Source organism: Arachis stenosperma, chromosome 3 (assembly GCF_014773155.1).
Source record: "Arachis stenosperma cultivar V10309 chromosome 3, arast.V10309.gnm1.PFL2, whole genome shotgun sequence".
NCBI classification, from domain to species: Eukaryota; Viridiplantae; Streptophyta; class Magnoliopsida; order Fabales; family Fabaceae; genus Arachis; species Arachis stenosperma.
Window position 1 is genome coordinate 31,900,529 of NC_080379.1, and position 72,089 is coordinate 31,972,617.

At 35.6% G+C, this 72,089-nt stretch overlaps 3 protein-coding genes across 4 annotated transcripts; 2 read left to right on the plus strand and 1 right to left on the minus strand.

Annotated features, from left to right (window-relative positions):
- Window positions 1–12,238: 12,238 nt before the first annotated feature.
- LOC130966430 (universal stress protein PHOS32-like) lies at window positions 12,239–15,179 on the minus strand. The gene is made up of 2 exons (XM_057891234.1): window positions 14,290–15,179; window positions 12,239–12,531 (listed from the first exon to the last, which is right to left on the minus strand). The coding sequence occupies exons 1-2, from the start codon at window positions 15,080–15,082 to the stop codon at window positions 12,524–12,526; spliced, it is 801 nt and encodes a 266-aa protein (XP_057747217.1). The 5' UTR covers window positions 15,083–15,179; the 3' UTR covers window positions 12,239–12,523.
- A 16,766-nt stretch (window positions 15,180–31,945) lies between these two features.
- On the plus strand, window positions 31,946–38,222 carry LOC130970866 (uncharacterized). 2 transcript variants are annotated; one of them, XM_057897070.1, is made up of 5 exons: window positions 31,946–32,155; window positions 32,861–34,190; window positions 34,872–35,141; window positions 36,138–36,293; window positions 37,884–38,222. In XM_057897070.1, the coding sequence occupies exons 1-5, from the start codon at window positions 32,148–32,150 to the stop codon at window positions 38,004–38,006; spliced, it is 1,887 nt and encodes a 628-aa protein (XP_057753053.1). In that variant the 5' UTR covers window positions 31,946–32,147; the 3' UTR covers window positions 38,007–38,222. The 2 variants fall into 2 exon arrangements, with proteins under 2 accessions (XP_057753053.1, XP_057753054.1); XM_057897071.1 differs by lacking the exons at window positions 36,138–36,293; window positions 37,884–38,222 and adding an exon at window positions 35,503–36,107.
- A 24,858-nt stretch (window positions 38,223–63,080) lies between these two features.
- LOC130967766 (uncharacterized) lies at window positions 63,081–64,586 on the plus strand. Its single transcript, XM_057892768.1, has 2 exons — window positions 63,081–63,408; window positions 64,142–64,586. Exons 1-2 carry the CDS (start codon window positions 63,232–63,234, stop codon window positions 64,316–64,318), a joined length of 354 nt encoding a protein of 117 aa, XP_057748751.1. The 5' UTR covers window positions 63,081–63,231; the 3' UTR covers window positions 64,319–64,586.
- The last annotated feature ends 7,503 nt before the right edge of the window (window positions 64,587–72,089 follow it).

Below are 72,089 nucleotides of genomic sequence, written 5' to 3' on the forward strand. Positions count from 1 at the left end.
AAATTACTAAACCTTAACAAGTTTACATAATTCAACCTATCCTATGGTCAACTAGCCTACATTTTCACGTTACATTATACATTATCTACGAGAAACTAAAATCATACCTTGAACGATTCCTCTCTAAGTTCAGAGCACCTTAAATATCCACAATTCACAAGCTCCAAGCCTCCACCAAATAGATTTTCAATGCCCAATACTCAATTGAAGCCTCTAACTCCATCAATTTAGTTTCAATTCACATAATTTAATCTAATTGCACACAACATCACCATAATTAACAATAGGGTTTGCTATTTCAATATTTTCACAAAGGTTAGAGGTTCATCACCTTACCAACAGACGTTTGGAACGAGACCCACCAAATTCTCAAAGCTAATTCACACCTAACATCACCAAAACACAAATTCTCAATACCAAAACCCCAAAATTTTCAAATTGGGGAGAAAAAAGGCTGGGTGAAAAATAGCAAAGTTCTCACCACTTTGTTTGGATAGATTTGTAGAGCTCGACACAGTGGTCGCAAACAGTGTGACGATTGGAGTTCCGAATTGAAAGTTAGAAGGATTTAAATTTTTGAGACAAGGGTTTGGGGTTCTTTGAGTTTTTCTCTTCTCTTCAGCGTGCATCCATGGAATGAAGAAGGAAAAGGGCTTGCTTTCGTGTCTTATATGTTGGGCCATGGGCCTGATTTGGACCTAGTCCAGCCAGTTCGGTCCGTTGGCCCATTTTTTAGCCAAAATCTTTAAAATTAGTGTCAAATTTTGTATTTTTAATATTTTTACCTCTCTAGATTAATAAAATTTAACTTTCTAATTTCTTTGAATAATAATTAATTTATTGGCTAATTTTTCATTAATTATGCGGGGGTTTACAAAAGCTCTGTTTTATTTTTATGAATTAGTAATGCAAGTGTTTTCTTTATTTTGATTAATACTTTCTACTTTTTCAAGATTGAGTTTCGTTCTTTATCTTTAATGGTTAGAAGTATTGAAAAATATTCTAATTATATTTTAGATTCTATTATTACTTTGAGAAATTTAATATTAAAATTAGCTCTGAACTCTTTCTCATTATTTTTAACTTGACTAGGAATAATATTTTGAAAATTGTGTGGCTTTAAATGGAAAATGTTCTTCACGTCTTCTCTTAATTAATTGATCAAGGAATTGACGATTAGTTAAGTTAAGAGAAATTAAATTGCCAAGGAATTGGAATTTGATTATAAATTATTTGCTATGAAAATATTTTTGCATGAGTCAAAGTAGGAAAACACTCATGGCTTTTTCTAAGAATTTATTATCACCGTAGCCTTTAACATTCCCTATTCTTGATTTCTTCATAATTCTTTAAGTCTTCTTTCGCCCAATAATCAAACCAAAATCAGTTCTCTCTTCACTGTTCTTTCTTCAATTTCACGATCCGAATTCTTCTTGTCAAGGTTTGATTGATCTAAATAGAAATTTAATTAGACATTACTTGCTTCAATCCGTTAATCCTCGTGAGAACGATATCTACTCAATGTGATATTACTTGATGTGATTTAATGCACTTGCCAATAATATGAGCATATAAATTTTGGCTCATGAGAATCTTCTCCAGCAAACTCACATAAAATGTTAATTCTCTCTAAGAAATTGCATTTGAAGGAAATGGAGCAAGAAATGATGGAGAGTATGAGAGGAGTGGTGATGCAACAATGGGAGGTCTTTTAATCTTTAAGGAGAATGAATGCTATGTACAGGGACCCCTTGGCACCTAGCTCATTGTGGAGTCCTCTGAGCATAGTTGATCCACCGCCGAGCAAAGTGGTAGCAGCATGGAAAGATGGGGTTCGCTAAAGAAACCACCAGAATTGGGAAGCCTCGCCAATAAGAACAACACCAGTGACTAGAATATGGAGAATGAGACGGCCCAGATACAACCGCCAGTGGAGGTAGGGGCAAATGCCTCGTGTCATTCTTAGTTTGATTTTGGTTCATGAAGACTCTATTGCTATTTTTATTATCAATGAATATTATTGCATGGAATTGTTGTGGTGCCGGGACAAAGGCTTTCTCTACTATCATTAGAGATTTGAAAAGAGAATATAATTCTCATTTTGTGATTCTTTTGTAAACCCACATAAGTGGGGATAAATGCAGTGCTATCAGAGATAGGATGGATTTTGATTGTGTTTTTGTTGAAAAAGCTAGAGGACAATCAGGGATATATCATGTCTTTGGAAAATAAATACTAGAAAGGTTAATGATGAGCCAAAATTGATACGCTCGGATGTTGGCAAGCATACCAAATCGCTCTAAGTAACACCACGATCATTGGATATCGTTCTCACGAGGATTAACGGATTGAATCAAGCAACGTTTAATTAAATCTTTAATTAGATCGATCAAACTTTGGCAAGAAAATTATGAATCTTAAAGTAGAAACAAAGAACAGTGAATAAGGTTGTTGATTGTGAATGAGAGATAGCTTATAAACTTTGGAGAAGTAATCAGGGAATGGGGTGTTAAAGGCTTCGGAGGTGTTTAACTCTTAGAAAAAAGCAATATTTGTGTTTTCTACTTGACTCATGTAAAATCTTTCCATGACATTATTTATAATCAAATTTTAATTTCTAGGCAATCTAATTCTTTTAATTTAATTAATTATCAATTCATTGGTCAACTAATTAAAAGAAGAGGTTAAGCACGGTTTCAATTTAAAGTCACACAACTATCAAAATACTATTCCTAGTCAAGTTAAAAATCATGAGAAAGAGTTTCAAGCTAATTCCGATATTAAATTTCTCAAAATAACAACAGAATCCAAGACAAAATTAGAATATTTCTTAATACTTCTAACCATTAAAGATGAAGAACGAGACTTAATCTTGAAAAAGTAAAAAATCATGAATCAAAATAAAGAAAACACTTGCATTACTAATCCATAAAATCAAATAGAGCTCATAACCTTTAGCAGACGAGGTTTAGTTACTCATGATAGAAAAAAATAACCTAAAACTAATGAGGTACTGGATGGATCTAGTTCAGTCTTGGGATTCGAAGATCCTTGATGATCTCTGTGAACCATGTGTTCACTTATTTATAATCTAATCTTATCTTGTGAAGGATAAGATAAATGCAAGCGACAATTCAAATATAATCTAAAACTAAATCCTAACAACCAAATCTCATCTTTTTAGAAGAAGTTAATGCTAACTAATCATTTAAATCTTGAATCTTTGGTTGAATTCAAAGCTCCCTGGGAGTGGACATTGGAATTAGCACTGGGCATGCACTTTTGGGCCACTCGAAGTGAAAATTCACTTGAAGCCAGGGTCCGGAACTTGCGTTGGGTGCCAGGTTCACTTTAGACTCCCTGGAGGTGCAAAAATGCATGGGCGTTGCGCTTGAATCTTCCAAGCTGGGCACCGCCCTTGAGATACCATCAAAGGTGCTGGGCTTGAAGTTTGGCAGTTGGGATTGAAGTTAGGATGCTAGTCTTGAAGTTTGGACGCTAGGAGTGAAGTTGGGTGCCCAGGAGTTGAATTTTAGGCGTTATGGCGCCCATTTTTCTAAGAGTTCAACTGAGAACTTTCTTGTTTGCTTCTCTTCTCTTGATTTCTTTAAATAATAATTATGAATACACAATAAAACAAATTCAACTATTTTATTAGCTATAAAAACTTCATCAAAAACATAAGAACTTTGATTTAAACCTAAGAAAACTACTAAAAAAGATATATAAAAACTGCTAAAAATGTCTAGGTATCACAACACCAAACTTAAAACTTTGTTTGTCCTCAAGCACAAAAAAGAGTAAACAGAGTTTATCTTAGTGAGAAGAATTGAAGAGTTCGTAAATTTAAGTCCAAATAAAAGTGAAAGTGGGGTTTATGACAATCTCCATAGCTACATGTGGGGTTATCTTATCTTGATGAATCTTGCATGCTCAAGGATTTAGAATATTCAAAACTCAATTCCAAATTATATTATGAGAATTCTTTTTAAATTGTATGACCTTAGAAGCAGTTACTTAACAATTTAATCAGTGAAAGATATTTGAAGTCTTTGACTCTACGTGTTTTATCTCAAGGAAGCTCTTAAAAGGTTTTTCATCGATAATCTCGAGCCAGTTGGCTCATGTTATCAGGTGATAAAGCGCCCTTTGAATTTAATCACCAAGCGTCTCCTTGACGCAATCAACACCACAAGCACATAACTAGAAAATATTTCTATTCATCCAAACATAGGTGCCGAGAGTCTCTATGGACTCTAAATGCTTTGTCTCAAGGAAACTTTTAATATAGATTTTCAATCGATAATCTCGAGATAGTTGACTCAAGTTAGCGGGTGATGAGGCACCCCTTAAATTTACTTACCTAAGACTCTCCTTGACACAAAACCACCACCGACACATAACTGAGTTCAAGTTATTGGTGCTCAGAGTCTTATCATTATTTATTTTTCGATCTCCCCTTTTTTTTCATGGTACCACTACTTCAAGGGCTGGACTTTGAATTCTCATAATATTTCTCTAGAATTTTATTTTGGAAATTCTATTTCTTCTTCTGCAAGATTCATTCAGATACCTTAAATCTATTAAATGTAACCACACTTCTAAGAACCACCACTTTTATTTTGATTTTTTTTATCAATTACTCTCATTCAAATATTCTCGTTTTACATAAGCAATTTACTGGAGAAACAAGCAGGTAGAATTTTAAATAACTAAGACTCACAAAAAAGAAAATAAAAAACACAAAGAAAATATGATGCAAAAGAAAAAGATAAGAGAGTAAGACACATGACTAACTACCAAAAAGAATAAGGTTACCATTTTCAATCTCCATCAATGTCCTCGGCTTTCTTCATATTGTATTCTTGTTGCGTTCTAAACCCTTATTTTTTCTTTAACACTATACCAAACTTAAGATTTGTCAAATTTCTAAGTTTAAATGTTTTAAGTGGTATAAGGAGGTATGTGTTTTATTGGAAAAGAAGGACGAAAAATAGTGAGAAGTGACAAACAAAATAGTGGTGGGCATGATCATATAAATAAAAATAAGCATGCATGTAATCTTAAACAAAAATTTTGAGACACTTGGAAGGAATAAATCATAAACTTTGACTCTTGGGTGCCACTAATACATGGGCACTAGGCACTGGGTGCCGACTTCCTTGCCTCCTCGAAGGTGCCAGACTTCAACTTTTGAAGTTAGTTGCCAGCTCTCTTTCTCTTTTTTTTTCAATTAATTAAAAGAAAAGACTTTTATAGAAAAGAGAAGAAAAAGATACTCACTGATTGGATTGTATTCCACAACTTTATTACCTCGTTATGAACAAATTTTTTATTGTTGGATTAAGTCTTTTTTGTACTTGAACCACAGGTTTAGAATCTTCCTCCAGTAAAATTTTGTGCATGCGCATCATGGGATTTATTCCCTTCAGATTACTGATTATTTATCCAATAGCAGTCTTACTTTCCTTCAATACTTGCAGCAATCCTTCTTTCTCCGTGGTGTTATCTGAAGGTATTTTCTCTATTAGCAACTCATCGTTCGACTCTTCTGTTTCTTTAAAAACTTGAGTGCTGTGAAGAATTCTTAAAGGCCATTTATCAAGAACTTCTTGGATCAATGAGTTAATTAAATTAACTCTCATACATCTTTCTGATTCACTAGGATATGTCACTATAAGAAAAACGTTGAGTACCGTTAGATTTACCGTCGAATTCTTCAAGTATATCCGATGGTAATCAATTTACCGTCGGATTTACCATAAAAAATAATTAGATGATATAAACCTCATTGTTAAATGCTTACCGTCAATTTTATTTCGTCCGTCGGTAATTATCGTTGGACTTTAGAACGGATTACCAGCTCAGGATTACTGTCAGATTTTTCTGACGGTAATGTTGGGGACAAAACATCTTTTGCAACCATGTTATCATCGGATTATTCCAACGGTAATTCTGATGGTAATGTCATTTTATTTCATTTTTTTTAATTTGAAATAAATGGTCAATTTTAATTTTAAATTTAAATTTTTTTCACACAATTAGTGATGAATTCATAAAGAATGAAGAATTTTTATTTAAAATAAATAAATAATACAATGTGCAAATTAAATAAAAGTCAAGTACTCCAAATAAATGTATGAAACAATAAAACTAAAACTTAATATCTACAGATTCAGATAGTCATCGTCGTCAGTCCCGTGGTCCTGAGTTGGAGGTTCAGGAGGAAGTGACGATGTCCGCGTGCCACCAGCGCGACCGCTGCCATCCACAGTGGTGTTGCCACCAGCAGGGTCGATGTCAGCGGCGCGTATCTGGGCCTGGTACACCTCCATCTGAGCCTCCATATGCTGCATCTGCTCTAGCAACTCTCTAAACTTCAGTCTGAGCTCATCTGTAGATGTCACGCAGGTGAGGATCTTTTGATACCTCTCCCGATAGTCGTTAAGCTCTTGAGCCTATTGGTGAAGAATGCATTGGAGCTCCTACACCTGGAGCCTCAAATAATCCACACATTCCTCGCACTGGACGGCTCAACTGGTGGTCGAGCCTGATGACGGCCTCAACGTCGAGGTGCGGAGGCTGTTGGCAAAAAAGACCCCAATGAGAAAACAGGCCCTTCTTTGACGACCTCTCTGATGCGCTGTTAGCTCGGTTGGTGTGATGGCAATGCATGAACCCCATATCGTTCTCCCAATGAGCAAACAATCCCTTATTTACCTCCGGTCGGAGCCAGCACGTCCGTTGGTCCCGGCCATGGCGTACATCGTCCAGCATCTACTAGAGCCACCGACCCATCCTATAGTCGAATATCATTTGGATGGACCAGGTCATGCTCAACATTCCAAATGAAGTACAGCTGCAACAATGAAGCTTTAAATTCATTTAGACAAGATAGAGGATATAAACTAGATAAAAAGAATTAAAACAGAAATAATAAAAGCAATTACCACCCATTTCTCAAACTAGCGTTGCTTGGTCTTAGCGGAAATCTTCGTGTAGCTAGGCCAATACTGGTCGTACATCAGCTTGATGACATTCATCATCTCCTGAATACACGCATTCATGTTTGACAAAAACCTAACAACAACCCACAAATAAGAATCAACCTAAATCCACTAAACAAGAATCAATTTTCAAGAAATCTCATCAACAATTGGAATCATAATCAATAAAATTAGAGGATAATAACCAAAAGCATTCCAAATCAACCTAAATCCACTAAACATGAATTAATTTTTAGGAAATCTCAGCAACAACGGGAATCATAATCAATAAAACTAGAAAAAATAAACAAAAAATACATGAGCATTGAACATGATACTTATCCCATGCCGTCATTAGGCCAAATGCGCAACTGTATGATGGTAGGTGGTGGAGCTCCATCAGTTGCTACCTCATTGTCGTGGCTGGACTCCGAGGCCACAGCATCCGTCGCTAAATTCAACGTCGTTGTGGATGTAGGCTGCTGAGCAGTAGGAGGCGTCGTCGTCGCCGTGGATGGCAGCATGTAGTTGGGGTTAGGGACCATGATGAATGGCTGGTCTGCCAAACCAACAACCTGTGGCGTGACCGGGGTGGTCGGAGTAGAGGGAGAGGATCCAGAAGTACCGGGGGTACCAAAAGAAACCCTCCCTCTACCCCATCCACAGCTGCGACCACGACTGGCGGCCTGATCCACAAAACCTCTTCTTGTCATCATGTCTACATCTATCAAAACCAGCAGTAACATAGTCAATGCACATCTTTCAGACAATGTCAAACAACTCCAGTAACAATATTCAGCAATTCAGTTCAATAATCAAAACACTTTTCAAGGTTGAATTTCAAAGTTCAAATTCAAAATCAAAATAAGAAAAACTAATTCAACAATCAACAAAATCTCAACATATTCATAAACTCAAATTCAGCCATCTTCAAACATGTATAAAAACGCAGTCTCCATACTCATCATATACATCACCTAACCAGGTTTTCATAGAAAAAAGGAAAAAAATTAAATAGAAAACAAAGATTTTTTCACTCTACTAACAAAATCTGCTAGGATAATGTTTCATTCAATATATAGTTTACATACATGTGGATATAATCTATTAAAAGAAAAATAGTTGGAAATAAACAACCAGACATAAACACCCATATCCACTTTCATCAAACAGAAGAAAAGGTTAAAGTTGTATTTTTTTTCAAATATGTATCCTTATTAAGCAACATATGCTTTAATATAACTTAATTTCTTAATCATTTTTGGATCTGATAAAAGGAATAGCATGACAATTTTTCAATTTACAAAAAAATATTTTAGCATAATATAGAGATTTCAATTAACAAAACAAAGTATAATCTAATTGAATTTCAACATGCATTAGCATTAAGCATACAAGCTTCTATTTTTAATATTCACAGTTGAATCTATTATCTATTGTTGCAAAGGCAAAACTGATTCAAAGAGGAGAAGCTGCGCGGTGGTGGTGGTGGTGGCAGTGACAAGCAGACACCAGAGAGGTGAAGCTGGGGAGCGGCGGTGGTGGCTTTGTGGTGCGGCCGGTGGTTCGGAGAATGGAGAAGATTAACGGTGAAGTGGCAAGGAGAGAAGAGGGAGAAGAAGAAGAACGAAGGGGTCTCGGGGGTGGGTGGGCTGGCAACGACGGAGAGGGGGCCGTGGTGGTGGCGGTGTCAGCAACAACAGATGGTTGTTTTGGGGAGAGGGAAGGGAGAGGAAAGGAGATAGTGGTTTTAGTAGTTTAGTGAGAGAGGGAGTGAATCTGAATGAGGGGGAAGAGGGTTTGTGTTTTGAATTTACGTCCTAGTTACCATCGGAAAAGTTCGACGGTAAAACTTTGTGGGGCACCAAAACGCATCGTTTCACTACTTGGCTTTATCGTCGGAAAAATCTGCCGATAAATACGATGGTAATGAACGCGCCATTTAATTTTTGTTTTCCTCCAAATATTACAGGTGGATTTACCGTTGGATCCTAAAATCTGCCAATAATTACTAAACCTTACGAATTTGACGACATTATTGCCGATAAATCCAAAAGAAATCTCACTGCTAACGTCCAACGCTAAATCTGACGATAAATCTGATGGTGCTTAATATTTTTCATGTAGTGTGTACCCCTTACATTAATTGCCTCGCATTTTTCCATAGGATTTGGCATTGTTTCACTCAGGAAGGAATTTGTTGGCTTCTCTACCAATTGCTTGGCAATCTGCTCCACTTGTACCTCTAAATTTTTGAAGGAGATTTCTTGATTTTTGAAGTTTGTTCTTGTCTCTTGCATGAAGTTTTGGATTTGTTGAACAAACTCAGCAGTTGATTGAGATAGTCTCTCCACAGCAAGTTCAAGAGTGGATTGAGATAGTTTTTCTATAACAAGCTCAAGGGGTGATGGTTCCTGAAGATTCTGGAATTGCATTGGATTTACTTGATATCGGTATGGAACGTTGAAGTATTCTTGTCCTTATTCTCCCAACTAAAATTAGGGTGATTCCTCCATTTAGGGAAATATGGATTATTTTCTAGACTTGAGAAACATCCCATGTAGTTTACTTACTCAGTGGTGGACTGGAATAACTCACATATTTCATTCTTATGTGCTCCTCCACATAAGTCAAACATAATAAGGTACATTTGTTCCACTTGTTTTGTGAGTGAGAAGATTTATTGAAACATGCGTCTATTGAATCCTAGGATTATATCCATGGTGTCCAACTCCATTATTCTCTTACATACACAAAAAAAAAAGAAAAAAATAAATGTACTGTGTGGAATAAAGAAGAAGAATAAAGAAGAAAAGAAAAATAAAAAAAGAGTAAAAAATAAAGGTTAAATTATTCTGCCGATTCCTATAGCTTTATCAAATTTTCAATTAAGTTCCTATACTTTTTTTTTCTTTTTAATTAGGTCCCTATACTATATTAAATTTTTTAATTAAGTCCTTATTAACAGTAAAAGTTAAAAAAACGTTTATGAAGTATAAATTTACTAATCTACCGTCACCTTTCTCTTCTTTCTTTCACCCTCACCTCCACCATCTTCTCATCCTCCTTTTTTGTCTCCACCCTCCCTCTACCAACAAGCTCCCTTCTTTCATGGCAGAAATTATGTCATACAACACAAATTCAAAACTAAAATTTTTGCCATAATTAATTTTTAGTATGATTAAAAATAAAATTTTTGTCATGACATAATCAAAACACATAATCAGAATTTATAATCAGAATTTTTTAACACAATTAATTTTGTTTAACATAATCATTGAGCAGAAGTAAAACTAATTCAAAAACAGAAGTAAAAGCAGAAGTATAATGAAGCAAAAATAAAATGAAGCTGAAGCAAAATGAAGCAAAAGTAGAATGAAGCAGAAGAAAAGGTAAAAGCAAAATGAAGCAGAACAGAGGTCAAATCTGAGACGGCAAACACCGACAACAAACAGGAAGAAAGCAGCTCGTTGATAACATCTTCCAACAACGATGGCAGCAGCCATATCGCCCTTCACCGCCTCGCTCTTCCTCAACCCCTTTCTGACTCCTCACAATGTGATATCTCTTTTGTGGTCTCTCTTTCGTATTGTCTTTCTTTCTCTTGAGGCATGAAGAGTGGTGGAAGAAGGATTCGACGATGCTCCTGTTAGATCAACGCAACAGATCTGGAAAGGTGGAGAAGCCGAATGTGACGGTGTCGGAGGCCGTCTCAAAGGTCGATGCAACAGATCTGGGAGCTTTTCTTCAGTGGAAACCCCAGCATAGTTCTGAGAGCTTTTCTTTCGTGAAAAACACATGGGTTTGGACCTTCTTTATCGTCAGCATCACCGCCACTCAGCCGCATCAACACCTATGAACTTTTCCAAAGCGATGAACTTCGTTCGAATGTTCTCTTTCGCCCGCAGTTTCTCCAACTCCTTCTTCCCTTCAATCCCTTGTGTTATGGTCATTGAATCGAGTTTGGGAGGTGGAAGGAGAGGTGGTCGGGGGTGGAATTGGAGAGGAAGGAGGGGTGCGGTAGAGGTGAGAGGAATGAAGGTGAGAGAGGGAGAGGCAGGAGCAAAGGAGGGAGACGAAAATGTGGAAGAAGAGTGAAGGGTTAATTTTGTCTTTCTCAAAATAAAAAGGGAGACACAATTTATGAATTTAGAAAAAATGGAGGGAATATTCAATTTATGAATGGAATATTCCGTTAAATCAAATGGTTTTGTTACGGTAGAGACCTAATTAAAAAAAATATATTGGTTCAAGGATCTAATTAAAAAGAAAAAAAGTATAAGAATCTAATTGAAAATTTGGTGAAACTATAAAGACCGGCAGAATAATTAAACCGAAAATAAAATAAAATAAAACAAAAATCTAATTTAGTAATTCAACCAGATGTATGTTGTCAATCTTAGTCAATGCAAAATTCAATGTTAGAGACGATTTGAACGCAAAATAACCTTAGAAACAATTTGATTTTCACCCAAGACCTGGAAAGACGAAAAAAATTCTTAATCCGTTACAATAAAAAAAGAAATAAAACATTTTCTATTTTATGAACGAAATATACTCTTAAAATAGGTTTTATTTTCATGTTATAGTCGAAATTCACATTTTTATATAACTATATATTAAATATTAAATTTTAGTACATTATCTATATCTATATTATGCACTAATTCCAACTTCCAAGTTACAACTACACTTTTGTGTTCCCATTCCCATACTAACAATATACAGTGACTTGCCAAGCTAACCCACCTCCAACGAAGAACAAGATGCTAAGGGTTATTACACTTAAATTGTTTGGGTATTTATTACAATTAAAATTTACTTAAACGAAACTTACCCCAACTTTTATCCTGTGACTAACTACATTCTATGTGATCAATAATAAGGGTTTCATAGTTCAACTAAGAGGCAGAAATCATCAAACCTCTACAGTAATCTGTAAATTATAAAGCGTTCATCATGATAGTATAAACTTCCACATATAGAATGCGAACAGTAAACCCAAAAAACCATTCAGTGAAACTTATGTATTTACATGAAAAGAGTATATACAACTTCGGAACAAAAAAGGTTTCGCTACCATATTAATCCATACAAAAACTAGCCATAATCATTTTCAATGTTCATAAGCAGGAAATGCACTAAGTACAACCTGACAGAAAGAGAAAGAGAGCACTCTATAACCATTACCACCAATCCCTTTCGGATCAAATACATTCTGCAATCCAATAAAAAATCCAAACCACAGGAGAAAAATCAAGACACATATATTAATGAAAGCATCTCATGACAAAGTTTAAAATTTTAAACAGAATCAAAAAATGTAACATCTGATATACTTATATACAAGCATTGTTGACCCCAATAAGAAGCATGGTACAAGGGGATACCATTTGACCACTGATATCAAGAAAATATATGTGCTTCTTTCTTTTTCTTTATAGTTGCAGATGATAGAGAGGGGGCGAAGGAACGCATAAGAGCACACTTGCAGTGAAAAGATTGAAGCAACGACTTGGCCAACAACTTGGCTTCAGCTAATGCTCTGCTCCAAATCAACCGACAATTAGAAGCTCAAATTTTAATTCCGCAACAAGAAAAAAATTAAGTAGAAAACCAAACATCAAGAATGCCAGCAAAATCAATATCAGCTTAAGATGTAACGCTCAGGTCTAAAACACAGTAACATGTGTAATGTATAAATCAGATTGATTAGCTCAGAGATTAAGAAAATAAAATCAGATTGATTAGCTCAGAGATTAAGAAAATAAAATCACATATCATCATTCAATAGAGCATTGCTGGAGGGGAAACAGATTTTGAAAAGGAAACTTCAATTAGCTCAATGTCATTCAAGGAATCAAACATTCAACGTAAGCAAGGTTGTTAATGTTTTCCTAGTGTCAGATGCTATCTAGTATACAATTTTCATCTATAATCTTAATATGCAAATTGGAAATTGCATATCCATAACAAAACCAACAGGAAAAACAATAAAACAACAGGATGAGTGAAACCTAAGAAGCCTGTCAACTTAATAGCTTATAATTTCATATCACTTTTAGTGTAGCATAATACAAAGAATGAATGCAAATGAAACCATGGAAGGCAAGGATATTCAAGGCTAGTCATAAGAGTTAAGCATGTCACGAACCTTAGGCAATACAATTGCCAGCATCTCAATTGTGAATGCCAGGATTTAATAGAAACCTGGCTTAACCAGTGGATGCATTTGCATATCACTCAAATGGCAAACCATATCCTAAGGTTTAGAAATGACATATTCATAAAGTGACTTATCATGGATTGGATGCAATTTCAAAATCCAATCCATCTCAGCATAAGATTAGGTTGCTTCTTGAAGTAATGTGAATGGTGACTTATCATTACTAATATGGATAAAAAACATGTAAACCTCAACTAATATCATTACTAACATGGATAAGAAAATGTAAACCTCAAGCAAAAATAAAAAAAAAATCTGCCATAAAGCATCCTACTATGGCCTATCTAAGTCAACCATATACCAAGTAACCAAGTTAACACGATAAAAACCAAAATCAGATGAAGCTATGCCTAAAGTGGCCCAATCAATACATTAGGGCGAAGCCCTTGTCAAGTTTTCATCATCTTTAAAAACAAAATTAGCGACACAGTGTTCAATGTTGGGATTTATCTCCACTGTCATTCAACGAAAATTCTACCACCTAATATATAATATCTTGCTATTCCCCAATCAGATAAGACATATCCCAAATTTGGTAAGGATCAAATAACACTAGCGTAGCTTCAAGTAAATGTTATAACATTTAATAACTTTTTTTTCAAGTAATTTTTTTAAAACTAACCACTGGATTAGAAGTTTATGTTTTGTATACATCATTCTAAAAAATTTTCTTGTCAATCCAAAATCGTTTGCTACACCTTTTATATACTTAAATATTGACGTAATATAATTATTCAAAATATACAAAAACAAGTTATTCAATTACATGGGTATTGATGTTCGATTTCAGTGAAATTTGGTATAAATGATCTTCACTATATGTTGTTACAATTTAATGGTTAGATTAATAAAATATATATCCTATAAAAGCTTTTGCTTAAATTGACACAATGTCATTTGATCCTAACATTTACATTTAGTTGCTTGTAGTGTCTCCCATATCCAGGTTTCTTAAACAACTACCCAAGTTTCTATTGACAATACATTTATCAACGCACAATCGATATATCAACTATCACATCAATTCCATTTCCATTTCCGTCACAAAAAGAAAAAATATATCTTCAAATCCCTAACCTTTTTTATGATCCTGCACCGCCGTCACAGGCTTGATCACAGCCTTGCCGTCGCCACCCTGCTTCGCCACCACGGCATCCCCAGCTCTAGCACCAGCCGCGAGGCCGCCGTCCTTATCTTCGGGATAGCGGACAACAACAACGGGGCAAATGCAGTGATGCACGCAATAGTCGCTAACGCTGCCAAGGCGCCCATCGCTGCCGCGACGCACGGCACCGAATCCGCGGCTTCCCATGATGACGGCACTGAGACCGAGGCGCTCGACCTCGAGGCAGAGGCGCTCCTTCATGTCATGGTCCTTCACGATGTGGATCTTGAAAGGGATTTGTGCCTCACGCAAAGGCTTAGCGAGATCGGCGGCCTTTGTCGCCGTGAATGCATCGAAATCGTCTTCGAGCTTGCGCTTGTTGTGGTCGCCACTGCCACCGCCAGAACTGTCGTTGATGGAAGCGGTGGTGGTAATGCCTTCGTCGTCTAAAGCTGGGTCAGTGTTGATGGCGAGGTCGATGGAGCCCCAGTCGGCACCAAACAGGACGTTAGTGGGGCTGACGTGGAGGAGGATAACGGCGTCGCCGGGACGGATATATTGCTGGACAGCCCAGCGGACGGCGTAGGCGCTCTCGTCCGAGAGGTCCACGGCTACGCCAATTTTGCGGCGTGCGCCGGCGGTTGGTGTTGGGGTTGCGGTGGATACGGCGGAGGGGTGGTGGCGGGGGGAGGTCGGATGGTGGATTTTAATTTGCGGCAATTGTGGGTCGGAATCCAGTGCCAATGGATTTTGCTGCTTCTGCATTTTTTCTTTTTCTGTTGTTTTGGTTCACAGAGAAACAGAGTAGAGTTTTCCAGAGAGGGAGTTTCTTTCCTTTTGCTTTGTGATTATTAAAAAATGAATGGAACTATGGAAGGCAGGAGGGATTTTTTTATAAATAAATAATTTAAATATTTTATTTACGAATATAAATAATTTATAGTAATATATAAAATAATTATTTATTCTAAATTATTTATCACTATATTTTAATGATTAAGATAAAAGATTTTATTTGGATTATCAAGATCTCAAACAGAAACGGACATATAAGAGACGAGTTTCTCCCCCAACTTTTTTTTTAAAAAAATTTAATATTAATAAATTATTAAGTATGATTTAATTTTTTTAAAAATTTATTTAGTCTAATATAAAAAGATTCAGTCCAAACAAATATTAATAATTTTTAATATTTAAAAAATAAATAACAATATTAAAAAAATTTGAAAAGAATATTATTACTATTATTTTTTAATTAAATAAAATTTTTTAAATTTCATAAAATGGATTTTTTCTTTTTGCGACTGTCCTTTTTTATTCATTTGGTATTAATTCTTTCTGTTTCAATTGCTACAACTAAGAGATCTTTTTCGCTATGAATATTGTGAGGAATAACTCAAAAATAAAATAAAAGATGAATTTTTTGCTAATTGTCTTTTAGTTATATTGAAAAGAAAATTGCTGAAAAATGTTACCTAGATTTTTTTTTATCAATAATAGGTTTACCATTGTAATTATTTTTTAGTGAGAGTACATAATTATTGATAAAAAAATAATCTAGGTAACAAAATTTGACACAAATTCTATTATCGATGAATTTTATGATACGAAGAATCGACCACTTCGTTAGTAAAATGTACGCACATATTTTTTGTACTTTAAAATATATTCTCTATCGATATATTTTTATAATATATCTTATATTATATAATTTTTTACTTAATTTTTTAATATTATATATGTTATTGACCGCCATGATAATATTTCTGAATCCGTATCTGATCTCAAATATATTTTTTTATAAAAAAATTTGTCCGCTAACAAATGTGATGAAATATTAGGGTGCAAAAATTCCTAACTTGACAATCTAATTCTTGAACCTATTTTTGGACAAAGCTCAAGTTGAAGCACTTCGGATCTTTGATTTAAGTGAAATAATGCGAACTAAACCCGCTACTGTGGCCTGGCTACTCGCCACTAGCGATTTTGGAATTTACTTTTTAGGATTTTCTGAACATTTTTATTTGTAATTTTGCATAAAATTAGTGTATATTTCTGTATTTTGTACGGAATAATACATAAAATTATATAAAAAATTCTATTAAAAAATTAAATAAAATATATGTAATAATTATTATTATAAATATTTTACAAAATTATAATTAAAGTCAAATTCTAAAAATTTTTAATATTAAAATATTAAAAATAATTAGTATTTGTCTTAATCAATTTGAATTTGTTGAATGATCATCTCACTTATCTGTTTAAATAACTATTAGGAGTTAGAATCTCGCCTTGTGTGTGTAGCAATCCATTAGCTAGCGGTAAATCCTTAATAAATAGAGTATCAATACGTGGTTAGACTTAACAGGAGCACCCGAATACGTAGCTACCCGACCCGTCCATACCTAGTTGGGGAGGGTAATAACTTGACCCGAGTTGGGGCTGATTTTGTTCAGAAAAAGGTATAGTCGGATTTAGGGTGTACCTGCCTTGGATATATACATATAAACACTTTTTCGGAATTAAGATTTGCCTCACATCACAGATTTAGTGATTCACAACTTCAGTCCATACTCTATAGCCATGCAAGAAAAACTCAGTCATCCTCGTCCAAAGTCTTCTTCTTCTCGGCTTCTTCACAAAAATCCTCATAGTTCCGTCATCGTCGTTGAGCCCATCGTCGTCTACCCCTTTCACAGCTCATGTTGCCATCACTGCTTATCCCGTTATCATCATTGTTGAGCCCGTCACCACCTTTCTCCTGTCGAGTCCTCTCTCTCTCTCTCTCTCTCTCTCTCTCTCTCTCTCTCTCTCTCTCTCTCTCTCTCTCTCTCTCTCTCTCTCTCTCTCTCTCTCTCTCTCTCTCTCTCTCTCTCTCTCTCTCTCTCTCATTGTGAGTATGTTAAGTTCTTCTCTTTTTCTTCCACAAACTCATCACTTAGTCGCCATCGCTATGAGTCTAGGCATTTTCCTTACAGTTTCATCTGAGTTTGTCACCAAATAAAATAGAATTTTTATTTAAGTTGGGCCAGTTGAAAATAGGCATGCATGAGATTATTTTTGCATGTAATTTCTGAATTTTCTCATCAAAATTAAATCTATGTGGTTGAGTATTTTAGTATGGCGATCATCGTGGTTTCGTTGCGACACTAACGTGATAAAAACTGCGGTAATTTCATACTTATATATGAGACAGACCATATTATTAAATTAATAAGGAAAATAACATTCAGATGTGCGCATAAAATTTATAAGATGTGATTATCTCAGGAAAATATATATGTATAGCCCAAATGGAAGATTCTTAGGAAATTATTTCTTAATATATTTATGAGCAATACATATATTAATTATAATTGCAAATTAAGTAATTTTACATTAAATGACTTATTTATTGTCATAAATATTGAATTAAATAAGTCATTATTACTTTTGATTTGAACAAATTAGATTAAAATCATAGATACTAATTTATTTGAGTTTTAGGGTTTAATAAGTGTCACACTCAAATATAAATAATAACTTCAGGATTTTGGTCTCCAACACATCAAACTCGCCTCCATAGCGTTTTTTTCACAGTAGAGTTGTGATTCAGCCCTATCAGGGATACAGAAGATTTTGGTTGACGAAGATCAAAGAACCACAAAAGCCAAGCTCTCTGATCTCATCAATCATGCTCTCAAATGTAGGGACGCTTCCGCGCTCTTAGTTATATCTCTTAATGATTTAACATGCATGATATTTAAGTTGAGAAATCCTAAAATTTTCAGATAAAATAGAATTTTTATTCAATCAAATGATGATAAATAAATTTATTGAATTAAATTATATTAGTGTGATTATTGGATGATAAAAAAATGCTATAAAAATAAATAAATAATATTTTAAGAGTATAAAAATATTAAATTGTCATTTTAATTTACTTTTTTAATAACGACAATAAAATATGTTGAATTAATTAAATTTTTACAAAAAATTATATACCTAAAATTATTTCATTTCTTCAAAAATCTTATGGCTCAATGAGAGATTGACTATTGAGAATTGAATATAATATTTTTAAATTCGTATTTTCAATAAAAAGATGTACTTATTTCTATCCATCTTAAATAATTCTATATTCACTATTATTTATCCATCTAAATAATTCTAATATTGATAGAATATTATTTTGATATGCAAAAAATTTAAAATATATTTATTCTAATTCAAAAATCAATATTCATATTTAACTTAGGATTTCAACAAAGATAGTAAAAAAATTACATTTTTTAGTTAAAAAAGTAAAATATCTATAAATATATTTTTGTGTTTTAGCTTTAGATTTTTCAAAAAAAAAATTGGCAAGTTAATGGAATTAAATCATTTTTCTATAATATATATAAGAATGTATAATACACATAAATAAAAAAATGTTAGGTATAATAAGAATAAATATATAAATTAAAGTAAAATTTAGAAAAATATATAAGAACCAATAAAATATTGAAGGAAAGAAATATAAATAAAAGAAAAATAAAATTATTAGACGGAATAAAAATAATTTAATAAATTTTATATGTATATAAAAGAGGAATAAAAAGAAGATATACAGTACCTTGTTTAATTTAGCAAGATTTATGGGAATAAACACATAAAATAAGAGAATAAAAAATAATAATAAAAAGAAATTAAATATCTAAATTAATATAAAAAGTAAAAAGTAATAAAAATAATGATAATCCATCATAATCTTAATCTTTTAATATAATTAAGTAATAATAGTATAATTAGTCTATCATAATCTTAATCTAATTTTTTAATATAATTAATTATAATTAAATAATTAAATAAATTGAATATAAATATGTCTAATCTAATCGTATAAAAATAGTAGATTTTTTACAATTAGACATATTATATATATATATATATATATATATATATATATATATATATATTCGCGATAAAACGTCACTTTAAAATGAGATTTTTTTTTTTGGTGACTGAAATAAATTAAACAAAGAAAAACAAAACAAACAAAACAAGAAACTGGTTAAATAGAGGGGCAGTCCCGTTTAAGACTACTCTTAAACTCTTCCCAAGGTGAAAGAAGCTCCACATGCGAAAGTTGTAACTTCATCGCCATCTTTGTCATAGTATCTGCCACCGTGTTTGCATCTCTCATAATCAAACGAAAGTCAACACGCCAATTCCAATGCATGATATCTCTTATTTTGAGCACCAATGGATCAATAAACCCAAAACCATCTTGAGTAACAAGATTAAATGCTTCCACACAATCCGTCTCACAAATAACATCTCGTTGACCCACATCCCAAGCTAAGAGATATCCTCTCCAAATAGCAAACAATTCTCCTTGAAGAATACTATTACTCTCAATCATTCCCAAACACCCCATTTGCCAACTCCCATTACAATCTCTAATAACACAAGCAAAACCAACACTATCACCCGAACCAAAATAACTAGCATCACAATTAATCTTAAAAGTACCAATGGATGGGGGATTCCAAAAACCATTTAGAGTAGAGGGAAGGGACATACGTTGTAATTCAAAAATATTCCTAAGCTCATTTTTTGAAGTTAATGCCAGACAAATCACTTTTTCCGGAGGCCAAGTTTCATGGGGATTAAATATGTCATTATTCCTTGCTCGCCATATCCACCAAAGTCCCGAAAAGAACTTGAACGAATACTCTCTGCTATGATACAAGAACCAGTTCTTCAAATCCAAAGGATGACAAGAAATATCCAACCTATGCCAGACAAGCTGAGCTTTTGGACAATCCCGAATACAATGTAAAACCGATTCCTGGCTAGAAAGACATCTTGGACACCTATCCGATGACGACATCCCTCTTCTAAAGCGAAAACTTGCAGTAGAAAGAGCCTCCTTAAGACACAACCAAGCCAAAAACTTATGCTTTTCCGAAACAAGCTGACGCCAAAGCCAAAGCCAATTCTCCCGCTCCTCCCAACCAAACAGTTGCTTACACAACCACAAGTAACCATTGCGTGAGTTATAGACTTTGGCAGCAGACCCACTCCAATACCAACCCACTTCCGGACCTGCTTGTTCATCTGGATTGTAAGAGAGAATATTATCTTTCAGATTTTGAGATAAAGGAGAATAAAAGAGTATCCAAATGCCACCTACCAACCGACCAAATATCTTGTATCCGGAGATTCGAATAAAAAATGTGAACATAATCCATCTCATTAGATAACCGTCCTTCTCTCCTCCAGCTAGAAAACCAAAAATTCTGGTTCAAATCTCCAATACACCAAGCAAACCCATCCTTCAACACTTTCCAAGCCTTGCAAAGACACCTCCAAATGGGAGAGTCCTTGTTCTTAGGATAACTAAAACAGTCATATAGAGATGATCGGTACTTAGAATCCAACAATTGGACCCATAGCTTGTTTGGCTGCTGGAAAAAAGTCCAAACTAGCTTCCCAAGAAGAGCAATATTTACACAATAAGGATCTCTAATCCCCAAACCTCCATATTTTTTTGGAGTAACTAGTACCTTCCAACTAACAAGATTCAATCCACTTCCATCAACTTGTCCTTTCCAAAGAAAATTCCTCATCATAGACTCCAATTTACTAATGATTCCTTTGGGAAAAATAGAGACCTGCATCTGGTACGTGGGAATATCGGCGACAACAGAATTAACCAAGCAGAGTCTATCAGCCCGATTGAGTAAACTCCCTTTCCAGCTTGCTAGCCTACTCCGAACCTTATCCAGGACACCATTGAAAGCTGAACGAGTCACCCTAGAATGGCTAAGGGTAACTCCAAGATACTTGCCCAAGTCCTGGACAAATATGATAGAGGATACTCCAGTGAAAATCTCTTTCCTTGTTGCAGAGACATTCTTAGAGCAAAGCGCTTTAGACTTCTCCACATTAATCTTCATCCCAGATTCTTTACAAAAAGTCTCTAAAACCAAAATCACATTTTGCACTTGTCTCTTTGTAGCTTTACAGAATAGAAGCAAGTCATCCGCAAACATTAAGTGGGATATTCTTGGTCCCCCTCTAGAAATAGCAACCGGCTCCCACAAGCCCAAATCAACCTGATGACTAATAAAGCATGCCAATCGCTCCATACACAACACAAAAAGATAGGGTGACATAGGGTCTCCTTGTCTAAGACCTCGACTAGGAGTAAAGCCATTCAGACGACTCACATTCCAAAGAATAGATAAAGAAGAAGCAGTGACACAATTCATAATCAAATTAAGTGTAGGAATAGGAAAACCAAAACTCTTAAGGGTATGAGCTAAAAACCTCCAGTCAACTCTGTCATAAGCCTTCTCCAGATCAATCTTAAAGGCCAGTGTGCCTTTCTTTGATTTAGTCTTCCTCATAAAGTGGAGGACTTCTTGAGCAATAATGATGTTGTCAGGAGTTCCTCGTCCCGGAATAAATCCTCCTTGAAGCGGGCCAACAATATCCGCAAGATGAGGACGAAGCCTATTAACAAGGACCTTCGTGATGATCTTGTAAACTACATTGCAGAGACTAATCGGCCTGAAATCTTTCATAGATACCGGTGATTCAACCTTTGGAATAAGAACCAGTAAAGTCTCCAACATTCTCGGATCAAGAGTAACACCGGAGAATGCCTGCTTAACCATCTTCCAAACATCAAGACCAATGATCTCCCAATATTCTTTGAAGAAGAAAGCTTGAAATCCATCAGGACCCGGAGTTTTAAAAGAGTTCATGTGAAAAACAGCTGTTCTGACTTCCTCCATAGTAACTGGTGCCGTAAGATTATTGCAAGCTTCCTCATTTAGTGAAGGAAGAGGCACATCACCAAGGCAACCCAAATCAACATCATCCAAATGACAGAATAAGCTTTTATAGAAAGACTCTGCTTCTTGACTCAGAACCTCTGGATCAGTTTCCCATACTCCATCCTTGAGAAAAAGGCCATGAATCTTATTATGCTTCCTTCGCGCAAGAGTTTGAATATGAAAGAATCTTGTATTCCTATCCCCGAACCTAACCCACTGCTCTCTGGACTTTTGGAACCATAGGAGCTCTTCTTGCACTAGAGTATTATTATAATCACCAAGCAACTGTTGCTCTTTCTGACGCAAATAAATACTATCCACCACTTCCAAACGCTTTTGTAAATAATTAATCTGCTGCTCTAATTCACATTTCTTAACAAAAATGTTACCAAATACCTTCGAGGTAAACTCTAGTGAATTCTTCTGTACTTCCGAAAGCTTGCCATGAATCCCTCAATTACCAGACCACCATGACTGGTTCACAATATCTCTATACCCAGGATGAGTAGCCCAAGCAGCAACAAATCGGAAAGGTCGATTCCCTTTAGGCTGAGGACGACCTTTACAACGCACCAGAATAGGGCAATGATCAGACTGAAGCCTATTTAAAACTTCTGCATAAGCCTCTGGAAAGATAGATAACCAACTACTATTTATACAGACTCGATCAAGCTTTTTTGCCACGTCAACATAATTTTTCACCCTCCTGTACCAAGAAAATTGCCTCCCAATAGTCTTCAAATCAAATAAACCACTATCCCCTAATGAAGTAGCAAACATGTCTGCTCTTTGATGAGAAAATTAACAGCCTTTAGATTCATGAGAAAATTTGACTTCATTAAAATCACCAAGAACAATCCAAGGTTCTTGAAAAACCATGGATTGTGCAACAAGATAATCCCAAAGGAGAACCCTTTTCTTAAATTGAGGACTGCCATAAATACCACTACACCTCCAAATTAAATTATCAAAGTGAACCTCAACAGTAACACCCTGATCAAAAGCATCAATGAACTTACAACAAACACCCTTCATAGAGGATAGAAACCAAATACTTCCCTTATGCCCCTCTGCTTCTACTATACCAACAGAGTGATACCCCAACCTTTCCCAAAATAATTTTAAATGCTGAAAAGGGGAGTGAGTTTTAACCACAATAAAGAAAACAGGTCTAAATTTCTTAACAAGTTCCTTACAATGCACCCGGGCTAACTTATTAGAAGCACCCTTAATATTCCAAACAATCATATTTAAACTATCCATAAATAATAGGGACAGAATAAATAAGAACATAAACTCTAAACAGAATCACCAACCTCAATAGGTGGTTTGTCCTGCGGTACTAGCACACTCTGATCCTTAATAATTGCCACCTTCGGACCTCCTGACACTGCACCTGCCATGCTTGCATCTACCAAAGTTTTCACCGTTGTGCCACCATTTTTATCAACTGGCGAGTTCTGCAAGGAGGAAGGCCGAGGACGCTTCCGTAGAGAAATTCCACGATGTGCAGGAGTTTTGCGCGATGGAGATGGCGCAATTTCATGTTTTTCTCGCTTCCCCATCCTAATGGCAATTGATTTGCCTCCATCACCATGCAAATTGGGCCTTGGAACCCTTCTCGAATCAAACTTGTTTTACTTTCCATCTTGGTCCTTCAAACCTGATGACAGGCCCATTGTGAATTTTCCCTTACGCAACACTTGTTGCCAGCCCTCTTCATCATCCATGCATGCCTCATTAATATGACCATCAGGCACGTGAGGAGCCAATGATTCCATAACCACATCCTTCCCTTTAACCACTCCTAATTTCTCACACAAATTACGAGGATTCTCACCTAATTCACGAGCTTCTGATTCAGTCTCTTTTTGAATCTCATGATTGTTGTGTGGCACTAGTGTCGGGGATTCATTATTTTTTCCATCACCAAAGGAATTTCCGTTTCCTTCCAAGGACTCCTTCTCCATGCACAACGATATATCATGCCCATACCGTGCACAAGTAGCACAAATCAACTGTAAACTCTCATACTCCCCTTCATAAGTCACACCCTCCACTATAATATGTTTAATTATTATTATTATTAATGACATATAAATATTAAAATTATATTAATGCATTAATTGAGATATATTATTAGAATAAAAAGTTGTAAGAATTAAAATAACTTAAATTTAGTAACTTTAATTAGTTAAATTAGCAAAAAATAAGAAAGAGATGATTAATCAGATTAAATAAATTAAAAAATATTACTGAAAAAAGAAAATGTCACAATAATTAATTACTAATTGAAAAAAATTAATTCAATCAATTTAAATTTTTATTTAAAATAGACAATTAAAGATCACCAATGAATAAAAATAAATAAAATATAATAAAAATAATTTTAGTAATATAAATAATTAAACTAAATTATTATATACAATTTTTACTTTTTAACTTATTATAATTTAAGTTAATATTAATGATAAAAAAATAATTTTAAATAGCCCCAATTTGTATTTTACAACATAATTAAAGTACAATTTATAATTTTTTATTTTGTAATTAATAAATATTTTTTAAAATTTTTGATTAAGTCTTATGTATTTTATGATTAATAAATTTTCTCTATAAAATACAAATTTGTGATGAATTATTACAATCATAATTAATTAAAAAAATAAAAAAATAATAAAAAATAAAATAAAAGAAAAAAATAGAGTAAAAATTTATTTTAGAAAATAAAAATTTGTCAATTGTGCTAGAAATTCTAAAAATGTGTATCTTATTATATAATCAATTTTGTTACTCACTTCGACTTCATTATCCCTTTAAATCCAAAAAAGTATATAATGTCACACTTATTTAAAAAAGATGAAACTCTTCAAATACACGGTATAATGTATAATTTAAGAACAATAAATTAAAAAAATCTAAAATTTTATAATAGTATTTAAAATTTTCAATGACGATAATACAAAGAGTTTAAATCTACGAAATGAATTCAATAGTTACTATTTTCACATCTTATTTAAATTTAAATTTTAAAATTTAATTTGTATCTTCTTTTGTCTCCTAATGTAAATTATTTTTGACAAAAAATGGGAAAAAAATCTATTAGACCAAAAAATATTCTATTAAAGAATTATTATAAAGAGATTTATAATTAGAGAAGAAAATAATAAAAGTATTAATAATAATAAAGAAAAAGAAATGAAGCTCATATTAAAGAATGTTAGAAAAAAATAATAAAGTTCATATTAATAATAATAATGCTGAGGAATGATTTTAGTGCTTTAGGCTTCTAGCCTCCGCCTTTGGCCATCATTTTTTTCTTTATTGTTTTATTTAAATTATCAAGTTATAAAAAAAATAAAGAACAATTTAAGAAAACGAAAACAGCAAGATCAATTGTAACTATACAAATTAAGTTGTGTAGAATTATACAATATAGAAAGGTATTTATATGTGTCAAGAGAATCGAAATAATAAAGACGTAATATTTTATAATAAATATTCAGATATGTTAAATAATGTTAATTGATCCTAATTATACTCTAACATTCCCCCTCAAACTCAAGTGGCAACTTGATTTTGAAACTGATTTGAAATAACTAAATAAAAAATACATAAACTGATATATGTGTGCAGACGAATCTGCTTAAAGAAAGCGCAGACAGAACTGTCGGAAGAAAGCGCAGATGGAACTGCCGGAAGGAAGTGCAGACGGAACTGCTGGAACGAAGCATAGGAAAAGAACGCACATGAAACTGTCGGAAAAGAACGTAGACGAAACTGTCGGAAGAGTGACCGACCGCCGAAAAGCTGCTGAAAAAATGGCAAACTGCCAAAAAAACTGCTGAAAAGTGACAAAGTGCGAAGAGATGACAAACTATCAGAAGGTGACAAAAACTCATATGGTTTTCTCTATGAGAATAAGTAAGCAATGGATGAACTAATCTATAAGGTCAGAAAAGTATCAAAGCATTGACCAAAGAAAAGAAAAAAAATGGCACGAAAAAAAAAAGTTAAAAAAGTACAGTGATTTTACAAGAAGAAAATCAACTTATCCTCCTCAAGAAGGATACCATGACTCTGATATCATGTTAGAAAGAGGAAAGAGAACAATAGAAAAAAGGTTTGTGAGTATTTAAATTCTGTAGAATGATACAAAATAGAATGGTATTTATAAGTAATAAAGATAATCAAAATAATAAAGATGTAATATCCTACAATAAATATTCAGATATGTTAAATAATATTAATTGATCTAATTGATTCTAATTATACTCTAATAATTATATTCAGTTAATTGATATACATAATATTAAAGTGTGTGATACTTAAATATCTAATCAAATCAATTAGTTGATATAATTAATTTACGTAATGAATTGTATTTAAAAGAAATAAATCAAAAAATACTTTTAGAAACATGCACGTCAGTTTTATCATTAAGTGCAAAAACCCGATTTTTATATAATAGAATAAATAGATTGAGAAATGTAGTTTATGTGCGGGATCATATTTTAACGTTATTTCCATATTGACACTGATTCCTTCAAAAACAACAGAATTTCAAGTTCTTTCCTATAACTTGGAAATTAAATAATTTGAAAAAAAAATTAATCTGTGATTTTCTATTACACAATGGCGGTGGACTTTTAAATCTAAAATTTCATACATACATCCTATTCAAATCCCTCGCTACTAAACCAATTCTAATGACTTTCAATGTATTTTACATACGTATTTAGCTAAAGCCTCAAGTTCAAAAATGAACCACAAAAGGAGCAAAATTAAGAAGAATGAAAGAAAAAAGTATAAACACCCCCATACCATGTTTTTTTTTTTTTTGGGCTGTTTGCAATTAGCATACATTGCTCTTAGGAGCGGCTATTGCTACTTCTCCTATCAAGCATGCCTTCCATAATAATCTTCTTCTTATGCTCAGCCGAATCAAGATCAGTCTCTTCACAGAGACAACCCCCATTGCATTTCCTTCTTTTCCGATGTGGCGACACCACAAATAACCCAATTGAGGTACAGAGTATAGCACAAAACTTACCACACAGAATCAACACCGTAAGGCTACAAGTCATAAACAACCACATGGTCATATTGTTGAAACCGCCACAAAACCCTTTCTTCATACTACTGTTTCCAATAACAACTATTTCCTCCTGCTTTCGTTTCGCTATTGTTAGTTCCCAAGTTCCATTCAGTGGCAACGATGATCTTATCAGTGTGCCATTTTGTTCTAAGGAGGAGGTGGAAGCTTGAGTGCCCCATGAACTGGTTGAGTTTTTACTTGTTGATGATATAGATGTTGGAGTGAATAAAGATGAATTACGAGAAGAATTGGAAGTACATGAGTAGGTTTGGACCCTCATTCTGCGTTCTTGTTCCGAGATTTTATCACTATAGTACTGTTGTTCTGGGTTGCTTATGGTTGAAGATTTAGCTAATAACCTTTCCTTCTTTCTTCTTCGCCTTCTTTTAATCTTCCTTCCCTATAATTAAGATAAGACAAGGAACAAAGTTCTAAAGAATTATGCAAAGTTGTTGAATAGTAACTGTATTTTGTATATGGCCAGAAAAAAGATTCATATGAGCATCAAGCATGCATGAATATAAAGGAGTGTATAAAATGGCAAATAAAACCTGATTAAGGTTTCTTTTTTGACATTAATTACCTAAATATTTATATCAATCAATATCTCAAATTCTACTAGTGAAGGAAATAGAACAAAAGTGTGATGAATTCTTGCAATTAATAAGTCATACTACTCCTTGGATAAAACAGAAAAGTGATTTTTGTCCGGTAGTTTCTTGGAAAATCTTGATACGAGATAATTTTCTATTCCAAAATATCATGATGTGAAAGTATGAATAATAATGATTTTGTTGGGTTACAAGAGGAGAAAAAATGCAACAATTCCCATAAAATTGGTGGTCCAAACCTTCGTGATAAAACCGCCAAATGATAATTAGTACCAAATTTCAAAACAGACATGATAGAAAGACTAACCAATGCTGTCTCATTTAAAGCCGCCATGAATACATGCCGAAAAGAACCATTCCTGCCTTTCATTCTGGCACGAAATCCACTCACTTCATCACCGCCACCGCCATCGCCACCGCCGTCACCGCTACCAACATGTTTCACCGAGTTCCAGGCCGACGATAATAACTTGGGCAACACGACGCCTTGCTTCTCTGCCACGGCAATGTAGCCGAGAAGTGGATCTCCATTTTTGGCTTCTTGACTCGGCGTTGCATAATCGAAAGAAACGTCGTCGTCGAGAAAGCTATCCGGCCTGAAACAATGGAACATACAACCCCTTCCGCTTCTGCTTCTGCTTTTGATGGACCTACTCTTCAAAGAAACTTCCATGTTTGAAAGCAAGACAAGACACGAAACCTTTGAGGAGATGTTATGTTATTATTTGGGTCAGTATCTGGTGACGGTTAGGATTTTCATGACGGTTAAAGGAGAAAGAATCATCGGAGATTGTGTTTGGATGGCCAGAAAATTTTGTAGACAGGAAGCGCTTGGGAACGGAGAATCCAAGAAATTAGAAAGAACGGAAATTTTGTATTGCGTGAAATACGTATGGCTTTATGTGCAAAGAGGGAGCGTGGGTGTGTCTGTGTGCGGGTTTAGATTTTGTGGGACCGTTTATTTCGGGTGCCGACTCTATTCTTGTGTTGTTTCTGTGATTGTTGAGTGGATACGTATTTTGAATCTATTTGTTGGGTAGAATAAAAGTAAAAATATTAAAAATATCAAAAAGATATATGTAAATTTTAAAAAATATTTTTATATTATTGTATTTAAATAAAATCAATAGATATTAGTAATATTACGTAAGATATTTAAATATTAAATTATCTTTATTTTTTAAAAAAATTTAAAAATGACTAAAAAGATATTTTTAAAAACTTATCCAAATTAGTTCTTTTATATATTTTTAATAATAAAATTTATTTTACATTTGGATACACTTTTTATAAAAAAATTTTAATTATGAAAAGTATTTTAATTTTATTTGGATAAAAAAAAGAAAATACCTTTTTAATTAAATAAAGAAATTATCACCGGGGGGAATGATTCACCTTAAATACTCCTTAAACCAAACCATCGGCTCTGATACGATCACCAGAAAAATTTCGAGAAGAAATCAAACGAGAGAATATAAGATAAGATGACACTACATCCAATTCAAAATCTTAAGATAGTAAGTTAATGGGTTTCTCATCTTATAAATTCCTCACTCTTTCTTATTTTTTTTGATGTGAAACTAATTTCAACACTCCTCATACTTGCAACACTAACAGGATAGGTGGATGAATGACTCAGATTGTAATGTTATTATTTTACTCAATTTTTTTGTTCTATTGTTAACAACAAATAAATTAATAATTTTTTAAGTTTTATTTTACAATTTTAATTTAAGGAACGGAAACAATTCTTTTTATGGTTGTCTCAAGGTCTCAATTGTAGTTTTAAAAGTAAAATTAAAGATAAACAGAAAATATATAAAGTGTCAGAGATAAAGTAAAATACATAAATTAAAAGAGAAAGGAAGAAAAAGATGTAAAAAATAAATAAAAATAAAAAACTTTAATTAAAAATAAAAAGTAAAGTACAAGTACTCAAACTTAAAAAGAATTACTCGAGATTTTCAGTTTTACTGTATGATACTAGGGAGATTGAGAGTGTTTTTAGATTTCCAAGTGTTTTTTCCGAAGAACTGAGCTGATTGCATTGTTTGTCCAAAATTGTATAGACTAACCTAATGTCACACAACTAAAGAATTGCTTATTACACATAGATTTACAGACAGATTTTGTCTCTTTTACCAATAAATGTTTGGTTACTGAGGGGTTTTGTCCCTCTATAAAAGTCTCGTTGAAAATTATTTACCGACGGATTTTTTTCCGTCAGTAATTTACCAACAGATTTTTTTCCGTTACCGACATAATTTCCCTCGGTAATGGTCTCCTTTTCGCCAAAAAATGGTCAAATTTTTTGACAGATTTTCTGTCGGTAATTTACCGACAAATTTTTTCGGTAATCGTCACTTTAATTTCACTTAAACCGTCCAATTTTTCATAGATTTTCCGTTGGTAACTAGTATCAGATTTTTTGACAGATTTTTCGTCAGTAATTGGAGTTTGAAAAAGCATTTTTAACTCTAAATACAGACGAAAAATCTGTCTATAAATCCATCAGTAAGGTAATACAATATTTTATTAGATCTTTTCATTGCAAAATAAACCTTTCATACAAAATAAATATAAATTTAAATAAGTTCATCGTATTATCAAATTAAAATAAAAGTACTATAAACAAGCAAGTCAATATAATTCAAAACATAAACAAAGTGTATTGATACATCAACTATAATAATAAGTAACAACCATATATCAACAAAGTGTGTTGATATATCAATTATAATTCAAAACATAAATTTAGTATATTGTTCAACCATACTAAATTTATTAGCTATAGTTTTGAGTGTTATCTTCATTCCCATCATTATCATAGTCCTCATCCGAAAATATTGAAAATGATGGCGATGGCGGTGATAGTGGAACAGCAGTTTTACTGCTTGACGCTCTAATTTTTTTGTAATAGCTAACATAAGTCTCATTCTATCTCTTCTGTATAGACTGAAATAAATCATACAAATATAGTAAGCAATAAAAAAGTCATAAAAAAAATTTATTTTTTGTTCTCTTCTAAACATCTAACTTGTTATCAAAAATAGAAATTTAAAGATAAACTAAAGAAAATGGAAGGATCTAGTCAAGTTATAGCTTGATTGTTACAAGAAATAATAGAACTTAAATAAAAACTAACCTAAACAAACTAATCTAACTTAATTTTAAAAAGAGGAAAACGTTTCTCTGTCTAAAAAATATAACTACAACATATTAAAACAAAAAACTAAAATTTTCATATTATTTTTTCTTATTTTTTTTTTCTTAAATAGTTGAACAACCTTATGCTTGGGCCTTTGAGGTCTAAAAATGCGAGTCCACGTGCATTTTATTGAGTCATGCGTTGGCTATGGCACCATTCTTGTAATTGATGTCAAAGACTATGTGAAACTAGTGAAGAGGTTGTAGTGAGATTACTTTTCCTGCAACAACATAAAACTCAGAAATATTATATACTTAAATTATATGCAAAATCACAATAAAATAACTGGATTCATTGGACATTCAAATAACAACCCTCTAAAATTCTCTTTCGTACTTGATTTGGTGATAATGGTATAAAATCCACAAAGACATTTTGAATGTTATCCCTTATTTAACTTTTTGTTATTGATAATATCATGGTTGATCCGACGGTTAGAATAAACTGAGTTTATATTTAGCCATTAAAATACGAATAACTTTAGGGAATGGATTAGAATTTCTAATTCTTCATGGCAATATACTTAAAAAGGAGAATAAAGACCGAATTTAAAACAAAGTCATTTTCTTAAATAAAATCCAGGACTTAATTGTTCATATTGTGCACGTAAATATTTGACGATTATATATGCGAATTAATATTTTATATTATCAATTAATATTATATACTAATGACAAAAATTAGTGAGAGATTATATTGTCTAAAGAAGATAAATATTGAGAATTATTTTATGTATTTTAAAATTTAAAAAATTAAAGTGTTGAATTTTATAAATTGGGAGACTGATTTGAACAAAGACTCTAAGATTTATTTAGTAAAAAAAAAAAAAACACTCTTTTTGAGCGCCAATAAAAAAACGAGCCCAAAATCAATTATCATTTATCTCGCAGGGTTCCAATTTCCACGATATGTATTGCTTCCAACACCAACCGTCAACAAAATTACATGTCAACGCCACCACCATGCTCCGACTACGCCTCGCCGACGTCCGCGGCGGAGACAGCTGATAGACGTTCTCCGACGAGGAAGCAATGTTGCGTGCACTGATTTCAATACACCGGCACAGTTTGGAGCCCTGTTAAGCTAATTCCACGCCACCATGTCAAGGTTCTTCCTGTTTTGGCTTTCATAAGATGATACCTCTCAATATATTGTTTCTTTTGTTGTTGAAGGCTTAAAAATCTGAGTGATTTCGCGATTTCTTAAAAAAAATGTATAAAAAAGTAGTAATAATATACTGGCATGCATGTGTATGTTTGTTTATTTATCTATTTTAAGTGATCTTCGATTTTATTAAGTAAGGGAGCTACTAGCTAGGGATGTGTTTGGATAACTTCTTTTGACATTCAAACAGCTTAAACTAACACCTCTCGGAGAGAGCTCTTGAGGGGAAAAAAGACGTTCATGTTTCCCCAAAAATGCCGAGAACTTAAACATTGATCATCTTTCTTTCAGTAGTATTAAGTGTTTATTGTGAGGTTTTTCATCCGTATAAACTTGTTTGCTGGCACTTAAACATACTTTGCTACGAAAATTTCTGATTCAAGCCTTCTAGGTAAAACTGTTTTAGACATAAAGCTTGCTGTTGTTAATTTAAGTTATAAATTACTAGAACATAGCAACCATATCTTGGCCCTCATTTATTCATTTGGAAAATAGAACGTAAAGATTTCTGGAGTTTGTATGATGTGTGTTATAAAATTGTGATCAGTTTGAATTTGTCTTTTGAAGCTTTTAGGTTTAATATTCTTTTACTTCTTGCTTCATTTGAATTAACCCATGTGAATAATATTCGTAGAATCTATTATGCAGGTTTGTTTGTGGAAATGTTAGAAGGTTTGTGCGTTCTTCTGGTCAGAAACATGGCTTTGATGTATTTAATTTTGAGTCGCATCATCCAAGATGCTCCGCTTACTCAACATGCCAATTTTTCTCATCCTACAGTAAACTTGTACACAAAGGACAAACTCCACTCATGTACCTTTTCAAATTAAAGTATAATAACATCAATCTAATTAGCAAAGGGAGAAACATCTATTACCTCCCTGCAAATAGTGCAAACTACCACCATCCTCAAATTATTTGGAGCAGGATTTCTCAAATGTGTTTCCCACCAATTCCACCACCAATAGGTCAGATTGCCCGTGCAGTTAGTTTGGCATTGGCTCGATCGAATATTCTTATTCCTGGTTTCATTGCATTCGTAATAGAGGAGCTTGCTTGGACACAACAATCATGGGCTGAAGCAGAATCCTTCCCAAATAGAGATTCATTTTACATACATGCACTAGATGGACGTATATATCTAACTTCAGCTATCTTAGAAGCTCTCGAGATTGTTATCTTGTTTATCAGGGCTATCTATTTAATAGTTTTATTCTTCCCCTGCATAGCTATGGCTCCTTTAGTGAACCATTTTGGTGATCAGTTTAGGAAAACATGGATTCATGTTGTTCGCCTTACACTTGAAAAGGCCGGGCCAGCATTTATTAAATGGGGTCAATGGGCTGCAACCAGACCAGATCTCTTCCCTAGGGATCTCTGTGGAGAACTTTCAGAATTTCACACCAAAGCACCATCACACAAATTTGCTTATAGCAGAGCATGTGTTGAAAATGCATTTGGGCGCAAGTTGACGGAAATATTTGAAAATTTTGATGAGGAACCAGTAGCATCAGGTAGCATTGCTCAAGTTCATCGAGCTACTCTAAAATACAAATACCCAGGCCAGCAAATGAAACCTCTTGTCGTGGCAGTGAAGGTCCGACATCCAGGGGTTGCTGATGCGATTAGAAGGGATTTCATCATCATCAATATAATTGCTAAGATTTCATGTTTATTCCCTAATTTGAAGTGGTTGAGATTAGATGAAAGTGTGCAACAATTTGCTGTTTATATGATGTCTCAGGTTGATCTTTCAAGGGAAGCAGCACATCTTAGTCGTTTTATCTATAATTTCCGCCGATGGAAAGATGTTTCGTTCCCAATGCCTCTATACCCCCTAGTGCACCCATCTGTTTTGGTGGAAACCTATGAACAAGGTGAAAGTGTTTTGCACTATGTTCACGAGCTTAAAGGCCAGGAGCATATCAAAAGTGCCCTAGCTCATATTGGAACACATGCTCTTTTAAAGATGCTTTTGGTAAAAACTTCTGAATCTTACTTTTTATGCACTCCATTCTTTCTTTGCAGCTTTTGTCTTAATTAGGTCATGTTGAAATTGTTCTAAGATTCATGGAAATGGTGATATGATTTTGTACCTAACCTTTTATTCAGAGAAATAGCTTTGTGTATGCATGCGAGCAATCGTGTGGGCACATGCGTGTGTGTGAGAGAGAGAGGGCACTTGAAATGAGAGAAAGTCCAAAGCTAGTTCAGTAACAGCTTCATTTGCCAATAATATCACTAGTACTGTTTGCAAATTACAAACTTCCATTTTTTGTATGGTTTTCATAAGGCAACTTCATAACGTGTTTATCTTCCAAGAAGAAAACCAAGAATTGGATAAAAAAGTTGTTAATATTCCAATTTATAAATCTTGAATTATAATTTACTAATTTGTAATGTGTAGTCCGTTGGTGATTTTAGGACTAGAGATTGAGATCTTAAGAGAAGAATGGTGAGAAAGAAGTTACTAGTCATTGAATGTTTTCTTAATGGCTTTGTATAATTTAAATGCATGAGGAGATAAGATATTGTTGAGATCCTGAAGTATTCGTCTTTTTCCTTGCAGTGATGAATTTCAATTGCTTATTTCTTATCATTTGACTAGTTTGACATTTGACTGAAATAATCACTGCCTTATATATATCTTCTCTTCCAGGTGGATAATTTTATTCATGCTGACATGCATCCAGGAAATATTCTTGTCCGTGTTGCAAAAAGCAAACTATCACCTATAGGACTCTTTAAGTCAAGGCCCCATGTCATTTTCCTTGATGTAGGCCTTACTACTGAACTTTCTAAAATGGAGCGGGAAAATTTACTGAAATTTTTTAAGGCTGTTGCTCTTCAAGATGGCCGCAGTGCTGCGGAATCTACTCTTAGGTTATCAAGACGACAAAATTGTCCAGACCCCATATCTTTCACTGAGGTGAAGATTTACTTTATTTGTGTTTTCAATTTACACTGTTATATTTGCATCCAGTGAGGGGAACGTGACAAAAGTTTGGTTAGTTATTTGTGGAGTTTGATATCTGTCGAGTAAGAGAAAGAATATCAATTCTAGGAGATTTGATAAGAGGAGGGAATGTGTCGTTATATGTATGGAGTTAGAGTACTGATGGGAAATAGGCAGAATTTGGGAGGAAATTAGGAGGACGCCAGGAGATTTTCTCTTTTCAGTTTATTTTCATTCTGCTACAAATTACAAGATTCAGAGGTTCATTTTCCCATTGAATCTCAGCTTCGATAATATAAAGTGGTCTCACTTCTATTTCGCCCAACATATGTAGGTTCTATCAACTAGTATTGGAGCTTTCGATCCTAGTACCCCTATACCGGATTTGAACCAGATGAATTCTAAGAGTGAGAGAGAGTGCCAGTAACCTGAAGTGGAACAAGCTTCCCAGATTTGACACACATTGTCATACTTATAGATGTGCAATCTAGGTCAAGCAAATCATATATGATCAAAGAACTCCTAAATTAGAGAAGCTATACCAAGGGTAGTAGAACCCCAATGCTCAGGACAGTCTTTCTCTATGTTTGTTTATTTTCATATTGTATACATGATTGAAAGGCTTCGTTCTCAATTGGAATCTTGGCCTCAGTAATTTACATCAGTCTAATTTCTATTTTCTCTAGCAAATATAAGCTTTTATCATACTTAGGAAAAGAAATTAAAACTTTTTTTATTGGTGGCGATTGCTCGTGACAGTGATTCTAGTATGCTTCCAATATACAAATGATTTGTGTCATCTTTCTGACAACGGTGAAAGACTGCTTTTTATGGGCATTCTTGATCTCTTGTATCTTAGTTAACGGTTAGCTGACACGTGTTAAGAGAGTTGTTTCCAATTGACATATACCAAATTATTACTGAATCTGCCTATACTTTTCCCAAATGAAATTTTATAGCATTTAACAGGAGGTGGAGAAATCATTTGAGTTCTGGAGATCCACAGAAGGTGAAAGAGTCAGCACAGCTGACCGTATACAACAGTTGCTTGAGCATGTTAGGTTCCATAGAGTCAATTTGGATGGCAATGTCTGTGCTGTGATGGTGACCACATTGGTTCTGGAGGTAAGTTCCACCTCATAATCACCCTTTTGATAAAATGTTATTTGCATTGTTATAAATGGAATCAATGTTTATTGCATGGGTAATGTTCTACTTTTGTGCATTTCTATTGTGTGATTGAAAAAAGTTTATACCTTTATTTTGGTTGCTCTTGACACATTGCTACTCTGGATATAGTTCTGAAAATGACTTATTGTTGAAACATCCAAAAGGCGCAGTGATATTATTCTAAGAACTGCACAATTTTCTATTGCCATTAGAGATGTAAATCATTATTTGTATGCCTACTCTGAGAAGATGACTTGGTCTGTTGATGATCTTGTTCTTGTTCTTGTTCTTTTTTATTTTTATGGGGTTAATAATGATCTTAATTTAATTGAAGATCGGATCTCCATTTCTCACCCTGGCATATTGAGCTTTGAATTCTTTGTTTTATAGAATCAATTTTGTGTAACAGTCGAAATTGAAACCTAAAACTTAACAATCCGTTAATCTTCCATGCTGGAGAACAGAAGAGTAATTAGTTTGTAATTTCAGTATGTATACAACTCATTAACTCAACACTAACTCTTATTCCACTCGGTCGTGTCAACTACTTGGAATAGTTGATGTCATTGGATTATATTAATAACAAAAAATTTCTTTGATTAGTATGTCATGATCTCAGATTCAAAGCATACAGAAGTATGAAATACCTTCAGCAACAACTCTTAAAAAATCATTAAAAATCGCATTTTCAGTCATAGGAAAAAGAGCTCATTACAAATCAAAGGTCAGCAGCCTGGTCCTCAAATATTTAGGCATTTAACATCATGCCCACCATAAACACCTCTTTATAATGACTCCAGAACATCCACTACCTTTCCATCATTTTTTACTATAGGTTATAGATATCAGTCTTGGGTCAAATTAATATTTAGAATCATAATCAACTCAATTCTTTGTAGGCACATTATCATGCCTAAGATAATCAATTATAAAGATTATTCCACACCAGCATTTGACACAGCATCATGAATAGAAAATTGATACAACGTTGGCATGTAATTCAATTAGGCCAGACACCAACATGAGGGGAACTTCGGCTGCGTTTGGTTTTGAGAACAAGACATAAATGATAGAGACACAAAAATTAGTGTTTGTATTTTGTTTCGTAATAAATCGAATATAAGATAGAATAAACAATTAAAAAGCCTGATTTACCTTCATTTTTTCTTTCATACAAAATTTAGAATAAAAAATAGAATGATAAAAAATATAATTATGAAAATTTGATAGTGATAAGAAAAAAAATGAAAATAAGTGTGCCTCCATCCAATGTCTCTCTATCATTCTTGTTAAGAAGGATTTAAAATACACAAATTTAATGTTCCTAGGACACAATGTCTATATCCATGTCTCACTTTTCAAACACGATTTTGTATCTTTGTATTCATGTCTCAGGATCCTGTCCTTGTAAACAAACGTAACCGTAAAAAACTTACAAGTAACTCCTTGCACATGCTTTTCGCAGATTTTTAATCTTAAAGGTTTAGAGCTCTAAAATGAAACTGTTTTTGTTTAGTATAAGCTGATTTCTAGCCCCTTTTGTAGGGTTGGCAGCGGAAGCTTGATCCGGAATATGACGTGATGCATACTTTGCAGACACTCCTATTTAAAAAAGACGACTGGGCAGAGTCTATGTCTCATGCCATTGAAGGAGTGGTAGCTCCGTAAAGAGGTGGCTGTTTGATGGCAAGCAATTCTTTCCTTTCCCCAATTTTGAGGTTGTACACTTAGCAATAGCTGATAATTTGTATTCAATTTTTTCGGTTTCTTTTATTGTAGTTTTTAACGAGTTCTTAATAAATGGAGGGAACTAGTTATTGTAAAGTTTTGAAATAAATTTATTTTATGGATATTAACCCTTGATGTAAACTAAAATAACAAACACATGAAATGAATAAGCATTCATTTTTATTTTGGAAGAATGTACGTAAACACTTTAATTTTGTGGAATCTTCACGGTATGGACCAACAATATAAATTGTGTTACGGGTAGGTCATTGTCTAGAAGCACGTGTTGTATGGCTCGTATTGGATCAAAATGCAAAATAAGCAAGAGTTTTTGGCACATATGTGAATGGACGAAGATAAATAAGTTAATTCATAAAGATAAAAGGATAAATAAGTTAATTCACAAAGATAAAAGAAGTAAAAGTCAAATTGAAGACAACAAAGTTTTCGTTTAAAAAATAGGCACACAAAAAAAAAACCTATAAAAGTATTGATACCATGACAAAAAAAAAAGATTAATACAAAAACAGTGAAAAAAGGATGTGATACATGTTAAAAATTAGTTGATTTGATAGTTGCAGTAAAAAATGTGATAGAAATAAGACTTAATTTGTGATTAGCGTCTATGTACCACAAAGTGTATTGGGAAGAATATCGTAAAACAATTTTTTAAGGACCTAAAAAGTTTAATCCAATGATATCAATGAGAGATAAGATTTTTTTGGATATAAATTTAAATGGGCATGCCAAAAAGATGTAAATACATATGAAGGATTCTGTGGTGTCTTTTCGATAAAATCAACTTGTGCTATCTTTTTGTGGCATGAGGATGACTCAAATGCTTTTTTATTGTCGAAAATATGGAAATTGGAGGCTCTGCAACAGCTGCGGTCTTTCTGCTGGTTCGTAGCGCACTAGGTTCTTTTGACTAATGCAAAACGCGCAAGAAGACATATGGCGGAGGAAGACAGTTATGCCATTTATAGTGTATTCCCTGAATCTTTGTTCCATGTACTCTGTAACTGCAGGGTGGCGAGAGGCACGTGGATGGATATTGATAATAGTTTGGTTTCGGATTTAACTTCTTTAACTCTCCTCTCTTGACTTGATTGTTAGAGAATTTATCTACCAAATCTTCCTACCAAGGGCAATCTTGCCCCTTCTTTTTGTTACTATGATGAAATTCTTATGGTATCAACATAATAAATTTATTTCTGATGTTGATGATATCATTGAGGAGGAGAAAGTTGCTCCCCTTGCTGTCTATCTAGCAAAGGACTTTTTAGCATGCTCGGGTTGAAGTGAGTCGAGTTAGGAAGGTAGTTGGCAACTATGTTGAGAGGCAGATTAAATGACACCTCATAGAACTTCTTTTTGTTAAGCTAAACACAGACGATTCGGTTCTACATAATAAAAAAGCAGCTTGCGGAGGGATTATTAGAGACATGAATGGAAGGTTTTTAGCTGATTTTAGCGTAAACTTAACTTTTACCTCAGTTACTTTGGCAGAGTTATGATAAATTTTATGCGTATGGACTTTGCTGTAAACCTAGGGTATAATCTTGTAGTTGTGAAGGTGGACTCAGTTACTGCAATAAGGCTTGTTCTTCATGATGATATTGATTTGCATTCTTCTCAAACCTTTATATTTTGGTAATTAGGGAGAGGTGCAGCAGACTAATCAATTAGATAATACAACATCAGTTTCGAAAAGCAAACTTTTGTGCATATAAAATGACTAATTATGATCATAGTTTATATTTTTGCTGTTATGTGTTCTTTAATTTATTTTTTTGTATCTCTCTTTGTTTTCATGCTAATTCTATCGACATCTCATTTTCAAAAATTATTGTCCTTTAGTTTATTTTTCTTTAAACTTTAAGGTCCGTTGTTAATAAAAAAACATATTACATATCAATATAATGTTGTAAAATTTTTTTATTATATTAACATCGTATAAAAAATTATTTTATCTTGCCATTTCTCAATAGAAATAAATTATCTAAATTTTAGGATTCACTTAACTAAATATATTGGATATAAGTTATGTAACTTCGAAAAACAAAATTATAATCTATTATAAGAAAAAATAAAATTTAATAACTACTTCTTTATTAAATTAGTTACTTTTTTAAATCTATTAATATTATATAATATTTTATGCTCACATTTGTGTCGGTTTTTTTTAGAAAAATCTTTTGGTCACATTTAAATTTATTTTTAAGTATTATCGTGAAAAAACTTTCAAAAAAAATATAAATTTCTTTTGTTACTAGTTTAGGATCAATTTGTGTGTATTTTTGTTGAAATATTTTCTAAATAAATTAAAGGCTTTTTTACGGGCTTACTGGTCATCCGACCCAGAACGACATCTCCTGATCCAAGATTCCTAACACCATCCATATTATTAGAACTAGATGAGCTTCTACTAATATCTTGCAGATTCAAACAAAGTTCCACCAAATAGATGCTTTCGATGCTACGATGATAAGAGAACATCATCGAAACATGCTGATCAGATTTAATCTGTATTTTTTGATACGCAAACAAGTTGGCTAATGCAACTGGCATATTGTAAGTCAGCTTCACGATTTCCTTTTTTCCAACTATTCCGGTATTCATGAGAATCAAATTCTTCAGATCCTGCAGCGACGTTTGTAGCAGAATTATTATCCAAAGCAAATCGTCGCAAACGAACGTTACACCTCTGTCGTATGAGAAATTTTTCCATTTGGGTACACAATCACATATACATTTTCCGAATCCATTACCACAAAAACACTTTATCAACATCTACAAAATTTTAGAGAGAAAGAAGGTAATAACGTTGAGAGAAATTTCAGAGAAGAGAATGGAGATAGGATGGCTCCTTCGGTGAAAGGTGCACCAGCATTTATATAGGCATAACCAAGATCTAATTTCGTTGGCGGTACAGATGAAATGCACCATCTCGCGTGTAGTACCACTGAATTGGGGTTCATTTTGTGGATGTCCCTTGCTATGGCCATTTCGCCAGCACCGGTAACTAGGGCCCCCGTCCCCCCAATTTCGTGAACATCGAGCATGATATGGGAGCTACAGGTGTCAGGTCCATTTCGTAGCCGCCGAATACGAATTGGTGTATATCTCCATTTCGCGTACACTCTCCCTGAAATAGCTCTTCGTATTTGTGGAAGGATTTCTGTCGGTGCATATTTTGGTAAATAATATATTTTTTTATTTATTTATATAAAAAACCTAAATTAAATAGTTTACTTATGAAAATATATGTTTTAGAGATATTTATTAATTTATGTAAACGAGATACATGTTAATAATAATAATAATAATAATAATAATAATAATAATAATAATAATAATCAATTTAATATCATAATATTATGATAATGTAAATATTCTTTTATGATGATTACTCTTTTTTATATAAAAAATAAAAATAAAATAAAATTACTCTAACACATCTTACTATAATTAACAAAATTAACCTAAAAAAATTTCTAATTTCGCACATAATAAACAAAAATAAAATTAAATTACTCTATACTACTGTAATTAATCGTATTATTCTGGAAAATTGTTAATTTTACATACTATCTTGTTATAATTAATAAAATTAATCTAACAAATACTTATTTTTTTTTATAACATCTTAATCTGACATAATTATTAATTTTTCATATCATATTACTATAATTAATAAGATTAATCTAATATAATTATTGTTACGATGAGTAATCGGAGATTTATGGGCTGGACTTGTGACGTTGGCCCAATCGTCTAGTGGAAAAAGCCTTTGAGCGGGTTCGTTTCTGGGAGCCTCCTTCCGACTTATGTATGAGAGAGAATGGGAGGTGGTACCTGCAAAGACACTCCGATGCTTAAGTTAGCAAGGGTCTAGGCAAGTTTTTAGAGTATGAAAACTTAGATATACCTGAGGGATGTCAGTGTACTTATAGTGGTGAACCTATAACCACCGTTGGAGTGGTTCCACCTTTCAAGGAGGATAACCGTCCCTTTATCTCAGGGAGGTTGAGATTTGACTCCTAGAAGGAGGTTGAGAGATTTTAGGGACAGTTACTTATTTGAATGAGTGTTATCTGCCAACTAATCTTCGTCCCCGACTTCTTTGTGGCAGAATCTATGTCGAACCCGACCTCTTACGAGGAGGTCGGTTTGCGGGGAAATGCCAATCTTGTGGATTGGGCCTTTACGTACTATTTGGATCTGGGCCTTGTCATTGAGCTAGGGTATGAACAGTGCTCCTACTCGAGTCCAAGTTCCTTTGCGAGTTGGGCTCAAGTATTCAACTCGAGGTTGTAGCCGACTTGGTGAAAAACCGACGTGATTCTTCAAAACCGACGTGATATGCAAATTTTTCAACAGTCGCGTCTAATCAAACGTCACGTCGGTTAGGAATTTGCGTATTTCCACATGGAGATCAGTTACATTGGTAACGGCGCGCCCATTAATGACTGCCTCTGTTTTTACCATTATGCCCTTAACGTGTTTATAAATACTTTTCCTCTCTTTCCTTGTTTCGTTTCTGAAAACTTTTTTACTTGCACCCTTTGCCGTTCGAAAGAAGAAAAAACTCCTTTCTTTTCGAGTGCTGTTACATCTATTTTCTATGTGAAAAAAGGTTAGTTTTTTTCCTTACTCTTCCTTTGCAGAATGCTTTTCGCTTGCATGTTTTTGTTGGCTATAGTCCTAGCGATTCTGCTCGTTTGAGAAAAGTCGCCCTAGGTTCTTTAGAGACCCTGTTTTTGATTCTTTCCATTTTTTCTTTTGTAGGTTTTATTCACCTTTTTTCTAGAAAAAATGTCTTCTTTAGAATCTCTTTCGTTGTGGGTGGATTGCACCGTTCTTGGGGAGGAACCTTTGCTAAATTCCGACTACCTTACCGACCTGCGTGCTCATCATAGAATCTGTGTTCTTAACGAGGATGAGCCTAAATATAAACTAGTTGCCCCGGGTCCAGAAGACCGGGTTTGTTTTGGGAGAGCATCAGAAGCAGACCCCCATTTTATTTTTATATATGAGAGTTTTTTCACCCGTTTGGGTGTTTTCTCCCTTTTACCGATTTTGAGATAGCTGTTCTATCTCATTGTCGCATTGCTCCTACCCAACGTCACCCCAATTCTTGGGGTTTTATAAAAATTTATCAATACATCAGCCATGCACTAGATTTTCTGACTTCTTTGAAGATTTTCTTTTTTCTTTTTCACATGACCAAGCCCTTCAGTGGGCAAAATAACAAACAGCAGTGGGTGTCTTTCTGGGCCATACAAGGCCGGAGAGTTTTTTACCGTTTTTGAAGAATCCTTCCATGATTTCAAAAACTTCTTTTTCAAAGTGCAAGCGGTAGAGGGTCACCACCTCTTTTTCCTGGACAATAATTTTTCTCTTCGCTTTCTCCTGTACTGGCTAGAGGCCTCTCCTTGTGAAAAATATAGTTTGGATGATTTGGATGAGGTAGAGGCGGCCATTGTGGGGTTCTTCCGAGAAGTATGGGGGAGGCCCCTTATTTGGATACAAAAAAGTTCCTTCAGGGGTCTCCGACCTTTGTGTAGGCCCAATTAGGTAGCGTTATGTTTGTTTATTCTGTTTTCCGATCTGATATTCGCCCGAGTTATTTTCTGCGACTTGTGTGCTTGATTTTTTACTTCTTTAAACATTTTTGCAGAAATGGCGAAGAAGAATTCCCGGGAATCTTATCAGAGAGTCCAGGAGGTCAAGTCGAGATCTTGCGCCAGGGCTGGTGGTGCTAGGGCTGCTAGCCCTCCTCCTCCTCCTCACAACTTGGGGACCCACCCAACCTATCGTCATATCCTCTTCAGCCTCTTTTCTTCCATCCCTTCCTCCCCGATCTTTCCCTGAGCCAGGGAAGAAGAAGCACAAGACTTTACAATCTAGCTCTTCTTTTGAGGGTGAGGCCAAGTCTAATGCGCTTCAATTTGTTCGGAATTATATCTATCCTCATACTCGTATAAGTATGGATGATGCTTCCTTTCAAAACCACCTTAATCTTCTGGTTCACGGGGGTGTTAAGGCGGCGGGGGTGTGCACGAAGCTTCTGGGTATTTTTTAGAAGACTCCCCTCAGCTCTTTGGGTTCGTCCCTGAGGGTTGAGGAGCTAGAGGGGAGGATTCTCTTATATCAAGAAGGGGAGAAGAGGTTGAAGGAGGAGGTCGCCGAGTTGAAGGAGGAGAGGGATCGTCTCCGGGAGAGGGAGAGGAAGTTGATGGCCCAGTGTGCCATGGCGGAGGGTCTAAGGGAGAAGGCGAAGCAGAGCTATACGAGCTTGTTCGAGGACCTTGTGGAGGTGAAGAAGGATTTGGTGAGAACTCGGAATGCCTACGTGGAGCTAGAGGACTCTATCGCTGAAGGAGCCGAGGAGGCGTGGAGGATTTTCAAATAACAGATCGGGGTTATTGCTCCCGACCTAGATCTCTCTCCTTTAGATCCTGATAAGATCGTTATTGACGGGGCCATTATTTCTCCTCCCTGACCTGTTTCTGAATCCGAGTTGAAGACTCGGGGTCACAGGATAATGGAATCCCCTCTCGATCACGAGATGCCCCGAGTTCTTCAAAAGCTCCCGAGAAGGGTCCCGATCAACTCGCTTCTTCTTCCGGTGGTGTTGCTCCGACTTCTCTCCTTGGTTCTGATGGTGCTCCGACTGCTCCAACTGCACCTGGCGCGTACGCACACATGATCTTAAATTCGCAATGCACGCACATGCACACTGTGCGCGCGCGTCGATTGCACAATCTGCACCCCCGATACTTCTACCCGAGAGTTGTGCCACTTTTGGGCCAACTTTATGCCTCTCGCCTAACTCAACACACGCATGCGCGCACCTGGCGCGTACGCGTCCTTCGACCAATATACCCATCGACGCATAAACGTGCATGACGCGCACGCGTCGGTAAAAAAAAAGAGTTTTTTTCTCCTCTTCCATTTTCTTTTGTTCATCACATTCGCATCCTTCTACTCTTCCCATTTTCATTTAGTTTTTGTAGCATGTTTTCATTTTTTTTAAGTCATTTTAATAATGGTGTTGCATCTTCCTACTCAATTGTTGAGGATTCCTTGCATTACTTTGGTGCCTCTTGACTTGTTTCATATTGTTGGGTGATGTTTCTCTTCAAATCAATGCTCAATCTTTTATGCACTTGTGTTCTTTGTGCATTGATATGACCTTATATTGTCTTTCATGGTCCACTCTCTCTTGTTCGCGCTTGATGCTCATCATGCTCTTCATGCTTTAACCTTACTCTTGCATTAAGTATCATTGATATGCCATTTTCTTTTATTATTTCCTCCTCTACATGTTGTAGCTACCATGTAGTAGAGAACCATACCTTTATTTGGCATTAACCCCCGCCTATGTTCTATTTGCTTTGATATCTTTGTCATAGGCTTAATATTCCTTTCCTTTTCTATCCTTTTAGGTTGGCCACCAAGGAGGGAGAAAGGAAAAGTTTCTAAATGGGGCAACAAACAAGTCATCCGCACAACCTTTTGAAGGAGCTCATCAATTATAGCAACCCATCCACCTTGCTCTTCTTTGCATGCACCGAGGACGGTGCAAACTTTTAAGTGTGGGGAGGTCGTCCGACCGGTCGGCGATTTTGGGTGACAAATTTCTAATCTCAACACTTTTGCATTTTATTTTAGGATTTTAGGATTTTTGTTGCATTTTCTTAATTTTGCATATATAGACAAAATAAGCTTAGTCAAAATAATGAATTTTCAAGATTTCTATCTATAGGGCACACCAATTGATTTGAGTGAAAACTTTTCATAGAACTTGCTTGAAAATTATATATCTTGTGGATCATATTTTTGAGCTAAGAACACAAGCAAGTGAGACTTGAGCCTAATAGTGTGGTTACATCTTATAACCACTTATTTTCCTTCTTGTGTGCATTATTCTCTTTCTATGAATGTGATCTTTGAATTATTTGATTCTTTATGTCCATTATTTTGTGTATTCATGCATTTATATGATTGAGGCCATCATTTCATTAGCTCACTTACCCAAATAGCCTTACCTTTTATCTTCCATTGTTAGCCAACTTTGAGCCTATGATTAACCCACTTGTTCTTATTTTAGCACATTACAAGCCTTAAAGCGAAAAACAATAAATGTCCTTATGTGAATCTTTGATTAGCTTAGGCTAGTGTGTGTGAGCACCATTCAAGTGTGGGAACCTTGGGACATTGGGGGAATAAAAGGGTAGTTTTGTATTATTATTGGAAATATTGGGAATCGGGTATATGCTCATGTATTTATCAAATGTAAAACCTTATGCATTGATGCTCTTGTATATTGAAAGAAAAAAAATGAGAAAAACAAAAGAAAAAGAAAAGAAAAAAATAAAAAATAATATGGAAAAGAATAAAAAAAATAGAAAAAGAAAGAAAAAGAAAAAAAAAAGAGAAAGAAATGAAAAAGGGGACAAAATTCCCCAAAGCAAAGTGTAGCTTAATAAAATCAATGCATATGTGTTGTGAAACGAAAAGGGATACATGAGCATGTGAAAAAGTGAGAAATGGGTAGTTATGTTAGAACTTAATTGTATAGGATGTCATAGGTTAGGTGGGAAGTTTAAGCTTATCAAAGATTCAAATTTCAAGCTCACTTAACCATATATGCATCCTACCTTGACCCTAGCCCCATTACAACCAAAGAAAAGACCTCATGATACTTGTATGCATGCATGAAATATATGTTGATTGTTAGAAGAAGAACAAATCTTAGAAAGCATGATTAGGGAAGAATTGAGAGAATCAATCCTAAACACTTGAGTGAATAGAGTGCAAACACTACCGGTGAGGGTTTGATACTCAATTACATGTTTTCACCTATGATCATAATTTTCATGCAAGTTTGTAAAAATATTTAATAACTCAATTCAATTGTGGATTAGACTTGTTAGTCCTTAGCCCTTGTGCATATATGCTTCTTGGGAATTGATTTATTTTGACCAAGCAATTGCATTCATTTAGATAGTTGCATATAGGTAGATTGCATTTAGTTAGTTTCCATTGAATAAATGCCATACCCTTACTTCATTCTTGGTTTAAGCATGAGGACATGCTTGGTTTAAGTGTGGGGAGGTTGATAAATCCCGTTTTGACGGTTTATCTTGTATTGATTTCAAGAGATTTTATGACCTTTTACCCACATTTATCCATTGAAATAGCATGGTTTTATAACTTCTCCTTTAATTGTGCTTAAGAGTGAAAACATGCTTTTTAAGGTCTTAAAATAAATAAATTCAATTCACCTTGATTCCATTAGATGCCTTAATATGTTTGTTAAGTGATTTAAGGTTTAGGAGGCAAAGATTGGATCAAGGGAATGAAGAAAGAAAGCATGAAAAGTTGGAGAACTCATGAAGAAATGAAAGAACCGGAAAGCTGTCAAGCCGACCTCTTCGCACTTAAACGACCATAACTTGAGCTACAGAGGTCCAAATGAGGCGGTTCCAGTTGAGTTGGAAAGCTAACATCCGGGGCGTCGAAACAATATAAGATTTTCCATAGTTGCCACATGTATGGTGGCGCACACGCGCATAGTACGCGCACGCGCCGTTGCTGCCACCTGGTCCACTTAAAGCAAAATGTGGCCAGCGATTTTAGAAGCCTTGTGGGCCCAATCCAACTCATTTCTGATGCTATTTAAGTCAAGGATTGAAGAGAAATCAACGAACTTTTAACCATTAGTTTAGTTTAGTAGTTAGAGTTAGTTTCTAGAGAGAGAAGCTCTCTCTTCTCTCTAGAATTAGGATTAGGATTAGGTTTGGTTCTTAGATCTAGATTTTAATCTTTGCTTTCTTCTATTTCTACATCTCAATTCCTTGTAGTTACATTCATTCTTCTTCCACTCTTTTGTTGTAATTTTCTTTATGTTGTTCTTATATTTTGTTGTAGATCTAGTATTGTTCCTTCTACATTCTTCCAATTCAAAAAGAGGTAATTCATACTAAATGTGTCTTCTTTGCTTTTCTATTGTTGATCTCTTGTTTTTGTAGTTGTAGATTCCTTTAATTCTTGCATTTAATAATGATTACTTCTATTGTACTTTATGTGTTTGTTGAAATGTCTCTTTTAGTTTTAGTGTAGATTTTGTTCCTCTTGGCCTAGGTAGAATAATTAGTGACACTTGAGTTATCTAATTCCTTTGTTGATTGATAATTGGAGAGATTGCTAATTGGTTTGGAGTGCACTAAAGCTAGTCTTTCCTTGGAAGTTGGCTAGGACTTGTGGCTCAAGTCAATTCATCCACTTGACTTTCCTTTCTTTAGTAAGGGTTAACTAAGTGGTAGCGATGAACAATTCTCATCACAATTGAGAAGGATAACTAGGATAGGACTTCTAGTTCTCATATCTTGCCAAGAGCTTTGTTAGTTGTTAGTTTATTTTCTTTGCCATTTATATTTCTTGTCCAAAAGCTTAAAAACCCCAAATATAATTCACAACAATAACAAGACACTTCATTACAATTCCTAGGGAGAATGACCCGAGGTCCAATACTTTGGTTTATAAATTTAGGGGTTTATTTTAGTGACAAACAACTTTTTGTATGAAAGGATTAGTGATTGGTTTAGAAACTATACTTGCAACGAGAATTCATTTGTGAATTCTAAACCGTCAAAAATCTATTCATCAGTCATCTACGTAGACTTCCATTAAATTCTCAAGGTAAGGAGCGAACACCTTATTCATCAGCCTTTGGTATGTGGCTCCAACATTTTTTAATCCAAAAGGCATGACCACGTAGCAGTAGTTTGCCCTAGGCGTGATGAAGGATGTTTTTTCTTCATCCGGCTTATGCATTAGGATTTGATTGTATCCCGAGTAGGCATCCATAAACGACAAGTATTGGTACCCCGAGCTAGAATCTACTAGGGTATCAATACTGGAAAGTGGGTATGGGTCTTTAGAACATGCCATATTCAGGTCGGTGTAGTCAACGCACATCCTCCACTTGCTGTTTTATTTTTTGACCAGCACTACATTGGCCAGCCATGCCGGATACTTGACTTCTCTGATGAACCCGGCTTCTAAGAGGGCTTGTACTTGTTCTTCCACCGCTTGAGGTCGTTTTGGTCTGAGCTTTCTTCTGTGCTGTTGTACAGGTCGTGCTCCGGGGTGTACTGAAAGCTTGTGGGACATGAGCTCGGGGTCTATCCCTGGCATGTCAGAAGCTTTCCAGACAAAGAGGTCGGAATTTTCTTGTAAGAGCTTTATCAGCCTCTGCTTCAGGTCTCCTTCTAGGCTAGCCCCTATGTTGGTGTTTTTTCCTTCCTCTTTTTCGACCTGTACTTCCTCAGTTTTTCCCCCTGGTTGTGGCCGCAGTTTTTCTTTAGCTCTGACCCACCGAGCTTGATGGTGTGTACTTCCTTGCCCTTCACTCTCAGGTTCAGGCTTTCATCGTAGCATTTTCTTGCCAATTTCTGGTCTTCCCTGAAGGTTGCTATTCCCTCGGGTGTCGGGAATTTTATGCAAAGATGAGGGGTGGACACCACTGCTCCGAGCCGATTTAGGGTTGCTCTACCTATTAGGGCATTATATGCTAACCCTACGTCGACGACGATAAAGTCGATGCTCAAGTCCTGGATTTTTCCCCTTTTCCAAAAGTCGTGTGGAGGGGAATGTATCCTAGTGGCTTTATTGGCATGTTGCCTAGCCCATATAGAGTGTCAGGGTATGCTCTCAACTCCTTCTCCTCCAAGCCTAGCTTATCGAATGCTGGTTTGAAGAGGATGTCGGCCGAGCTTCCCTGATTTATCAGAGTTCTATGAAGATGGGAATTAGCTAGGATCAAAGTTATTACTACGGGATCATCGTGTCTCGGGATGATCCCTTGTGCATCCTCTTTGGTGAATGAGATAGTTGAAAGGTCGGGATACTCGCTCCCGACCTGGTAGATTCGCTTCAGGTGTCTTTTGCGAGATGATTGGTGAGTTCCCCTCCCCTGAATCCCCCGAGATCATATGTATATGTCTCTCCGGGGTCTGTGGTGGTGGGTCTCTTCGGTCACTGTCATCTCGCTTTCTTTTTTCATGATTGTCCGACCTTTCCATGAGATATCTGTCAAGCCGACATTCTTTGGCCAACTTTTCTATCACATTTTTTAGGTCGTAACAATCATTTGTTGAATGACCATACATCTTATGGTACTCGTAGTAGTCACCGCGACCCCCTTTTTTGTTTTTGATGGGCCTGAGGGGTGGTAGTCTTTCAGTATGGCAGATTTCCCGGTATACATCAACGAGGGAAACTCTTAGAGGAGTATAAGAGTGATATCTCCTCGGCCTTTCAAGGTCGACCTCCTCTTTTGTCTTGGGCTCGTTTTCTTTCTCTTTTGACGAGTTAGAATGCCCAGGTCGCCAGTTCGGCTCTCACAATTTAGCGTTTTCCTCCATGTTAATGTACTTCTCAGCTCTTTCTTGTACGTCGCTCAAGGAGGTCGGGTGCCTTTTTGAGATGGACTGGGAAAAAGAGCCTTCTCTAAGTCCATTTACTAGGCCCATTATTATCGCTTCTGTGGGAAGGTCTTGGATCTCCAAGCATGCTTTATTGAATCTTTCCATGTAGTCTCTTAAAGGTTCTCCTGCCTCTTGCTTTACGCCCAGGAGGCTTGTTGCGTCTTTACTTTATCCTTCTGGATGGAAAACCGCATCAGGAATTTGCATGAGAGGTCGTCGAAGCTAGTCACCGACCTTGGGGGAAGACCGTCGAACCATTTCATCGCTGCTTTTGTCAAAGTAGTTGGGAAAGCTTTGCAGCGAGTAGCGTCAGAAGCATCGGCCAAATACATCTGACTTTTAAAGTTGCTCAAATGGTGTTTCGGATCTGTGGTCCCGTCGTAGAGGTCCATGTCAGGACTTTTAAAATTCTTTGGAACCTTTGCTCTCATTATATCATCACTGAACGGATCCTCTCCTCCCAAGGGCGAATCTTCTCGGTCATTGTGAGAGCTCTGACTTTTGAGGGAAGATTCTAACTTTAAGAGTTTTTCTTCTAACTCTTTTCGTCGCTCTATTTCATTCCTCAAGTTCCTCTCCGCCACTCACTGTCGCTCTAACTCCTGTTCTAGTTGCTCCAGACGTCCTTGGTGGCCGTGGACCAATCCCATTAGCTCGACTGCATGGGGTGGTCCTTCTTTTCCTGATTCGCGTCCCTTCGAAGAATTTAACTTTGGGTTTTTTAACCCAGAGGTACCTTCTCTGTGCTGGCCATCCGCCTCTTGGTGGAGGGTCATGTCCGCGTCATTATTTCCAGTGTTCAGATTTTCCTGTTCTGAATCGGTCCTGGCGTGGCCATCTTCAGGTGAATTGTCCGTCATTGAGGGTTGATCTCTCGGGTTTTCCCCGGCAATGGTGCCAATGTTACGATGGGTAACCGGAGATTTATGGGCTGGACTTGTGATGTTGGCCCAATCATCTAGTGGAAGAAGCCTTCGAGCGGGTTCGTTCCTGGGAGCCTCCTTCCGACTTACGTATGAGAGAGAATAGGGGGTGGTACCTGCAAAGACACTCCGATGCTTAAGTCAACAAGGATCTAGGCAAGTTTTTTGAGTATGAGAACTTAGAAATAGCTGAGGGATGTCAGTGTACTTATAGTGGTAAATCCATAACCACCGTTGGAATGGTTCCACCTTTCAAGGAGGATAACCGTCCCTTTATCTTAGGGAGGTTGAGATTTGACTGCTAGAAGGGGGTTGAGAGATTTTAGGGGCAGTTACTTATTTGAATGAGTGTTATCTGCTAACTAATCTTCGTCCTCGACTTCTTTGTGGCAGAACCTATGTTGAACCTGATCTCTTACGAGGAGGTCGGTTTGCGGGGGAAGGCCAATCTTGTGGATTGGGCCTTTATGTACTATTTGGATCTGGGCCTTGTCATTGGGTCAGGGTATGAACAATTATTAATTTCTCATATCATATTACTATAATTAATAAAATTACAAGAAAATAACTAATTTCTTAAATCATATTACTATAACCTATAAAGTTACTTTAAAAGATTACTAATTTTACATGACTTTTTACTATAATTAATAAAATTATTCTCTATATCATTTAACTATAATTAATAAAATTAATGTAGCAAAATCACTAATTTTCAATATATATATATATATATATATATATTTCTATAATTAATCAAATTACTCTAAAAATCATTAATTTCGCAAAACATCTTACTATGATTAATGAATAAAGATTGAACCGAATTATTTAACTCATAATAATTGGTTTATAATACACAATTAGTTTAGAATGTAAAATTCATTTATTTTTTATTTTTCTTTTCATAAAATGTTCCATTCTTCTCAAAACTCCAAAGAATAGTAACTAGTAAGTAAGTCTAACCAAAATTGTGATAAAAAAATGGAACACAACCCATTCATCAGAATTCCAATCCTGCGATTCACCGATTTTAATTTCACAAGCGAATTAGAAAAAAGAGCTTGTTGTGGAACTTGCACTCTCCTTGTTGTAAGGTTGTTGTGGGGTCCATGAGCTTCACTGCGACGGAATTTTTGCTAGAGGAGGGAGTGTGCCAGAGAAGACGATACCGAAGTTGCCATGATCGAGTGGAGAGGAGAAGGAATTGATGGCGTGACGAAGAAATGAGTATGAGAGGCGGTGGGGAGGTTTGGACTTGTCGCTAACGGTGGAGATAGTGGAAGGGGCAGTGTGTTTGCAACGCGGAAGAAAAGAAAGATGAGAGAGGCATCTACTCAACTGTACACGCGATAGTATTTCTCTTCTAATATCATCCCTATGACACCTAATCCTCCTCATTGGGGCATTTGCTCCATGGTTGCTGTCGAGGCGTTGCTACACACATGAAGTACCCTCGTCCGCCGAGGCGGTCGCAGGCATTGGGAACGCCGTCATCATAGGTGAAGGACTATGCTGGTGAGGAGAGGTCATGCGCGTTGACAGTGAGGATATGGCCAAGAAGCCATTCTGCCCCAGCAACATTACACGCCGTGCTTTGGTCTGACGCCTCCTTTCCGATGTTCATTGATCTCCGCCCATATCTCCTTCGTCTATGCAAAATAATACAAAAAAATACCTTGCCCAAAAAAAATTTCCTCAATTTTCAATTAATTTAAACATTTGAATTTTATAATTTTTTGATATAATACCACAAAATATTTCAAATCTAATAACAATAACTATCATAAAACTAATATTTATAAAAGCATTTCAGATCTAATAACAATAGCAATCATAAAACTAATATTTGTAAAATTATCCCACTGATATAAAAACTGCATAATGCATTAGTTATCCAAAGCTCCTCATAAAAAAGAGTAAACTACTATTTCTATCTACGAAAGTTGAAAACGCTGACATATTTACCCATAGAAAAAGAAAATTACTATATGTACCCATGAAACATGGGTTCCATACAACAAAATCACTCAAACACTAAAAAATCACATAAAAACTCCAAATTACCCTTATCATCATCCGCATCATCTTTTTCCTCCCCACTAATCACTCCATCATCCTCATCTACTTATCACCTTACAACCACCACCACCACTAACCTCATCCGCTGCCGTCCTCCTTCGTCGTGGTCACCCCTCCTTCTCTCCTTCCCTATCTCGCCATCACCGACCAAGGGACCTTCGCAGCAGCCCCTGCTTCGCCGCCGCCAGCAACTTTAGAGCCGTAGTGCCCCCTCTCTTCTCTTCACCTAACGTGGCTACCTTCTCCTTATCACTAAACCAGTGCTGCCGACGGGCCACCGTGCCAGCCGCCACCACCGCGGTCCCTTTTGCGAACCAAAACCGCGGTGAGCTCTCCCTCTCTTTCTATCTCTTTCGCCATCTATTTTAAACCACCGAACCCTAATTCACTTCTCTTTCTCCTCTTCTTCTTTCCTCTTCAAGAACCAGAGACCTTGGAACCACCATCACAGCCCTGCCATCATCGCCATTCGCACTTCCAACTGCCAGAACTGCCGCAAACCACCGTCGTCTCCACCATCTATGGCAAACCCGAGCCACCCTCACCGTCCCAGTCATTCTTTCTCTCGGTCCAGACCACTGCCAGCGAGCCATTCACCAGTCTCGCACCTCCTCTACCGAATCCTAACTCAGCCCCTATTCTCACTCTCTCTTCTACTCCAACAAGGCGATGTCACCATCATCATCAGCTTCTCAGTCGCTGAACCTTCAGAGCAACTACCATAGCTAAGTCTCTCTCACCGAAATAGAGGTGAAACAGAACAAGTTCACCCCTGTCACTCAGAATTTGGCTCAGGTGAGGATTGCTCAATTCGTTCGATTTCCCACATGGCCTGTTTGAGTTTGGCAATTGATTTGTTGCAGGGGCATTAGGTGGTAGCACTCTGTTTTGAGTTCAATTGATGATGATAAGGGAAATTTGGGGTTTTTATGTGATTTTTTAGTGTTTGGATAATTTTGTTGTATGAAACCCATGTTTCATGGGTACAAATGGTAATTTTCTTTTTCTATGGGTAGATATGTCAGCCTTTTCAACTTTTATGGGTAGAAATGGTAGTTTACTCCATAAAAAATATGCACCATTTTTTGGCGAGATGCCACAAACAAAGGCTGCCCACCGAATCCACGCCCCACTTTGTCCCTAGGACAAATTACCATTAACATTTAATATTGGATTTTAAGCAGTATTGAGAAAATTCTAAAATTGTTTAATATGTGGCTTGAACTTAGGTCCTCTTTGTTATTGTATATTTTTTTTCACTAAACTATGTTATTCTTTGTTATTTTATATGCTAATTATTAATTACATAGTAAAAACATACAATAATTTTGTTAATATTATTTTAATTTTATACACACTTATATTTAAATTAATTAAATTTTTATTATTCATAATTATTAATATAAATATTATTAAACATATATAAATAAAAATATCAAATATTTTTATTAATTAAAATATCATTATTCTTTTTATGATTATATGATATTTATTAAATATTATTTTTTAATAAAAACAATATAATAAATATAAACTAATTAGTTAGTTATTGAAATAAAAAATAATTATTTTAGTATGAAAATAAAATTTAAAAAATTTTATTATGAAAAATACTAGAATTTTATATATTTATTTAACAATAACTGAATTATAACTTGTTGATTATAATTTGTTAAAGTTTAATTGTTTTTAAAATATTAGTGAAGATATCTATTTTAAATTTTAATTTTAGACTTTTGACTATCTTATATTTTTTATTTCCGTTGGGCTACACATTCAAGCAATTTTTCATCCAAGTTCATCCAAGCAGCCTCAAAACAAAAAAAAATCCACCTCATTAAATGAAACGTGTATACAGGCGCAGAACCCCCCCCCCCCCACAAATGTTACTATTTGCGCTTGAATATGAAACAACGCTCATTCTTCACTGTCAAAATCGCTACTGGAAAATTTCAAATCTCTCAAACCTCGTTCGTGTTCTCTGCGAAAACTGCCGCTACTCCAGAATCACATCAAGCTTTCGAAAGGAAGAAGAAAAAACAAACAAAAACAAGAATAGAGACTCCCCAAGGTATGAGAAAAACTAATGTTATTATATTCATTTAATTTCGCGCAAAACTCGCATTTCTCCTAGTTCGATTTAAGGTTTAGTGGATTGAGTTAGTGCATTTAGTATAACGACTTATTCTTATTCTATTTTTTCTCCATAACTAGGGCATACGAATGGACATGTGTTGTTATTTGCTTTCTGTGATATATAACTCGATTCATTGTAGTTGGTGATTTACATTCACTTGATTGTTAAGTGTTCGCTTGAGTTCATTTGCATACAGAAATATTTTAGAGTTGGTGATTTACGAATGAAAATATGTTTATCACATTTTATTCAAACATGAAAAGAGTTCTGTTCATTGGAGTTGGTGATTTAGATTCACTTGATTGTTAAGTATTCAGTTGAGTTCTTTTGCATGCAGAAATATTTTTCTTGCTGATTGAATATTTATCACGTTTTATTCAAATATGAATAGAGTTCAGTTCATTGGAGTTGGTGATTTACATTCATTTGATTGTTAAGTGTTCAGTTGAGTTCTTTTGCATGCAAAAATATTTTTCTTGCTGATTGAATATTAACATGAAAGGAGTTCGGTTTATTGGAGTTGGTGATTTATGTAAGAACCAGAGTTTTCACGTAAAACTATTTTAATAAAATAATAATTTTTAACTGCCCGAGATAGATACAAAATTTAGAAGTTTTAATTTAAAAATTTAAAAGTAAAATTTGATTTCAGTAAATTTTTCTGAGTTGGAAAATGTATCTTTTTCGAAAGATTTTTTATAAAAATGCATACTGGCACTTAAGTTGGCAGTAGCGGCTCTAGTCTGTCCAGTATCGCATATTTTGGGAGAATAAGATTTTCAAAAATTGATTTATTGTTTTGAAAGGATAAAAAACAATTTAGAATTGAAAACCGGGAACTAATCTTAAAGGTTTAGGCCCAAAGTGGACCAAACGAATAAAAAATGCTACGCGGTTGGACTGGGCCCAATGGCCAACATATATATTCCCTATTAATGAGAATTCAGCTCATTCTTGCTCTCATATGATGAGAGGGGCGCTGAAAAGAGAGAAGAGAGGAAGAAGAGAGTGCACTATTCACCTCCTCCTTCTTTTGGGCATAACTTGAGCTATGAAACTCTGATTGACGAGCCGTTTGTAACCGCCCAAAGCTCTCGACGAGCTCTTCGTTTCTATCTAAGCAAACCTGGTAAGAACTTGCGTCTCGATCCCTAGTATCCAGTCCTAGATTTTTGCATTTTTGGGTTATGGTTTTTGAGTAGATTTTGTGGTTTTGCTTGATTAGGTGATCTCTAGTGGCGGATAATCATTGGATTTTACCCTAATCTCATTGGGTAAGGTAAGGTTTCACTAAACCCTTGTGTTTAGTTGTTTTTGTGAACCTTCGGTTTGATGTTTGTATGTTATATGATGTTAGTTTGAGCTTTGGTGCTTGTTGGAGTTGGCTTGGATTTTTGGAAGCTTGTTTGGACTCAAAGTGGTATTTTGCGCATATTGGGAATCGGCCAAGGTATGGTTTCAGTTTTCTTTATATAATATGTAATGTTTTTGGACACTTAGGCTAGTGAACCATAGGATAGGATTGAATTGGATTATGTGGTTGTTTGTGGTATATGCATGATGATGAAGATTGAGAAAAATGTATATGTTGGGGTATGATTGTGGTGGATTCTAATATGATGATGGATTGATGTTAATTGCTAGTGGTTATTGATTTTTGTGGGTGATGGAGATTTGTTGAGGAATAATTGATGCTAATGATATATTATGATGGTGGTTGATGTTGATGAGTGTGTATGTTAATTGTGAAAATATGAATGTTGATAATAATTGTTAATGTTGAGATTAATTGATGAGGAATATGAATATTGATGTTGATGACAATTGGTAAAGGATGTGAGTTTTGTGAGGATAATTTGAAGCATAAATATTATGATGAATTTGGTTAATGTTAGATATTGTTTGGTGATGATTGTTGGAATTGATAAGGATTTGTAGTGATTGTTGATGTTGTTGTTGGTTGATGATGATTATGAGTGTGGATTTATGATTGAATTAGAAATTTTGGATTGATAGTGATATATGGTGTAATAGTTGAGTGGTTTAGGTGTGAAATTGAGGGGAATGATATAAAATGGTAAGATGTTGTGTGTGATAGTGTTTTATGATGATTGAGCAGGTTTTGATTTGGTTTTGATTTGAGAGTTGGTTGAAATTGAGGTTTTGAGGTTTTTGGTAAAAATATATTTTTGATGAACTTTGACAGGTTATAACTTATGCCTCAGTTTTCAAAAGTTGTTGAAATTTGTTTAGAATTAAAGTTCATTGAAAACTCTTCAAATTGATATAAAGTTTGTAAAATTTGGATTATTGTAGAGGAAGTTATGATTATCCAAAGTTTGGAGTCAAAATCTGAAATTCTGCAAAGTTGCAGGATTTTGTGATTTCTGGTATGTCTGCACGCACACCCCTGTGATTTTTTGAACCTGTGTGCATGCACAGCCTTGTGCGTACGCACACACAAGGGCAGGCTTTGTGTTTAGAGCGCTAGCACAACCTGTGCGCGCACATAACCAACGAAGTTTTGCAAGCTGTGCGCACGCACACGTTGGAAGGTGCACTCTGTTGAGGGCGCTAGCACGCCTTGTGCGAGCGAACAGAGTTTGGAAAATTTTGCACTTGTGCGTACGCACACCTCTATGCGTATGCACACTTTTTAAAATCTCTCTGGGCGTGTGCACGCACACCCCTGTGCGTACGCACATGCCTGTTTTTCAAACTAAATTCTTGTTTTCAACTATTTCACCTTCCCAACAAGCTTGTACACTTCTAAAACACCATTTTAAGACTCTTTGGCTTATTTTTCGGGCATCAATACATGGGAAAGGTCCTAGGAGATTTAATTTGGGTTTTACTTTGAAAAGTTAGCAAACAGAGCTTTAGGTTTTTGGTGTATTGAGGTTGAGTTTGGTTGAGAGAGAAGGAGGAGTAGTGAAATTGGTGATTACTGACAACGAATTGAGAAACTGACGAACTAATGAGTTTGGAATGGAATTAAGAACTGATGATGGTTATTATGAGCTTGATGGATATTGAAGGAAAGTGTGCTAGGTACTATATCATTGGAATGTTGAGAATTGATAATTGGAAGTGATTTGAGATGAGAAATGGTGATGACTAGTGATGGTTTGAGGTTGATGAACTTGTTGGATGTTTGAGAGTGTGCATGGCTTATATCCCTGGCATAGCAGATTTCTCTGCTGCATGAGTAAATGTTATTGAGAGTGTGCATGGCCTATATCCATGGCGTGGTAGATTTTTCTACTGCATGATTTGTTGTTGTTATTTCCTTCTCTGCTGCATGAAGTGTGTAGGGCCTATATCCCTGGCGTAGTAGACTCCCTACTACATGAGCCCTACTATATCTCTGGTGAAACAGATTCGCTATTGCATGAGTGTACAGGGCACTATATCCCTGGCGTGGCAGAAAAGGCTACATCCGGGAGGATGTGTCGGGTTGGAATTTACGGACCGACAAGTGATATCACGAGCCAATAGGATAGGCATTCATCATATGCGTCTTTTATGTGCTTGTTTGCTTTGATTACTTGAGTTTGCCTAATTGTATAATATACCTACTTGCTTCTTGAATTAATTGTGGTACTTGAATATTAAATGTGTATTACTTGCTTGTATTATTTGTGATTGTCTGGCGCTGAGGAGGTTAGGTAGGTGGTGGCGATGGGATCGCACGGAAGTTAGGGTGGCAAAGGCTGTGGGATACAGCGGTGTGATTAGTATTAGTTAGAATTTTCCTAAGTTAGATAACCCGGTTTATAGTTTAAGTTCTTTCTTTATTTATTTATTTTATTCTAAGGTTGAATATCTGTATTCGATGTGAAGTTCTAGGATTGCGTTCGGCGTCCCGGAGTCTTACATCTTACATATTGGGCGCTGTTACCATACTAAGAACATTCGGTTTTCATTCCATACTTTGTTGTTGTTTTTCAGATGCAGGTCGTAATTCACCTCGGTGAAATTGTGGACATAGTGGCAGAGCGGAGTATGGTTTCTTCCTGCTTTATTTCTGTTTTATGTTGTTGTAGTGCTTTCTCTCACTCTTTTAGTTTTAGACTTTATGGCCTTAGAGGCTTACGTAAGAGATAAGTTGTATAAGCTGTTTTAGTTCTAAAATTCTGTATTTTTCTATTTGTAACTAGTCGGCTTAAACTCCGCAGGTTGTGGCTAGTTCCCTATGATTATTATACTCTTATATCTATATATGTTCTATTCTTTTGCATCCACACCTTGTATCTTATGCGTTAGCTTCGTGTGAACGTTTCACGCTTTTGTAATTTTGTTTTTGAGCTTAATCCTTCATCGGGCTTCTAGAATATATTATTTCCTTCTATATATAAATATGTATAAGCCTTAGAATTGTCGTAACCTTTGATTAACCTTAACTTTATGGCTAGAGGTAAGGCTTAGGGTAATTAGGGTGTTACAATTTAGATTCACTTGATTGTTAAGTGTTCACTTGAGTTCATTTGCATGTAGAAAATATTTTTCTTGCTGATTGAATGTTTATCACGTTTAATTCAATCACTCATTATGCTTGATTTTATTTTTTATATCCTTTTCAGGGATTAATAATATCCCAAATGAGGGTTTATGCTGGGACAGAACCCTTGATGGAGGGCGGAGAGGGAGTTAAAGCAGAATATATCAGGTTCAACAGTCAACGAACAAAATTAATAAAATAAGAGACCAAGTAATTCAGGCATCTGAAGCCACAAGACTCTCCAAGTTATCTGCTGCCCTCTCAAGTCCTTTTTTGTAAATTTACATCTGGCAATATAGATAGTATATAGGTTGTAGTTTCTTTAACTCGTTGTAATTAACAATAATTTGTTTAACTTGTTTAAAAAAGCAAACACTTCTTTTATATATATATATATATATATATATATATATATATATATATATATATATATATAATGTAAATGTTAATGGAAATCTAATGTTAATGTATATATGTGAATGTTAATGGAAAATCTAATGTTAATGTATATATTTGTTGGAACTGTTTGGACTGCTATTTTATTCTAGGTTCATAGTGAATGGATTTAGGGTATTTATCAAATATCAAGAGTCCTAAAAACACAAATGAACCAAAATTAATACACTAGATGAACTGAAAAAAGTGTATATAGCACTATTGCAGAAAGCTAATTTGAAAAAAATGTTTATATCAGTATTCAGTTTCAGAAACACCTAAACATCAAGAGTCCCTCTCTACTATATTCGATTAGTTGATTCTTAATCTCATCTCCTTTCCGAGTCGTGTTCCTTATTTTGGTAGAAAAACCGGCAAGTTTAAAATAATCTTTGTAGAACTTTTCAACTTCTTCTAGTGTCTTGAAAATCATACCAACCTTTGGAACAAATTGTTCATCCACAACACATCTGGTCTACATAATAAACCGAACATATTATTAAAACAAAATCATTATTGTATAGTACTAAATGAACGGAATATTATCCATTACATAAATTCAAATTCGAACAACTGTCTGCATAATGAACCAAACACATTATTAAAACGAAACCATTGTATAGTACTAAATGAACGGAATATTGTTTATTACATAAATTCAAATTCGAACAACTGTCTGCATAATCAACTGAACATGTTATTAAAGTGAAACCATTGTATAGTACTAAATGAACGGAACATTATCCATTATATAAATTCAAATTCGAACATTGTATATATATAATTAAATTCGAAAGACCTGCATCTAGAATTCAGAGATTGTATTCCATTCAATTGAATTCAGTTCAATCCAAATCAGAACACCTGCGTCTAGAATTTATCAATTTCATTCAATTCAATTCAATAATAAAAACCTTGTTTGCTTGATTCGATTAAGAAAAATAATCCAAATCACTCTCATTCAACTGATTTGAAGTTGAATCATTCATTGTTTTGATAGACTATTGAAATCTGAAAATGAAGAAGATAAATCCACAGATTGAAGAAGAAAATAAAAAAGAATAGGAAGAAGAACGACGAGAAGCAGAGAAGAACAACGAGCAGCAGAGAAGAAAAAAAGAAGAACGACGAGCAGTAGAGCAAATCCGAAAATTGCAATCGGAACGTTAACGTTACAGAATGTTTACGTTGAAGAAGAAGCTTTACGTAATTCTGTTACGTTAATAGGAGGGGGAGGGGGTGTGCGTGTATTTCACATAACTTGGGGAGGGGGAGGTGCGTTAACAAAAAAGTGTTTGAATGACTTGGTTAGGTCGAGTTAAATCTCAATTTGACCCCTGAAATTTGGCCCGATGCTCAGAATGACCCTCACAATTTTATTGGTCTCAATTAGAACCCCAAATTTGCAATTGTAGCTCCGACTTGCCCCTGCGATCATCTCTGTTACCAGAATACTGATCTGGTGCAATTACATGACATGGTGACATTACTTAAACGACGGCGTGTTCGTTTTACACCCAAATCCTTTGAAAACTATGTCATTTCAATTTTTTTAGAGTTAAAACTTTCTTTCTTCCCACAATGACGATCATAAGTTGCAAAACATAAAAAAAAACTCTTACACTTTTTCTTCTTCTTCTTCCTCGTTCTCCCTAATGCGGTATTGTGAAATCCAAAGGAGCTCCTTGTAGCCATTCTAGAAATTTATGCGAATTTTGAGGTTTTGGCAAGAGTGAAGAAACCACAAGCACAAGAGTGAAAAACCACAAGCACAAAAATTTGTGCTTGTGATTTCTTCACTCTTGCCAAAACCCCAAGTTTGCATAGATTTTCAGAATGGTTACAAGGAGCTCTTTTGAATTTCACAACAACGTATCAGGGAGAACGAGAAAAAAGAAGTGTAAGGATTTTCTTGATATTTTGCAACTTATGATCATCATAGTGTGAAGAAAGAGAATTTTAACCCACAAAAAATTGAAATGATGTGATTTCCAAAGAGTTTAGACGTGAAACCAATACACCGTAATTTAAGTAGTGTCCACTGTGTCATATAATTGTCTCAGATCAGCATTTCAATAACGGAGATAATCGCAGAGACAAGTCAAAACCATGATTGCAAATTTAAAATTTTAATTAGGACCAATGAAATTGTGGAATTATTTTAAATATCAAGCCAAATTTCAAGGACCAAATTAAAATTTAATTCGATTAGATTTTTTATATGAATATAAAGTATTATTGTTTTTCTTTATGTAGGACTGATTTTATTAGTTTAACTCATAATCGATTGAATTAATAAATCAATGAATTAATAATTTGATCAAATCGATCATCCGTTTGATTGGTTTGCTAGCTAAGATACTGCGTTAAGACGGCAGTGGTAACTTGAGTGAGAGTTAAAAACTTAAAATAATATGCGTACCGTGGAATGCACAAATATAAGCACTTGCCACTTGGTCACCGCCTTCGCTGTTGTTGCCCAAGCAAAAGCCCATTCCATCAGTCGTAAGTCGTAACCCCTCTCCACTGCGCAAACCCCCTTTTCCCTATAAACTAACCAACCGACTCAAGTGACGAGACGCCAATGGCGTGGAGATGGATCGTTCGAAGGACTCGCGAATCAAAACCCTTCTTCCTAGCCTTTGCCACCGTATGCGGCGTCGTTCCGGGCGTCATCGGCTACGGCGTCATGCAGGCAACCAACACCCGTAACGAACAGCTTGAATCCCACCTTCGCAGAAGTGCTCGCCCTGAATCACTGGCAAGTCCTTCTCTACCTTCACTTTCCCTTTATTTCTCTCCAAACTGCTTCACAACGAACCTCTAATTTGATTCCCTAACCTAACCTACATTATATGATATGGTCAATTTGCTGAAATGAAAACAAAATTATTCATTTCAGTATTTTTGTTGTAATTCACCTCTCGATCCCTGTTTCGAAGTCTTTGATTTGGGCAGCACCACTCAACAGGGATTTCCATTTTACTTTTAGAAGTTTACAGGAGAACCAATGTTATATGTGCTTCTTTATTAGCAGATATGGCAATCTACTGGTAAAGTTCCTATTTTGTCTATTGAAGCTTATATGTGGATTAATTGGTTCGATGAATCCCTTTAAGGCTATCTTTCTTATATGAATTGGAATCATCTATCTATAAAACGGCAGCCCCGGTGCACAAGCAATACTATTCCGGGAAATTGGTGAAGGAGTAAGATTGGAAAAACAAATAGTTAAGCATAACTGCATCAAATATGCGGAACTTGCAGGAATCACTGCCCGTTTCGGTTAATGTTATATTGGTCCGGGACAGCATTGTTTGGCTATACATTCAGCTATATATTTATCTGTTTCTTGAAATGTGTCATCTTTTTATTTGCTTTATGAAAACAAGATCTTGTATTTTTTTTTCCTTCAATGTGGCACAATTTTCAGTTATCTCTTCAGTTTTCTATGTATGTTATTATTGATGTGGGTTTTTTTTACTTCGGATCAGATGATGGGACAAGTAAATAAAGAGAGACTGGCAGAATACCTTGGAGAGCTACAGCGGAAGGAGAACACGAATGATCGTTATGTTGCTGCTCTAAGAGGGGAGACCTTAACCAGAAAACCTTATGTGAGGATTCAACCGGTCCCAGAGAAAACTGACACCGGCTCCAGCAAGGAGTAGCGGAAGTAGATAAGTGTTTTATTGCAAGATATTGCGAATACTTCGAGTTATCTGTACATTATTTAGAACTTGGAAGAAAGGCTTCAAATATTTATTATGTACCTGATGCTGTTCTGCTCTAGTTTTCTCTGGTTTTGTCCTTGGATTTGTTTGTTTAAGCAATAAACCAAAGCAGATGTTGTTAGATGGGAATGAGTGCCCAGGGTTCTCTGCAAACAATATATTAGTTAGGTTCAGGCTAGTGATTTTATGAAATTCTTCTACTATTCTCTTTGAGCGTAATACAATCTTTTTTCAGTCGTCTGGGTCATTTTGCCTTTTACTGCCTGCAACGCCGCACGTGACTATTAGACATGTTATAATGTTAGTTAGATATTTGGGAATAGTTACTAGTTCGTTACATTACCATCCTATATAAGGGTGCACTTGTATATTGAACCTTTTCCGCCATTTAGTGAAATTTCTGTTCCCTTAATCACCTAATTCTCAACATGGTATCACAAAGGTTCCATCCTCCTTGAAGCTTCTATTTTTCCGCCCCTTTCTGAGTTCTTGATGAACTCATTGATTTTACCATTTTCATTCAATTTTCTTGGATTTTCTTTCCTTACAACATTTCCAGAAATCTATTACACCTCTTTCCTATTGTCCATCAATATTTTGATGAGCTGAGGTTTGATTTGACATTTTCTTGTTTTGGGTCGGGTCTCTTTGCCATTAGATCTGTTTCTCTCCACATCTTCCAGTGTGTTTGATTGCCGTTCTCCTTTTTGGTTCAACCCTTTCACCATGACTTATCTGGTTTGTTTCTCTTTCCAATGCTGTTTCTGTCTTTGTTCACAGAGGAATGAATGACTTTCATTAAATTTTAAATTTGGCTTTTGCAGTGTTTAATTGCTTTGTTTATATTGTGCTTTGGTTTGGTGATAATTAGGGTTTGAAGTTAGAACTTTTCATCTTGTTCATAGTGTTTGTACTTGGCAGCATTGTATATTTGTATGATTTTTTGGTCATATGTATAGCCATTAAAATTGAATAGGTAAAACAGAGGCTTGTGTAAGAACCATGAAACGTGTATAGCATTAAGATGTGCAGTCAGACTATCTTGATCATTGCTGCTGCTATCTTTCGATTAATATTTCTTGGTTCTCATAAATTTTCTGCATTAACTATGCGCCTCTATTCATGGAGTTTGGGGGAAGTTATGCGAAATTGGTGATCTAGAATCATGTAAAGCCATGTCTTTATATATGTGTGCTGACTTTGAACTTGCGACTCTATGATCTTGTTTAGGTTGTGGCTATCTCTTGCGTATCAACTTCTATCACCATCTTTTTCAGGCTTGGTGATCCTCCAATTATCTAAAATTAAAGCTGTAAGATTGTGTAAGCACTACAATCAAATGAATTTTTTGTCATGCGCATTGTGGACCACACTTAATTTAACTAGTTGTATAAATTGGTTGGTTAATAATTAGTTGACGATGAAATCAGGTTAGTTTGTTAGTTCTGTTTTAGCATACCAATTAGTTGTTTGTCAACGGGCACAACTCTGATATATGTATATACATTCCCAATTGTTATTGGAAAAGCAAGTAACACATTCTCTTTTCACAAGTTTTAGTCTCAATTTGGTTCAGAAGAAATTTTCCATTCCGGTTTCTGCAACTTTCCCTCAAAAGCAAACTTTATGGGAAAAAAAATATTCTCTCTCTTCAATTTCCCCTACCCTTCGTTCTCTTCCCTTTGCTCCATGTCCACCTCTTCCGGCGCAAATCCTTCTTATGGGAACTCGTCAACTCAGGTGCAAATCCTTCTTATGGGAACTCGTCAACTCAGATGCAACGCTTGCCTCGCCAATTCTTGAGGCCTAGGTGTTCCAGTCCAGTGATTATCTAGGGCTTTTGCTAGTCTCGTAACCTCTTCAAGAAGATAACTAAACCTCATGGTGCTAATCCATGCGACTTGTTCTAAGTGGCAAGGGCAAAATTGGATTTATTGATGGTTCCTTGGTGAACGATATCATCACAACTTGGTTACTGAATTCCATTTCAAGGATATTGCAGCGAGCGTCATCCAGTTCAATTGCATTACTGTTGCAAGATTTGAAGACTCATTTTTCTCAGAGCAGTGCACCTTGAATCCGTGACCTTGAACAAAGGATCTTTAACAATTTCACGGTATTTCACCAAATTGATGTCAACAACATTTTCTTGAAGGAGATTTATTTGAAGTGTATATGAATATGCTACTTGGTTACAGGTCTATGTCTTGTGTGCAAGTTGAATAGATTAATTTATGGTTTGAAGCAAGCTTCAAGACAATGATTTTGCGAATTCTCCTCAGCATTACTCAACAACAACATCAATCAATCAAAGCATGATTACTCTCTTTTCACATGACACTAGAGAAACTTGTTAGTATATGTGAATAATTCATCCTAGCTATCCCTTCCAAGGACATGCTGAACAAGGTAAAGAGATTGCTTCAGTCAATTTTTAAATTGAAAATTCTTGGAGACTTCAAATACTTATGATTGGAATTGGCTATATCTTCGGAGGGCATTGCCTTAACTAAAAGCAAATACACTCTATGCCTACTGGAAGACACTAATTTTGTTGAAGCTAAACCTACCACTCTTCCAGACAAAGCTAACCTGAGATTGAGTGCATCTACTAGGAATTTGCTTCAGGATCTTGTAAGCTGTAGAAGAATCATTGGAAGCTGATGTATATCATTATTTCACACCTTGATATCACTTACAAAGTATCCACCTTCAGTTAATTCATGTCTCGGCCAACCACTACACACCTTTAGGCTAGCACCATTTATTGAGATACCTTAAAAGGACACCTGGACAGGACTTGTTTTTGCCAAATAAAAAATACAGAAATTAATTTATTTATGGAAGTTAAAAACGTGATATGCAATGATATTGTATTATGGTGAGTAATCCACAAATGTGGAACTGGTGAATTCAGTATCATGCAAAACACAGGTTACGTTTTGACTGAGCTGAACTGCAAAACGCAGCTTGCGTTTGGCATGGGAGGAGAACGCAGCTTCGAAACGTGTTCCTGTGCCCCTTGTATGCCAACACCTCGAAGCTCCAAAATGCAACATGCGTTTGGCAGTCTCCCCACCTGCATGTGTGACACGTGTAAAGGAGAGTGGTGGAGCCGGCCTATAAAACCAAAACGCAGGCCACGAGAGTTTTAGTTTTCTTTTCATTTTACATGTTGTAAGTGAGTTTTGAGAGTGAAAGGGTTAGGGTTAAGGGTGAAAGGGAATAAATTTGTAAGGAGGAAGGATCAGTGAAGGTTTGGGGCTTCATTTAGTGATGAAGAAAAAATGGTTCATAATTTTACTTTACCTAAAAAACACATTATTGAATATTTGAATCATCCTCAATGGGTAAGTAATTTTTTTTAATTTTATGATGAATAAATATATTTATTTTTATATTCTTTATTTATATGTTTTAACTTATAAATTTATTATTATTATTATTATCATTATTATTATTATTATTATTATTATTATTTAAGATAATAATAGTAATAATAATGCTTAGTTACCGTTTTATTATTATTATTATTACGATTATTATTATTATTAGTTTTATTATTATGGATGTTAGTCATTATAGAATACTGTATAATAATAATTATTATTTTTTAATAATTTATTATTATTTTTTAAGATAATAATAATAATGTTTAATTATTGTTGCTATTTTTTTAATAAATTATTAATTGATATTATTTAGAATTTAATAATTATCATTTTTCTTTTTGCAGGCTATCAGGAATTTGTTGTCCAGAAAATTCGATCCGCCAAATACCTTTAACGAGGTAGCGGAGCGGCACTAGTATTGACTGGGTTTCAACACGTTTCGCGAGCAGGCGAAATGAGAGGTCATTTTGCACTACTGAGTGTCTTGGTGGAACGCTGAAGGCCGGAGACTCACACATTTCATCTTCTGGTTGGTGAAGTGATAGTGACGTTGGAAGATGTCCCGATTAATGGGAGGCCGTTACGGGTAGATCAGACAGCAGTCACCAGTTTTTGGTGGAGAACTGCATTGCATATTTTAGTCGGGAGCCCGGTCCACAAGATCACGTGTTGGGGAAGGTTAATCTCGCATGGGTTTAGAGGTGCAAAGACACTGAGCCTTGTGACACTCAGGACTCTGTTGAGCGGTACGTCCGGACGCACATTTTCTGCGTGCTCAAAACAGTAGTGTTTCCGAATAAGTCGACCACTTCATTGAACTTGAAGTTTCTACCACTACTTCGAAATTTTCACCGAATTTCAGGATACAGTTGGGGGGTAGCCAGTCTGACACACTTATACAGATCGTTGTGTCGTGCTTCACGATACAACTGTAAAAAGATGGACGGCCCACTAATATCGCTTTTTGTTTAGGCGTAGGAGTGTATGCCGCTCCTGGCACCTATATCCCGCGATCAGCTCGGCGACGTTGGTATTCCACTTGCGCGACGGTATTGTATTATTATTATTATTATTATTATTATTATTATTATTATTATTATTATTATTATTATTATTATTATTATTATTATTTTGTTTTTTGTTAGTTGGAGCCATTGGCGCCGACATACAAGATATATATGTAGGCCTATTGCGCATTTTAGGCGAGGACTCGACGACATGGGAGTTGACGATGTAAGTTGTAACCATTAATGTCCAATATTTTTATTCAGAAGAATAATTTTTCTAATCGGCCTCTTGGTAACTAATGTGCAGTTTATATGGCAGTCGTATATGGGAGTGTAGGTTCCGAATGTCCTTGCTGCCCAGTTGGTTATGTGCTCCACCCAGTCGCCACTAGTGTCATTCGAGTGCATAAAATAGCACCCGACAGACCGAATTAGACGACAGTTTGGGATGCAACAGCTTCCACCAGGTCTGGCGTTCGACCTTGGTCGTGATCATTGCAAGCGGTTGACAGGAGCACAGAACCATGACTGGAGAGAGATTTACAGTCAATGAGTTAACAGGTGGAGATCTGACCGCTATAACACATTGCAGTTAGGCGAGGAGATTATTGACTTTCATCCTTTCCTAGTGTACTACGAGTGGTACACACAGCAGTATGGGATTCACCTGCGACTGTCAGATAGAGTTGCAGGTGAAGAGGTTGGCGCCGATGAACCACAGCAGCAACAGGAAGAACCAGCCGGCCCTTAGCAGCAAGTCCCGTCTCATGAGCAGCAGTTTCAGGTATTATTATTATTATTATTATTATTATTATTATTATTATTATTATTATTAGTACTACTACTACTACTACTACTACTACTACTATTAATTGTAATTAATTGTTAATTAGGTTCCGGCATATGAGCACCACTATCAGGTCCCGACATATGAGCACCAGTATCAGATGCTGGCATATGCCCAGCATTTTCAAGATTCGGCATATGCCCAGCAGTTTCAGGATCCGACCTACGACCAAGAGCAACAGCAGTGGCCGACATATCAAGCAGGCACCATATATACCGGAACCACAGTCGTAGCAGGTACCTGAGCCCTACATACCACAGCTGGTAATTCCAGTCGAGGGTCACTTTAGTACGTTGGATGGATCTGACACCATTAGCTTCTCTCAGGACCTGAGAGATACAGATTATCTATTTTCGACGCCACCGCAAGAAGGGCCTGCTACATCTCAGCAGTCTGGGGGTCGTCGCACCACTTCAGGTCATGCAGTGACTTCGACTTTGATCAGTCGACGAGTCATGTAGATTCCGGGGATGAGTAGTTCCACTTTGTATGACACCGGTAGTGCGAGCATGACAGATTTCGGTGGTCCTGACGTTGGCAGTGGGCTGGATGCCGATGTGTCTCAGGGTCATCCGTATAACTTACGGACATAGACTACGCCTCCGGACAAATATACCCCATCCTTGTATTCGAAGAAGGCGTCGAGGAAGTAGTCTGTTGCAGACTTGCAGTTGATCTTGCATTCAGTGTTGTATTCAGAGTTGTGTTCAGTGTTATACCTTATATTTAGATTATTCTGTTCAATATTATTATTATTACGTATTTAGCTTTGTTCTCGTATAACTCTATTTGAGATATTCGTGTTGCACTTTTGGAACGAAATGTTTATTTATTAAAAAGTTACATAATGAGTAAAAAACTTTATATATCATAAATTGTTAACTAGTTTAAGGAGTACGTCATAACAAAGTTACATTGAAAAGCTAAACCGCTAATGACCTCCAGCGGAGCTTGGACCTGCGCGCTGAGGACATCAACTGCGGCTATGTCCCTCGCGTACACATATAGTGCACCGGTGAGAACTACGCATATCCCGCGAATCCATTTCATTTAAGTAGCGGGTTGACTTCGGTCTTCTTTCTGTCGCGCGCTTCAATGTCTAGTTGGCGATCACCTTCGCTTCTTCATATCTATCCCACGTAGATGGGTCACCTATCAGAACAAACTCGCCTCTGTACACCTTACAAATTTCAGACATCTTGTACACGTCGTGCACGTATACTTGCCAATCAAGACGCTGGTTGGCGCAACATGCAAGCACGTGGCGACATGGGAGTCGCTCAACCTGAAAATGGCCACAGTCGCAGTGTCGTTGTGCAAGGTTAACAGTGTAAATGGTACCATCTTGCATTTCGGCGAACCTCAAACATCTCGTTGCGCCTGTCGAATCGGTTGACCACAATGTTTCCTGCACGTCGAAAGCTTTTTTTAACTCTGTTTGTTGCAAATTTTGAATACGTGAATCCGTTGTGGAGACGCTCATGAGCCTCGGTACTCTTCCGAGTCAACAATTCATTCAGGACAGAATGTATGCACTCTACCAAGTTTATTGTCATATGTCTCCAACGATGACCACCATCGAATGCCAATACCCATCTCTCAACACTGATGTCATCGCACCATTGAGTATATGCCTCACCCCGCTCTTTAATCTTTTGGTAGTTTTTGTTATACTCCTGTTCCATCCTAGAATAGCCTGTTGAACAAACCATTTAGTCATAAGCAGATGCCACAAATTTACTATGAATAGAACCATAACAGCGAGTTGAAATCCTGTGTTCACCACGAGTTTATGCAAATATAGAGCCTTGAACCTCCTCAAGAAGTTTGACCCGATGTGCCTAATGCAGTACATGTGCCACGCCCTTGGTAGTGACCATGCACCATTACTGCGAGCTATTGCAACGTCAATGGAGGTATGGCGGTCAGAAATAATACCCACATCATCAATGGTAACAACATATCTTCGCAAATTGGTTAGGAAAAACTCTTATGCGTCTACCGTCTCGCCCTCGACTATTACAAATGCAATAGGCACAATGTGTTGATTCTCATCTTGTGCAACCGTTACCAGAAGTGCACCTTTATATTTTTCGTATAGGTGTGTGCCATCAACCTGCACTAGTGGCTTGTAGTGTCTAAATGCTACAATACACGGATAGAAGCTCCAAAAAATGCGGTACAGAACTCTTACACCTTGAACCTCCTCACTCTCTCGGTAAACGGGGAGCGTTTTAATTTGAACACGAGACCTTGGCATCTTTACCGCCATTGCTTTCAACCATACTGGCAGAGTCTAGTAAGAAACTTCCTAATCACCAAAAACCTTTACGACAGCTTTCTGCTTTGCCAACCAAGCCTTGCAGTAACTCACAGTGTAGTTGAACCTGGATTGAACTTCTGCAATAATATACTTTACCTTTATCGAGGGGTCTACTTCGACAATGGCCTAATGGCATATG

What these genes read in the sequence shown, in the direction of transcription:
- LOC130966430 (XM_057891234.1), bottom strand. Translation starts at nt 15,082, where the DNA reads ATGCAGAAGCAGCAAAATCCATTGGCACTGGATTCCGACCCACAATTG.
- LOC130970866 (XM_057897070.1), top strand. An exon ending in CTCTTTTAAAGATGCTTTTG is followed by an intron (nt 34,191 to 34,871) that starts GTAAAAACTTCT and finishes CTTCTCTTCCAG; the next exon opens with GTGGATAATTTTATTCATGC. An exon ending in TGACCACATTGGTTCTGGAG is followed by an intron (nt 36,294 to 37,883) that starts GTAAGTTCCACC and finishes CCCCTTTTGTAG; the next exon opens with GGTTGGCAGCGGAAGCTTGA.
- LOC130967766 (XM_057892768.1), top strand. Translation starts at nt 63,232, where the DNA reads ATGGCGTGGAGATGGATCGTTCGAAGGACTCGCGAATCAAAACCCTTC. An exon ending in GTGCTCGCCCTGAATCACTG is followed by an intron (nt 63,409 to 64,141) that starts GCAAGTCCTTCT and finishes ACTTCGGATCAG; the next exon opens with ATGATGGGACAAGTAAATAA.